Source organism: Pristiophorus japonicus, chromosome 12 (assembly GCF_044704955.1).
Source record: "Pristiophorus japonicus isolate sPriJap1 chromosome 12, sPriJap1.hap1, whole genome shotgun sequence".
NCBI lineage: Eukaryota > Metazoa > Chordata > Chondrichthyes > Pristiophoridae > Pristiophorus > Pristiophorus japonicus.
This window is the reverse complement of record NC_091988.1, coordinates 194849513-194909614: the sequence shown is the minus strand read 5'-3', so window position 1 is coordinate 194909614 and position 60102 is coordinate 194849513. Positions and strand designations below refer to the sequence as shown.

At 46.5% G+C, this 60102-nt stretch overlaps 1 protein-coding gene across 1 annotated transcript; it reads right to left on the bottom strand.

Annotated features, from left to right (window-relative positions):
- Positions 1 to 4141: 4141 nt before the first annotated feature.
- Positions 4142 to 54849, bottom strand: mybl2b (v-myb avian myeloblastosis viral oncogene homolog-like 2b). Its single transcript, XM_070894897.1, has 11 exons — positions 54585 to 54849; positions 49504 to 49600; positions 43814 to 43885; positions 39013 to 39105; positions 38291 to 38511; positions 29009 to 29165; positions 24750 to 24818; positions 13037 to 13276; positions 7044 to 7403; positions 4295 to 4437; positions 4142 to 4154 (listed from the first exon to the last, which is right to left on the bottom strand). The coding sequence occupies exons 1-11, from the start codon at positions 54602 to 54604 to the stop codon at positions 4142 to 4144; spliced, it is 1485 nt and encodes a 494-aa protein (XP_070750998.1). The 5' UTR covers positions 54605 to 54849.
- Positions 54850 to 60102: the final 5253 nt, after the last annotated feature.

Below are 60102 nucleotides of genomic sequence, written 5' to 3'. Positions count from 1 at the left end.
GAGAGGGGAGGGGGGGAAAGAGGAGAGGGAGGGGGGGGAAAGAGGAGAGGGAGGGGGGAAAGAGGAGAGGGAGGGGGGGGGAAAGAGGAGAGGGAGGGGGGGAAAGAGGAGAGGGAGGGGGGGAAAGAGGAGAGGGAGGGGGGGGAAAGAGGAGAGGGAGGGGGGGGAAAGAGGAGAGGGAGGGGGGGAAAGAGGAGAGGGAGGGGGGGAAAGAGGAGAGGGAGGGGGGGAAAGAGGAGAGGGAGGGGGGGGGAAAGAGGAGAGGGAGGGGGGGAAAGAGGAGGGAGGGGGGCAAAGAGGAGAGAGGAGGGGGGGCAAAGAGGAGAGGGAGGGGGGGCAAAGAGGAGAGGGAGGGGGGGCAAAGAGGAGATGGAGGGGGTGCAAAGAGGAGATGGAGGGGGGGCAAAGAGGAGATGGAGGGGGGGGGAAGAGGAGATGGGGGGGGAAAGAGGAGAGGGAGGGAGGGAGGGGGAGAAGAGAGGGGAGAGGGAGGTGTAGGGTGGGGGAGAGAGGAGAGGGAGGGATTGAGGGGGAGAGGAGGAGAGGAGAGGGAGGAGGAATGGGCCCGGCTGACGTGAAGAAGCCAGGCCCAAGACTTAGGGCAGGGCCCGCCCCCAGCAAGATGCCGGTGGGGGGTGGGGGGAAAGAGGAGAGGGAAGGGGGGGGGGGGGGAAAGAGGAGAGAGGAGGGGGGAAGGAGAGGAGGGAGGGGGGGGAAGAGGAGAGGGGGGTGGGAAGAGGAGAGGGGGGTGGGAAGAGGTGAGGGGGAGGGAAGAGAAGAGGGCGGGGAAGAGGAGAGAGGGTCGAAAGAGGAGATGGAGGGGAAAGAGGAGAGGGAGGGGAAAGAGGAGAGGGAGGGGAAAGAGGAGAGGGTGAAAGAGGAGAAGGGGGGGAAGATGAGTGGGGGGGGGGGGGAAGAGGAGGGGGGGGGAAAGAGGAGATGGGGGGTGGGAAGAGGAGAGGGTGGGAGGAAAGAGGGGGAGGGAATGTAGGTGGCCGGGGGAAGCCAGAGAGGAGGGGGTCGTCGGCGGGAGCTGGCGGGGGGGGAGCGGCGCCGGAGCTTGGGGGGGTGCTTCGGAGCGGGAGCTGGGGTCCAGCGGGGGAGCGGAGCGGGAGCTTGGGGGGGGGGGGGGGGGGTGGAGCGGGAGCTGGGTGGTCGTAATTGGAGCTGGGGGAGGGGGGGTCGGGGGGGGGGGGGTCGGGGAGCGGAGCGGGTGCTGGGGGGTGGGGGTTGAGAGAGTCAGCTGGAGCTAGAACAGGAGCTGGACGAGGGAAATGCAGCCTGATCCTCGCAGGCCCAGTGAGACCATTCGGCCAGGGCTAGGGGCTGGATGCTACGCGCCCCTCCCACACAGTTTCGGGCGCCTGGAGCTACTGCACATGCGCGCCCACTGTTGCGCGCCTGTGCAGAGGTCCCGGCACTGATTTCAGCGCAGGGACCTGGCTCCGCTCCCCACAGCATGTGCTGCGCTGCGCTGAGCTGCAAAGGACCTGCAGGGAGCCGGAGAATCTGCAGGTATCTTTTAGGCACACTTTCGGGCGCGAAAACAGGCGTCCAGATCGGGGCTGCGCCGTTGTAAGCGCAGCCCGAAACTTGGGCCCATTGAGCCCAATTTTGGCCATGACTTGTTCCAATTTTTTGGGGGAGTAGGTTGGTTTTTCTGGTGCAAGTTTTAAAAATGCAATTTTCCCCAATAAACTTGCTCCAGAGTAACTCAGTTAGGTACAATTTTTTTTCGTTCAGTTTTTTTCCCCAAAAGGGGCGTTCCCAGCCACTTACGCCAGTTTTGGCCATTTATGCCACTTTGGCCGGCTAAAACTTACTCGAAATCGACTTAGGTCAGTGTATGTGGCCAGCTCTGAAAAACATTGCGGGCAGTTAAGAATTCGGCGCAGGTTAGTATATTTAAAGCACGAAGACTTACAATGCACTAAACAAAGCACAAAAATAAGCATTCAATGACAAATAAAAAATAGAAGGAAGCTGAGAGGACCTGCACCAAGACTTACAAAGCACTAAACAAAGGCCAAAAAGTAATAAACAATCAATCAATAATAAAAAATAGAAGTCCTATCTTTATACCAGAAACAAGTTTTTTTTTTAAAAAGTCTCCCCTCCCTCTCCCACCCGCCCCCCCATCAAAACTCTCTTCCTCCTCCTCCTCCACCACCCCCGCCGCCCCATTAAAACTCTCCTCACTAAACAAAGCACAACCATCAATAAATAAAAAATATAACTCAAGTCCTACCTCGGCCCGGAAAGTCAGCGGGCCAGCCGGCCGGTGCGGGAGGCCACTCGGCCGGGGATAGGGGATAGGCTCACAGCCTTCAGGACACGCTGGGAGGGTGAGGAGCATGCGCGCAGACTTCACTGCGCATGCGCGCAGCTGCCGGCAGTGTTTTCTGCGCTGGGCGGTTGCTCCGCCCCCCCACTGCACTATGTACGTCACGTTAGGACACGGGAAACTCGGTAGAGCTGGCAGGATGGGGCCCTTTTTTTTCGGTACCGTTTCCAGTGCCCAAAGTCGGCACATTTAGGGTAAGTGCACCGAAAAAAGGGGTTGGGGAAAATTGGGCCCCATTAACTCGGTTTCTCTTTCCACAGATGCTGCCTGACCTGCTGAGTATTTCCAGCATTTTCTCTTTTTATTTCAGATTTCCAGCATCCGCGGTATTTTGCTTTTGCACATTTCTTGACCTGCATTACACCATTTCTTTGAGCTGCTCAACGCTCTTCTTAGACCTCCATTGGAACTCAGACCAAATTCACGCACAGTAGCTCTGTGACCCACCAGCAGGCACTGGAAGCTTTGTGTTCGGACATTAAAAGCTCTCTTGTAACAATATAGATTGTAAAGTTAGTACTTGATCCACAATTGAGATGGATAAAAATGTTGAGCCCGAATTCAAAAAGTCCTGCACCAAAATATTTTCATGAGCCCACAAACTGGGAAACAAACAAGATGAAGCTCTCTAACCAGTTGGAAAAAGCATTTCTATGGTACTCTACAGTATTGTACCCAAGTACTTGCATTTATATAAAAAAGTAGCAGCTGAGTTCAGCATTAAGATCACACACACAAGTACCACAACGCGCACTGAATGTTGCTGTAATAATATGCCATGTGCTTACATTTGAAAACAATGGATGCCCAGGACTGACAGGGTAGCAATTTCATTAAGTTCAGAATGCATCACAAACTGTGACAACAAAATTCAAGCAATTTACAGCCATCATCCGAAGCCCTCCCACCCCAACCAAATGATTACTTCAGTATTATTTTTCCCCCTTTTTCAGAAAAAAATATAGTTGGTGGGGAGTCTTTGAGGTGTTTACTTATTGCCAACAAGTAGCGCTGTTGCAGATAATGTAGCTGACATAATTACTGTTGAAGTTATAATCTAGAGTTAATTACAAAGACATTAGTCATAATTTGTTGATATCAGCCATTTGCTTTGCGCATTAAATACTTGACACGGAGTTAATTACATTGGGAGGTCAGTCTAAATTATACATTTCATGTAAGTGATTAAAACGGTACTTTCACAAAGTTGCACAGTAAATGAAAGAGTCTGGAATCTCATGCCAGGTCTTTGGAGATCTACATAGCTTTGACAACTATATATTTTTTTTTACTTGATTAAAAACGTAGCTCATGCAACTTTCTGTAGGCAGTTTCTGCAATGGTCCCACTACATTGGCTTATCATGTATTGGCCACACAATCAATAAATGTTCTGCTTTAAACATTAAAATAAAATTAAATAATTGATTTTGCAGCATCTGCTACAATTCAGCATTTTATTTTGGTATAAAAAGGAATTTTATTGTAAAGCTACAAAACTTCTCATCTCCAATTACGCAAGCTTTAAATATACTTGCACCACCAGGAACAGATATGAAATAGTTCAAGAACAAGTCTTAAGTTTCTAAGAACCTATAAGAAAAATAAGCAACGTCCTCAGCTGGATTTATTAAGCTCTGGTGATTTGGCATTCATGACATATGACTACCAACGGAATTTACACCGCCTATATGTAGTACAAATCAGAGGCATCTCTCCATATAACGGGAACTGTTAGCAGTTCCAGGCGTCCCCGATTAATCAATTGAATAAGCAAAACAGGTCCAGTTAACAACTGTTAATCTTTGCTGCTAGAGAAATGAAATCAGGAAATTAAAAGTTTTGCATGAACATCTGTTGGATACTTTGCAATAAATAAGATGAACAGGTCCACCTACTGCATTATTTTAATAGTGGAAGAAAGGAACTGCCTACTAGCTTAGCTACTTACACTGAATTCTCCTTTTGAACTTTGGGTGTGTAGTCTCGTTGAAGTGGAGCTGTAACTATGATTTTCTGGCTACAAACCGGTGTTGAGGTAAGAGACGGATTCTCTATATCAAGATTGTCTTGTTTGGTCCAGAAGTTCAAAAACTTTAAGGGGAGGAAAGGGAAAAAGAAATCGTTATTTTTCACATAAGAACATAAGAATTAGGAACAGGAGTAGGCCATCTAACCCCTCGAGCCTGCTCCGCCATTCAAAAAGATCATGGTTGATCTGGCCGTGGACTCAGCTCCACCTACCCGCCCGCTCCCCATAACCCTTAATTCCCTTATTGGTTAAAAATCTATCTATCTGTGACTTGAATACATTCAATGAGCTAGCCTCAATTGCTTCCTTGGGCAGAGAATTCCACAAATTCACAACCCTCTGGGAGAAGAAATTCCTTCTCAACTCGGTTTTAAATTGGCTCCCACGTATTTTGAGGCTGTGCCCCCTAGTTCTAGTCTCCCCTACCAGTGGAAACAACCTCTCTGCCTCTATCTTGTCTATCCCTTTCATTATTTTAAATGTTTCTATAAGATCACCCCTCATCCTTCTGAACTCCAACGAGTAAAGACCCAGCCTACTCAATCTATCATCATAAGGTAACCCCCTCATCTCCAGAATCAGCCTAGTGAATCGTCTCTGTACCCCCTCCAAAGCTAGTATATCCTTCCTTAAGTAAGGTGACCAAAACTGCACGCAGTACTCCAGGTGCGGTCTCATCAATACCCTGTACAGTTGCAGCAGGACCTCCGTGCTTTTGTACTCCATCCCTCTCGCAATGAAGGCCAACATTCCATTCGCCTTCCTGATTACCTGCTGCACTGCAAACTAACTTTTTGGGATTCATGCACAAGGACCCCCAGGTCCCTCTGCACCACAGCATGTTGTAATTTCTCCCCATTCAAATAATATTCCCTTTTACTGTTTTTTTTTCCAAGTGGATGACCTCACATTTTCCGACATTGTATTCCATCTGCCAAACCTTAGTCCATTCGCTTAACCTATCTAAATCTCTTTGCAGCCCCTCCATGTCCTCAACACAACCCGCTTTCCCACTAATCTTTGTGTCATCTGCAAATTTTGTTACACTACACTCTGTCCCCTCTTCCAGGTCATCTATGTATATTGTAAACAGTTGTGGTCCCAGCACCGATCCCTGTGGCACACCACTAACTACCGATTTCCAACCCGAAAAGGACCCATTTATCCCGACTCTCTGCTTTCTGTTCGCCAGCCAATTCTCGATCCATGCTAATACATTTCCTCTGACTCCGCGTACCTTTATCTTCTGCAGTAACCTTTTGTGTGGCACTTTATCGAATGCCTTTTGGAAATCTAAATACACCAATACACAATTTCAGCCTGCGAATACTCGTGTCTGAAGCTTGATAATATACACAATACATTTGTTAATTATAAAGTTAAATCTAATTGCAGAAGAAAAACACTGAACTAAGAATCACCTATTCAAGATTGCAAAACCAGCTGTAAAATTTCCTCCTCGTTTAACTACACTGGTGAGTACCGTGGACGGAGTTGATCGGCACTCCAAGTCACACACCATCCTGACTTGGAAATGCATCGCCGTTTCTTCATCGTAGCTAGATCAAAATCCTGGAACTCTCTCCCGAACAGCACTGTGGGAGTACTTTCACCACATGGACTGCAGCTGCTCAAGGTGGCGGCTCACCACCTTGAGGGCAATTAGGGATGGGCAATAAATGCTGGCCTTGCCAACGATGCCCACATCCCAGGAATGAATAAACTTTTTAAAATCCTGACTACTCAGCAGCCAGACACTTCCATTGAAGTACAGTCACCACAGAAAAACAAAGTTAGAAAGCGAGGAACCACGAGTGAAATAGGAGGAGGCTAGAATAGGGAACTATACACACAAAAATGTGGTCTACATTCTCGTAACCCATTTTAAATTTCAGGTAATTCAACACTTTGGAAAGAAGGTTCAGAGGAAAGTGGCATGGTTTCAAGTTGTCTCATGTTTGAAAGGAACCTAGTAATTGTTGACTAGATGTTTGGACAAAATCTGACGAGGCACTTATTAAAATTATGGAAAGGATGTGGACAACAGAGGCTAAGGAAGCAGACACAACACAGGTAGAGTCAGCAGCGCAAAGGAAAATGGGCTGCCAGGCTGTGGGCAGCAAAAGATGGAGAAAATTGACCAGGAAGCAAAGAGTCATCGATGAATTGTCTAAAGCAGACGGGGTGGAAATTGGAAACACAGCCAATTAAATTCTCTCGTGGCAATCTTGCCCTCTCACTCTTTTCATTGAGAATTCCTGCCATGACAGAAGCCGTCGGTTATCCCAGACACTGAGTTTCTGATCTCAATCTCAACCTCGGTGCCAAGAGGAGACACTAAGTGCAGGAAAAGTGCTTCCCTGCAGAAAGGGGTAAATTAGAACACTGAATTGTTGGGAGGCAACCAGTTTCAACTTGCAGCAGGTGCCTGTGTTCTCAGCTACTGATATGGTGTGATACAGAGGTGTAAAAAGGCCAAAAGACAGTAAACAAATCATATTATTAGTAAATAAAGCAATTTAAATCAGTACAGTCTTCTTCAGCAGTGGTTTATAGTTGGACTGGCCAGGGACTATACTTCTCTTCTCTGGCATACATTCATATTTTGCTATACAGGTACGTCAGCCTGGAGGGTCAGAAAGACGATTGCTCCATACTGTAATATTACCTGTGATGGCGAGAAAGGCAAGGTCTTCACTGGAGTACTTTTCGGAGTCATGCTGCTGCTGGTACTACTTTCAATGATTGTAAAACTATTGCTATAACTGCTATCATTAACCGGCGAAAGTGTAATTTTTGTTTTCCTCTTGCGCCTCAAGATTGTGGGTGGTGTACTGAAGCTTCCTGCAATTGGGGAGGTGATCATGGGGATGAGTTCCCCCTTCTTTGCACTTTTGCTCAGGTCCGAGATGGTATTTGCATCAATGCGGTATTCTGTCAAAGTTTGCTGTGTGGTCTTATCAGGAGTCTGCTTGACGAGATCCTCCGGTAAATCGAAGCATGACAGATCAGACCATGCATCTGGATCCTTAAATATGGAGAACAGACACAATTAATAAAACTGTATCAGTAGCAACTAGAGATTGCCTCTGGTACACTTAGGTTATCACCTTGCCATCATAATCATTCCTTCACCTTTCCATTATTATAGAACTGGAAGGATAATTGTACATAACCCCAAAATCCTACTGAAAGTGGCTGCAAGTGAGAAAGTAACTAGTAGACCCAGTGGTGTCTGAGCGTATGGGAAAGACGATCAGTAACACCATCTTCATTCAGGTAGGTTTTTACCCAGTATCAGATGGGGGAAAAAGAACATTTCATATTCCCCTTCCATACTAGCCTGATCCTTTACTAAAGCAAACGTCACTGATGTTTAAACATTTCTGAGTGAGAATAAGTTAATGCAGAATCTAAACATTTGGTAGTTTGCAGCTTATATATTTCAAGTTCAACTTCATCAGTCATTATGGAAACTTTGCACGTGGAATATATTGGAAAGATGCTCATTCAGCAGGGTGTACCTGTATTATTTAAGAAACAATTATTTTAAGAACATAAGAAATATGAGCAGGAGTAGGCCATTTGGCCCCTCGAGCCTGCTCCACCATTCAGTAAGATCATGGCTGATCTGCCATTTGAGCTAATTCCCCAGTCAATTTTAATTAAAATACTCTTGTTTATTTTTTCTCTGGTCAGATGATGCAAGTTCTTCTTCACCAACTTTACTCACCTTAACCACCAGACCTAGGTAAGTAAAATGCTATCATTGAACTACTTTGAAATTATTTCCCCAAGCTAAAAAAGCTGTAGCATGTTTGGATAACCTCTCAAGATACTAAATATAATTGAGCTTGGAAAGAGCAGTTACAGTTTACTTTAGACCATTTTTAACAAGAGGTTTAACCTTCATGCTACTTATTTCACAGACCAAAAGAAACCAAGGATGTTGTAAAATAGAGGTCATTATGAATATTTTTTTTAAAAAGCATAAAATTGGAGCTGAAACAAGCAGCAAACTAGTATGTATACCAGGAACTCAGAAATGTGTAAAAATAAGACTAATTTAATATGGTTAGACGTAATGCAATGTATTTAAAGGGCAGGATCGGAACCAATGTCCTAGGGGGAGTGTTTGCAAGTGCTGTTGGGGAGGAGTTAAACCAACATGGCAGGGGGATGGTAACCTATGCAGGGAGACAGGGGGAAATAAAATGGAGGCAGAAGCAAAAGATAGAAAGGAGAATAGTAAAAGTGGAGGGCAGAGAAACCAAAGGCAAAAAACAAAAAGGGCCACATTACAGCAAAATTCTAAAAAGACAAGCTGTAAAATTTGAGGAGTATTCGGAATAGGTGGACGAATTAACTGCGCAGACAGCAGTTAACGGGTATGATGTAAACGGAGACATGGCTCCAGGGTGACCAAGGCTGGGAACTCAACATCCAGGGGTATTCAACATTTAAGAAGGATAGGCAGAGAGGAAAAGGAGGCGGGGTGGCATTGTTGGTTAAAGAGGAAATTAATGCAATAGTAAGGAGGGACATTAGCCTGGACGATGTAGAATCGGCATGGGTGGAGCTGCGGAATGCCAAAGGGCAGAAAACGCGAGTGGGAGTTGTGTAAAGACCACCAAACAGCAGTAATGAGCTTGCGGACAGCATCAAACAAGAAATTAGGGATGTGTGCAATAAAGGTACAGCAGTTATCATGGGCGACTTTAATCTACATATTGATTGGGCTAACCAAACTGGTAGCAATGCGGTGGAGGAGGATTTCCTAGAGTGTATTAGGGATGGTTTTCTAGACCAATATGTCGAGGAACCAACTAGAGGGCTGGCCATCCTAGACTGGGTGATGTGTAATGAGAAGGGACTAATTAGCAATCTTGTTGTGCGAGGCCCCTTGGGGAAGAGTGACCATAATATGGTAGAATTCTTTATTAAGATGGAGAGTAACGCAGTTAATTCGGAAACTAGGCTCCTGAACTTAAGGAAAGGTAACTTCGATGGTATGAGGCATGAATTGGCTATAATAGACTGGCAAAGGATACTTAAAGGGTTGACGGTGGATAGGCAATGGCAAACATTTAAAGATCACATGGATGAACTTCAGCAATTGTACATCCCTGTCTGGAGTAAAAATAAAACGGGGAAGGTGGCTCAACCGTGGCTAACAAGGGAAATTAAGGATACTGTTAAAACCAAGGAAGAGGCATATAAATTGGCTAGAAAAAGCAACAAACCTGAGGACTGGGAGAAATTTAGAATTCAACAGAGGAGGACAAAGGGTTTAATTAAGAGGGGGAAAATAGAGTACGAGAGGAAGCTTGCAGGGAACATAAAAACTGACTGCAAAAGCTTCTATAAATATGGGAAGAGAAAAAGATTAGTGAAGACAAACGTAGGTCCCTTGCAGTCAGATTCAAGTGAATTTATAATGGGAAACAAAGAAATGGCAGACCAATTGAACAAATACTTCGGTTCTGTCTTCACGAAGGAAGACACAAATAACCTTCCGAATGTACTAGGGGACAGTGGGTCTAGTGAGAAGGAGGAATTGAAGGATATCCTAATTAGGTGGGAAATTGTGATGGGGAAATTGATGGGATTGAAAGCCGATAAATCCCCGGGGCCTGATAGTCTGCATCCCAGAGTACTTAAGGAAGTGGCCCTAGAAATAGTGGATGCATTGGTGATCATTTTCCAACAGTCTATCGATTCTGGATCAGTTCCTATGGACTGGAGGGTAGCTAATGTAACGCTACTTTTTAAAAAAGGAGAGAGAGAGAGAAAGCGGGTAATTATAGACGGTTAGCCTGACATTAGTAGTGGGGAAAATGTTGGAATCAATCATTAAGGATGAAATAGCAGCACATTTGGAAAGCAGTGACAGTATCGGTCCAAGTCAGCATGGATTTGAGAGGGAAATCATGCCTGACGAATCTTCTGGAATTTTTTGAGGATATAACTAGCAGAGTGGACAAAGGAGAACCAGTGGATGTGGTGTATTTGGACTTTCAAAAGGCTTTTGACAAGGTCCCACACAGGAGATTGGTGTGCAAAATCAAAGCACATGGTATTGGGGGTAATGCACTGACGTGGATAGAGAACTGGTTGGCAGACAGGAAGCAGAGAGTCGGGATAAACGGGTCCTTTTCAGAATGGCAGGCAGTGACTAGTGGAGTGCCGCAGGGCTCAGTGCTGGGACCCCAGCTCTTTACAATATACATTAATGATTTAGATGAAGGAATTGAGAGTAATATCTCCAAGTTTGCAGATGACACTAAACTGGGTGGCGGTGTGAGCTGTGAGGAGGACGCTAAGAGGCTGCAGGGTGACTTGGACAGGTTAGGCAAGTGGGCAAATACATGGCAGATGCAGTATAATGTGGATAAATGTGAGGTTATCCATTTTGGGGGCAAAAACACGAAGGCAGATTATGATCTGAATGGCGGCAGATTAGGAAAAGGGGAGGTGCAACGAGACCTAGGTGTCATGGTTCAACAGTCATTGAAAGTTGGCATGCAGATACAACAGGTGGTGAAGAAGGCAAATGGTATGTTGGCCTTCATAGCTCGGGGATTTGAGTATAGGAGCAGGGAGGTCTTACTGCAGTCGTACAGGGCCGTAGTGAGGCCTCACCTGGAATATTGTGTTCAGTTTTGGTCTCCTAATCTGAGGAAGGAAGTTCTTGCTATTGAGGGAGTGCAGCGAAGGTTTACCAGACTGATTCCAGGGATGGCGGGACTATCATATGAGGAGAGACTGGATCAACTGGGCCTTTATTCACTGGAGTTTAGAAGGATGAGAGGGGATCTCATAGAAACGTATAAGATTCTGACGGGACTGGACAGGTTAGATACGGAAAGAATGTTCCCAATGTTGGGGAAGTCCAGAACCAGGGGACATAATCTTAGGATAAGAGGTTGGCCATTTAGGACTGAGATGAGGAGAAAACTTCGTCACTCAGAAAGTTGTTAACCTGTGGAATTCCCTGCCGCAGAGAGTTGTTGATGTCAGTTCATTGGATATATTCAAGAGGGAGTTAGATATGGCCCTTACGGCTAAGGGGATCAAGGGGTATGGAGAGAAAGCAGGAAAGGGGTACTGAGGGAATGATCAGCCATGATCTTGTTGAATGGCAGTGCAGGCTCAAAGGGCCGAATGGCCTACTCCTGCACCTATTTTCTATGTTTCTATGTTTAATTCATGCAGAGCAAACCACAATGTGAAGTGCATATCCTCGCCACAGCTGTCAGACCTAGATACCCCAATATCCCTACTCTCAGATGTTAACCAACCAGGCTAATTTATGCTCCACACGAGCCCCCTCCCACCTCTCTTCATCTAACCCCATTCTTCTATTGCTTTCTCCCTCATGTCTTATCTAGCTTCCCCTTTAATGCATCTATGCTATTTGCTTCAACCACTCCCTGTGGGAGCGAGTTCCACATTCTCACTACTCTCTGGGCAAAGAAGTTTCTCCTGAATTCCCTATTGGATTTATTAGTGACTATCTTATATTTATGGCCCCTGGTTCTGGTCTCACCCGCAAGCGGAAACATCTTCGCTACATCCACGTTTATCAAACTCTTTCATTATTTTGATGGTCACCCCCTCAGTCTTCTCATTTTCTAGAGAAAAGAGCCCCAGCCTGTTCAATCTTTTCTGATAGGTACAAGGTGCAATACAGCTAAAACCCTGGAAATCATTAGCTGAACCCAACTCCTGCTGAAAGACTTTTCTGGCCTCTGGAATGCCGCATTTCTTCTTCCTCAATGTAGGCTGATGAGATGTTGAAGGAAAAGTTTGACAACCTCCCATGTCCGCCTCCCAGCTTGATGGAGAAAAGGATGGTGGCGTTTAAACCAAAAATGTTTCGGGGAAGTGCTGGAGGGAAGCTGAAATCAAACCTCTATTTCTGCTCAGATGATTGCTCAGTCCTACTGAAAGCAAGGTAAGGTCTGACAGGACCACCCCTTCCTCAATCGTTAACTGAGCCGGCAAGATGCAAGTTGGAAGTACCCTCCAATGCAGAAACAAAAATGAGTAACTATGAGGGTATTACGCTCAAATAATTCGCTCTCACTAAGAGGGAAGGTGAAGTTTCCTGCCCCCTGCCCCCTCCCCCAAAATAAAATAATTTCCTGGGTTCCCCTTACACCTGAGGTGAAAATCTCGAAGACAATGACTCATGCTAGGGTGATCGACTGCCTCAGTACCTCAAGACAGTCTACCATTCTTTGTGTTCAAGTCTCAAATCGGAATATCACCTTAGTATTCAACCACAGGGACCATCACAAATGAGCCTGATCCTTTGAATACACAGAGTTCCAGTAAGGGGCAAATTACCTCCATTGGATGTGGCTGAGGTAGATGTGGCATAATAAGCTTACTTAATTGTATTTAAGCCATTAATAATTCAAAGAGATCACTACACAACTTTAAACAATTCACAGCAGCTATCAGAATCCACTTTAATAGCCAGAAGGGCTCTTATCTTGTGGGCAAGTGCTATGAAAATTAACAGAGCCTGGCACTGGTTCGAAAAGTTCTTGTGCTAAAAAGTGCAAGAAGTGTAAAAGGGCGCAAATTATGTTTTCATATTTTCCAACAGACAACTTTAGAGTGACTGCTTTCACAGCATAGCGCAGCACTTACACATTTGATCAGCTCCAGGGGCTCAGAGAATTCAGAAGCCGACTGTGGAGAAAATATTCCCCCAGAATCCACAATCAGGAACATGCTGCTTGAAGCCTCTTCCGTAGACTGGTTAGGTTCCTGGGATTGATCAGAAGTAGACTGTTCTTGCTGAGCTTCAGAAGTGCCCGATAGTCCATGATCACCAAGTATAGAGTTATCCGTGAGAAGACTACCCGACCAACTGGCAAAACTGTCCTCCTGCCGTCAATTGAAAAACAAACATGTTTATACCTCAACTTAAAAGCAACTGCTGAGGATTTGCAAGTCAAAGACTAATTTTTGAGTGAAGTACACAATGAATTCCAAATGTCAAAGGAGTGCACAGCCAAATAATAAGCCATAAGGAATCACTGAAAAATGGTAACCTAAAGCATATTCAAACAGCAATATTAATTTTTTAAAGGAAAAAATAAATGCCATAACTATCATATACACTTCCATAAGATCACCTCTCAGATGGTTCCTTTCAATGTTGAAAAGCCCAAGTTTCTCCGGTCCTTCCTCATATGTTAAACCTCGGATACTTGGGATCACCCTCAAAGCTCCAAGCTGTTTCCACAGGTGCTTGAATGTCTCCCAAGTACTGGAGGCAGTGCAGAGAAGTGTCACGAGGGTGATCCGGAGTCATGAGAAAAGACTGAACAACTTGGGGTGTCTGCAAGGTGAGCTTATGTAAGATGGTTAAGGGAATGGAAAAGGCAACCCAGCTTTCTACTTTCATTTAAAATGCGAGAGTGGACAAGGGCACACAGGTTCAAACTAGTAAACGGCAAATTTAGGATTTATATCAGGGAGATCTTCACACACAAAGTGATGAACACATGAAACGGCCTTCCAGATATAGAAGTGGAGGTTTAAAAACCTTGGAATTGTTTAAGAAACAATTGGACGCAGCCAATTGGGACAATGTTGCAGGATCTTTCTGGATGAATGCATTAACATGGACTGAATGGCTTTCCTTATCTGCAATTATCTTGTGATTGCAGTAATTGATTGAAATTAAGGATAGTGTTAAATCCAAGGAAGAGGCATATAAAATTGGCCAGAAAAAGCAACAAACCTGAGGACTGGGAGAAATTTAGAATTCAGAGGAGGACAAAAGGTTTAATTCAAAGGGGGAAAATAGAGTATGAGAAGAAGCTTGTCGGGAACATAAAAACTGACTGCAAAAGCTTCTAATAAGAACATAAGAACACAACATAAGAATTAGGAACAGGAGTAGGCCATCGAGCCCCTCGAGCCTGCTCCGCTATTCAATAAGATCATGGCTGATCTGGCCATGGACTCAGCTCCACTTACCCGCCCTCACCCCGTAACCCTTAATTCCCTGATTGGTTAAAAATCTATCTGTGACTTGAATACATTCAATGAGCTAGCCTCAACTGCTTCCTTGGGCAGAGAATTCCACAGATTCACAACCCTCTGGGAGAAGAAATTCCTTCTCAACTCGGTTTTAAATTGGCTCCCCCGTATTTTGAGGCTGTGCCCCCTAGTTCTAGTCTCCCCTACCAGTGGAAACAACCTCTCTGCCTCTATCTTGTCCATCCCTTTCATTATTTTAAATGTTTCTATAAGATCACCCCTCATCCTTCTGAACTCCAACGAGTAACTCAATCTATCATCATAAGGTAACCCCCTCATCTCCGGAATCAGCCGAGTGAATCGTCTCTGTACCCCCTCCAAAGCCAGTATATATCCTTCCTTAAGTAAGGTGACCAAAACTGCACGCAGTACTCCAGGTGCGGCCTTATCAATACCCTATACAGTTGCAGCAGGACCTCCGTGCTTTTGTACTCCATCCCTCTCGCAATGAAGGCCAACATTCCATTCGCCTTCCTGATTACCTGCTGCACCTGCAAACTAACTTTTTGGGATTCATGCACAAGGACCCCCAGATCTCTCTGCACCGCAGCATGTTGTAATTTCTCCCCATTCAAATAATATTCCCTTTTACTGTTTTTTTCCCCCCAAGGTGGATGACCTCACACTTTCCGACATTGTATTCCATCTGCCAAACCTTAGCCCATTCGCTTAACCTATCCAAATGTCTTTGCAGCCTCTCTGTGTCCTCTACACAACCTGCTTTCTCACTAATCTTAGTATCATCTGCAAATTTTGTTACACTACACTCTGTCCCCTCTTCCAGGTCATCTATGAATATTGTAAACAGTTGTGGTCCCAGCACCGATCCCTGTGGCACACCACTAACCACCGATTGCCAAGCCGAAAAAGGACCCATTTATCCCGACTCTCTGCTTTCTGTTCGCCAGCCAATTCCCTATCCATGCTAATACATTTCCTCTGACTCCGGGTACCTCTATCTTCTGCAGTAACCTTTTGTGTGGCACCTTATCGAATGCCTTTTGGAAATCTAAATACACCACATCCATCGGCATACCTCTATCTACCATGCTCGTTATATCCTCAAAGAATTCCAGTAAATTAGTTAAACATGATTTCCCCTTCATGAATCCATGCTGCGTCTGCTTGATTGCACTATTCCTATCTAGATGTCCCGCTATTTCTTCCTAAATGATAGTTTCAAGCATTTTCCCCACTACAGATGTTAAACTAACCGGCCTATAGTTACCTGCCTTTTGTCTGACCCCTTTTTTTAAACAGAGGCGTTACATTAGCTGCTTTCCAATCCGCTGGTACCTCCCCAGAGTCCAGAGAATTTTGGTAGATTATAACGAATGCATCTGCTATAACTTCCGTCATCTCTTTTAATACCCTGGGATGCATTTCATCAGGACCAGGGGACTTGTCTACCTTGAGTCCCATTAGCCTGTCCAGCACTACCTCCCTAGTGATAGTGATTGTCTCGAGGTCCTCCCTTCTCACAGTCCCGTGACCAGCAATTTTTGGCATGATTTTTGTGTCTTCCACTGTGAAGACCGAAGCAAAATAATTGTTTAAGGTCTGCGCCATTTCCACATTTCCCATTATTAAATCCCCCTTCTCATCTTCTAAGGGACCAACATTTACTTTAGTCACTCTTTTCCGTTTTATATATCTGTAAAAGCTTTTACTATCTGTTTTTATGTTTTGCACAAGTTTACCTTCGTAATCTATCTTTCCTTTCTTTATTGCTTTTTTAGTTATTCTTTGCTGTTGTTTAAAATGTTCCCAATCCTCTAGTTTCCCACTAACCTTGGCCACCTTATACGCATTGGTCTTTGATTTGATACTCTCCTTTATTTCCTTGGTTATCCACGGCTGGTTATCCCTTCTCTTACCGCCCTTCTTTTTCACTGGAATATATTTTTGTTGCGCACTATGAAAGAGCTCCTTAAAAGTCCTCCACTGTTCCTCAATTGTGCCACCGTTTAGTCTGTGTTTCCAGTCTACTTTAGCCAACTCTGCCCTCATCCCACTGTAGTCCCCTTTGTTTAAGCATAGTACGCTCGTTTCTGACACAACTTCCTCATCCTCAATCTGTATTACAAATTCAACCATACTGTGATCACTCATTCCGAGAGGATCTTTTACTAGGAGATCATTTATTTTTCCTGTCTCATTACACACGACCAGATCTAAGATAGCTTGCTCCCTTGTAGGTTCTGTTACATATTGTTCTAAGAAACAATCCCGTATGCATTCTATGAATTCCTCCTCCAGGCTACCCCGTGCGATTTGAGTCGACCAATCGATATGTAGGTTAAAATCCCCCATGACTACTGCCGTTCCTTTTTCACATGCCTCCATTATTCCCTTGATTATTGCCCGTCCCACCATGAAGTTATTATTTGGGGGCCTATAAACTACACCCACCAGTGACTTTTTCCCCTTACTATCTCTAATCTCCACCCACAATGATTCAAACATTTTGTTCATTAGAGCCAATATCGTCTCTCACAACTGCCCTGATATCATCCTTTATTAACAGAGCTACCCCACCTCCTTTCCCTTCTTGTCTATCTTTCCGAATCGTCAGATACCCTTGTATGTTTAATTCCCAGTCTTGGCCACCCTGCAACCATGTTTCTGTAATGGCCACCAAATCATATCCATTTGTAATGATTTGTGCCATCAACTCATTTACTTTATTTCGAATGCTGCGTGCATTTAGGTAGAGTGTTTTAATCCTAGTTTTTAAACCATGATTTTTAGTTTTGACCCCTCCTGCAGCCCCTTTATATTCAGTGGCCCTTTTTGTTTTTTGCCTTGGGTTTCTCTGCCCTCCACTTTTACTCATCTCCTTTCTGTCTTTTGCTTTTGTCTCCTTTTTGTTTCCCTCTGTCTCCCTGCATCGGTTCCCATCCCCCTGCCATATTAGTTTAACTCCTCCCCAACAGCACGAGCAAACACTCCCCCTAGGACATTGGTTCCGGTCCTGCCCAGGTGCAGACCGTCCGGTTTGTACTGGTCCCACCTCCCCCAGAACCTGTACCAATGCCCCAGGAATTTGAATCCCTCCCTGCCGCACCACTGCTCAAGCCACGTATTCATCTGCGCTATCCTGCGATTCCTACTCTGACTAGCACATGGCACTGGTAGCAATCCCGAGATTACTACTTTTGAGGTCCTACTTTTTAATTTAGCTCCTAGCTCCTTAAATTCGTCTCGTAGGACCTCATCCTTTTTTTTTTAAACCTATGTCGTTGGTACCAATGTGCAGAGAAAAAGATTAGTGAAGACAAACGTAGGTCCCTTGCAGTCGGATTCAGGTGAATTTATAATAGGGAACAAAGAAATGGCAGACCAATTGAACAAATACTTCGGTTCTGTCTTCACGAAGGAAGACACAAATAACCTTCCGAATGTACTAGGGGACAGTGGGTCTAGTGAGAAGGAGAAACTGAAGGATATCCTCATTAGGCGAGACATTGTGTTAGGGAAATTGATGGGATTGAAGGCCGATAAATCCCGGGGCCTGATAATCTGCATCCCAGAGTGCTTAATGAAGTGGCCCTAGAAATAGTGGATGCATTGGTGATCATTTTCCAGCAATCTATCAACTCTGGATCAGTTCCTATGGACTGGAGGGTAGCTAATGTAATACCACTTTTTAAAAAGGGAGGGAGAGAGAAAGCGGGTAATTATAAATCGGTTAGCCTGACATCAGTAGTGGGGAAAATGTTGGAATCAATTATTAAGGATGAAATAGCAGTGCATTTAGAAAGCAGTGACAGGATCGGTCCAAGTCAGCATGGATTTATGAAAGGGAAATCATGCTGGACAAATCGGCTAGAATTTTTTGAGGATGTAATTAGTGGAGTGGGCAAGGGAGAAACAGTGGGGCCAAGTTTCGGCCTGAGTTGCTCCTGTTTTTTTTGGATGGGGGGGGGGGGGGAAGAGGGGAGAAGTGGGTGGGGGGTAGGGGGGAGAAGGGGGCTGGGGGGGAAGGGGGCTGGAGGGGAGAGGGGAGAAGGGGGCTGGAGGGGAGAGCGGAGAAGGGGGCTGGGGGGGGAGAGGGGAGGCTGGGGGGAGAGGGGAGAAGGGGGCTGGGGGGGGGGAGAGGGGAGAAGGGGGCTGGGGGGGAAGAGGGGAGAAGGGGGCTGGGGGGGGGGAAGAGGGGAGAAGGGGGCTGGGGGGGGGGAAGAGGGGAGAAGGGGGCTGGGGGGGGGGAAGAGGGGAGAAGGGGGCTGGGGGGGGGGAAGAGGGGAGAAGGGGGCTGGGGGGGGAAAGAGGGGAGAAGGGGGCTGGGGGGGGAAAGAGGGGAGAAGGGGGCTGGGGGGGGAAAGAGGGGAGAAGGGGGCTGGGGGGGGAAAGAGGGGAGAAGGGGGCTGGGGGGGGAAAGAGGGGAGAAGGGGGCTGGGGGGGGGGAAGAGGGGAGAAGGGGGCTGGGGGGGGGGAAGAGGGGAGAAGGGGGCTGGGGGGGAAGAGGGGAGAAGGGGGCTGGGGGGGAAGGGGGAGAAGGGGGCTGGGGGGGGGGGGAAGAGGGGAGAAGGGGGCTGGGGGGGAAGAGGGGAGAAGGGGGCTGGGGGGGAAGAGGGGAGAAGGGGGCTGGGGGGGAAGAGGGGAGAAGGGGGCTGGGGGGGAAGAGGGGAGAAGGGGGCTGGGGGGGAAGAGGGGAGAAGGGGGCTGGGGGGGGAGGAGGGGAGAAGGGGGCTGGGGGGGGAAGAGGGGAGAAGGGGGCTGGGGGGGGGAAGAGGGGAGAAGGGGGCTGGGGGGCGGAAAGAGGGGAGAAGGGGGCTGGGGGTGAAGAGGGGAGAAGGGGGCTGGGGGTGAAGAGGGGAGAAGGGGGCTGGGGGTGAAGAGGGGAGAAGGGGGCTGGGGGGGGAAAGAGGGGAGAAGGGGGCTGGGGGGGGAGGGTAGAAGGGGGCTGGGGGAGAGAGGGGAGAAGGGGGCTGGGGGAGAGAGGGGAGAAGGGGGCTGGGGAGAGAGAGGGGAGAAGGGGGCTGGGGAGAGAGAGGGGAGAAGGGGGCTGGGGAGAGAGAGGGGAGAAGGGGGCTGGGGAGAGAGAGGGGAGAAGGGGGCTGGGGGAGAGAGGGGAGAAGGGGGCTGGGGGAGAGAGGGGAGAAGGGGGCTGGGGGAGAGAGGGGAGAAGGGGGCTGGGGGAGAGAGGGGAGAAGGGGGCTGGGGGAGAGAGGGGAGAAGGGGGCTGGGGGAGAGAGGGGAGAAGGGGGCTGGGGGAGAGAAGGGAGAAGGGGGCTGGGGGAGAGAAGGGAGAAGGGGGCTGGGGGAGAGAGGGGAGAAGGGGGCTGGGGGAGAGAGGGGAGAAGGGGGCTGGGGGAGAGAGGGGAGAAGGGGGCTGGGGGAGAGAGGGGAGAAGGGGGCTGGGGGAGAGAGGGGAGAAGGGGGCTGGGGGAGAGAGGGGAGAAGGGGGCTGGGGGAGAGAGGGGAGAAGGGGGCTGGGGAGAGAGGGGAGAAGGGGGCTGGGGGAGAGAGGGGAGAAGGGGGCTGGGGGAGAGAGGGGAGAAGGGGGCTGGGGGAGAGAGGGGAGAAGGGGGCTGGGGGAGAGAGGGGAGAAGGGGGCTGGGGGAGAGAGGGGAGAAGGGGGCTGGGGAGAGAGGGGAGAAGGGGGCTGGGGTGAGAGGGGAGAAGGGGGCTGGGGTGAGAGGGGAGAAGGGGGCTGGGGTGAGAGGGGAGAAGGGGGCTGGGGTGAGAGGGGAGAAGGGGGCTGGGGTGAGAGGGGAGAAGGGGGCTGAGGTGAGAGGGGAGATGGGGGGAGAGGGGAGGAGGGGGCTGGGGGAGAGGGGAGAAGGGGCTGGGGGGAGAGGGGAGAAGGGGGCTGGGGGGAGAGGGGAGAAGGGGGCTGGGGGGAGAGGGGAGAAGGGGCTGGGGGGGAGAGGGGAGAAGGGGAGTGGGGGGGAAAGAGGGGAGGGGGTGGGGGAAAGAGGGGAGGGGGTAGGGGGAGAAGGGGGGTGGGGAGAAAGGGGGTGGGGGGAGGTAAGGGGTGAGGTGGCGGTAGAGGGGAGTGGGGTGGGGGTAGAGGGGGGAGGAGGAGGTGGTGTTGGGACGGGAGGAGGAGGGGTTGGGACGGGAGGAGGAGGAGGGGTTGGGACGGGAGGAGGAGGAGGAGAGGAGGAGGAAGGGTGGGGACGGGAGGAGGAGGAGGGGTGGGGGGGTAGGAGGAGGAGGGGTGGGGGGGAGGGGTGGTGGGGTAGGAAGAGGAGGGGTGGGGGGCAGGAGGAGATGGGGTGGTGGGGCAGGAGGAGATGGGGTGGGGGGGCAGGAGGAGATGGGGTGGGGGGGCAGGAGGAGATGGGGTGGGGGGGCAGGAGGAGATGGGGTGGGGGGGCAGGAGGAGATGGGGTGGGGGGGCAGGAGGAGATGGGGTGGGGGGGCAGGAGGAGATGGGGTGGGGGGGCAGGAGGAGATGGGGTGGGGGGGCAGGAGGAGATGGGGTGGGGGGGCAGGAAGAGATGGGGTGGGGGGCAGGAGGAGATGGGGTGGGGGGGCAGGAGGAGATGGGGTGGGGGGGGAGGAGGAGATGGGGTGGGGGGGGGAGGAGGAGATGGGGTGGGGGGAGAGGAGGAGGAGGGGGTGGGGGGGGGAGAGAGGAGGAGGGGTGGGGGGGGAGAGAGGAGGAGGAGGGGTGGGGGGGGGGGAGAGGAGGAGGGGTGGGGGGGGGGAGAGGAGGAGGGGTGGGGGGGGAGAGGAGGAGGAGAGCTGGGAGGGGGGAGAGGAGGAGGAGGGGTGGGGGGGGGGAGAGGAGGGGTGGGGGGGGGGGGAAGAGGAGGAGGAGGGGTGGGGGGAGAGGGAGGAGGGGTGGGGGGAGAGGAGGAGGAGGGGTGGGGGGAGAGGAGGAGGAGGGGTGGGGGGGGAGGAGGAGGAGGGGTGGGGGGGGAGGAGGAGGAGGGGCGAGGAGAAGGGGGGGGGAGAGGGGGAGAAGGGGGGGAGAGGAGAGAGGAAGAAGGGAGGGAGGGAAGGTAGGGGGGGAAGGGAGAGAAGGAGGTTGAACGGCCGGGCCCAAGTCCTCGGGCTGGATTTACAGGTAGGTGGCGTCAGGTCCGGGGGGCGGAGGGGGCAAGGAGTCGCGGAGGCCCGGGGGGGGAGGGGAGTCGCGGATGTGCGGGGGGCGGAGAGCGGGGGGAGGGTCGGGTCTTGTCGGGTGGGAGGAGCCTTATTCACGCAGCCCCAGAAAGGCCATTCGGCCAGGGCAAGGGGCTGCGTGCTTCGGGCCCCTCCCACAGTTTTGGGCGCCTGAAGCGCGCATGTGCAGAGGTCCCGGCACTGTTTTCAGCGCAGGGACCTGGCTCCGCTCCCTGCAGCTTGTTCTGCGCCGCGCCCATAGAAACATAGAAAATAGGTGCAGGAGTAGGCCATTCGGCCCTTCTAGCCTGCACCGCCATTCAATGAGTTCATGGCTGAACATGCAACTTCAGTACCCCATTCCTGCTTTCTCACCATACCCCTTGATTCCCCTCGTAGTAAGGACTTCATCTAACTCCTTTTTGAATATATTTAGTGAATTGGCCTCAACAACTTTCTGAGGTAGAGAATTCCACAGGTTCACCACTCTCTGGGTGAAGAAATTCCTCCTCATCTCGGTCCTAAATGGCTTCCCCCTTATCCTTAGACTGTGTCCCCTGGTTCTGGACTTCCCCAACATTGGGAACATTCTTCCTGCATCTAACCTGTCTAACCCTGTCAGAATTTTATGAGGTCCCCTCTCATTCTTCTGAACTCCAGTGAATACAAGCCCAGTTGATCCAGTCTTTCTTGATAGGTCAGTCCCGCCATCCCGGGAATCAGTCTGGTGAACCTTCGCTGCACTCCCTCAATAGCAAGAATGTCCTTCCTCAGGTTAGGAGACCAAAACTGTACACAATACTCCAGGTGTGGCCTCACCAAGGCCCTGTACAATTGTAGCAACACCTCCCTGCCCCTGTACTCAAATCCCCTCGCTATGAAGGCCAACATGCCATTTGCTTTCTTAACCGCCTGCTGTACCTGCATGCCAACCTTCAATGACTGATGTACCATGACACCCAGGTCTCTTTGCACCTCCCCTTTTCCTAATCTGTCACCATTCAGATAATAGTCTGTCTCTCTGTTTTTACCACCAAAGTGGATAACCTCACATTTATCCACATTATACTTCATCTGCCATGCATTTGCCCACTCACCTAACCTATCCAAGTCGCTCTGCAGCCTCATAGCATCCTCCTCGCAGCTCACACTGCCACCCAACTTAGTGTCATCCGCAAATTTGGAGATACTACATTTAATCCCCTCGTCTAAATCCAGAGGACCTTCAGGGAGCTAGAGAATAGGTAAGTTTTTTTTAGGCGCACTTTCTGGCGCGAAAAACGGGCGTCCAGGTCCGGGCTGCGCCGTTTTAGGTGCGGCCCGAAACTTGGGCCCAGTGGATGTGGTGTATTTGGACTTTCAAAAGGCTTTTGACAAGGTCCCACACAAGAGATTGGTGTGCAAAATCAAAGCACATGGTATTGGGGGTAATGTACTGACATGGATAGAGAACTGGTTGGCAGACAGGAAGCAGATTCGGGATAAATGGGTCCTTTTCAGAATGGCAGGCAGTGACTAGTGGAGTGCCGCAGGGACCCCAGCTCTTTACAATATACATCAATGATTTGGATGAAGGAATTGTGTGCAATATCTCCAAGTTTGCAGATGACACTAAACTGGGTGGTGGTGTGAGCTGTGAGGGGGACACTAGGAGGCTGCAGAGTAACTTGGACAGGTTAGGTGAGTGGGCAAATGCATGGCAGATGCAGTACAATGTGGATAAAATGTGAGGTTATCCACTTTGGGGGCAAAAACGCCAAGATAGAATATTATCTGAATGGCGGCAGATTAGGAAAAGGGGAGGTGCAACGAGACCTGGGTGTCATGGTTCATCAGTCATTGAAAGTTGACATACAAGATGGTATGAAAGTTTCAAAAGTAATTTTGAAGTACTTAGAATCAGTATTTCAGCAGTTTCTACAAACCCTGACAAGTTGGGGTGGGGGGCTGACATACATTTCATGCTTTACAATAGTTTCAAGCAGTCTGTACATTAAATGTTTACATATGTAATAAGAGAACAAGTTTAAAACATGCTGTATTGATAAGCATGTCAGTACCAGGAGATAGCACTGACACGTAAAATTTAGGTGATCAATCGCAATACCTCTGTTAAATGTTATTTTTTTATATTAAGTACTGCAGCAAGTGTGCAACCAAAGACATGGGTAATGAGGACAGATATGACAAATGTGATACTGGTGGCTATTGGGACCACAGAATGATTTAACAAAAATGTACTTGAATCCCTCAGGCACGTAACAATTTCCCATAAGCCTAAAATATGCTCCAACAACCCACGATCAGCAATTGTGTTTGAGCTCTGTATAAAAGGGAGCTCAGATGACGACAATGTGTGACACAGAGTTCCATCAAAGCGGTGTGCAATACGTCATTGATGGTTCATTCTATAATTTATATGCCACACCCTTATAACTTAGAAAACTCAAAAAGACACCGACATGCACCAGATTTTAGAGTAATGAGCTTCCCCGATTACTTCCAAAAAATATAATTAAGAATGCAATTATACTGCCACTATGGTGTTGATGCAAAGCTGTTTCACGCATACAGCGACATGAAACAGAACTGTGTAACTCAGGTGACGGGTCTCCATCTCACACCAAAACGTTCTAAATTCCAAGTAGTGAGAGACCTTCTCCAAAAGGGCACCATCCCGAGGCCACACTGGCTGCAGCATAACTGCAGTCTAGTGTGACTCTGAAATTCAAAAAGGCCTAGGTGACCTGCTGGATCTCCCAAGAACTTTAAGAACCTTGAATGGAATTCTTTCAACTTTATGACAAAGCAGACAATCCCGCCCTGTTCCAGTAGGTACTGGAGAATAGTGATCCCAGTATGATTCAAAATAAACAGATGCAGAGCTGCTGTTGCTGTACCTGGATATCTGTCAAATGCAGATCATTGCACATTGTAACAGGGGTCTGCTGCCTGTGCATCGTAGCTTGCCGATACTGGTTTCAGATCATTACCTGCAGTATAACTGCAGTCTTACTTTCAGTGAATGTCCAACACTATTGTAAACTAGATAAACATATGGAACACAAGAACATACATGTACACTGTATTTACCAAATAAAATCAAAACATTGTAGTTGAAATGCTCCCTTAAGTATACAATTAAAAGCCACAATATTGCATTATATTTCTATGCCTAGTAAAAAATTAAAGCTTGCATTTTAATTGGAGTTCTGGTAACTTTTTTTTAATTCAAAGACTATTTTCTAACCTGCTTTATAGTAACAGATGTCGGTTGTGGAACTGTTTCTACAGTAACCGGTTCATGTTTTAAAGTAGGCTGAAAATAAGAAAAAAAACACAAGATCAGATTGCAATTTCTTCTTGAATGTGTGAAATTTCAGATAAACGTCAGTTAAATCCGTTTGCTACCCTACAAGAACAAAACTCTCAACCAGAAAGTTTGCACCTAGTTTAGTCACTAGACTGACTGGAAAGGGTTCAAAGAAGGTCAGTAAGAATGGTACTGTTGCTGTTCAGTCAATCAGCTAGGAATATCAGACGAAGGAAATTAAAGCCATTCTTACTGGAAAAATCATTTGACAGGACTCTGGAAAAGAAAAAAAAAATCACCCACTTTCATTTTGTCCAAGCCATGAAGAAAACTGATGACTGTTCTTTGCGCAGGACAAAAATAATTGAGGACCGGGTAATAAACTAAACATAATTTATGGAAGTACAGAACAGGAAAAGGCAATTCAACCCCTCAAACACTTTGCTTCCAACAGAACATTCACACTGACAGTGCTGTAGTTTTCCCAACTTATTTGAGGGAAGATCTGGGATATTGGTTCAGTTGTAGCATTCTCACATCTGAGTTCAATTCTCACTGTGGAGACTTAAGCACATGAAAAGGCTGAAACTTCAGTGCTGAGGGAGAACTGTGCTGTCGGAGGGGCCATCTTTCAGAAGAGACGTTAAACTGCGGGCCCTTTCAGGTGAATGTAAAAGATACATGGCACTATTCGAAGAAGAACATGGGAGTTCTCCCCATGTCCTGGCCAATATTTATCCCTTAACCAACATCACTAAAACAGTAAAGCTGTAAAGGGCTTTGGGACGTCCTACTGTCGTGATAGGTGCTACAAAAAATGGTCCTGAAACATTGGATTTCACCAAATTCCGAACGAGCGAATAAAAACTGCAAGTTCTGGCGAGGAGGGGGAAAATTAACAAAAAAAATCAAGGGAATAAAAGCAAGTTTGACACTTTTTCAATTCTGATTTCTAATTAATGCAAATATCTCAAACATTATATACATTTTTCTTTCCCAAAGAATGACTTTAATTAAAGTTTCCTTGTTAAGTAGAATTTCTGATAGCATCGACTTGTATTTTGCACACGTAGTATCACTAATAAAATCTCAAACCAGTGTCCTAAGCTTAAATAAAGGAGACTACAAAGGTATAAGGGCAGAGTTGGCTAAAATAGACTGGGAAAATAGATTAAAAGTATGGAACAGTTGATGAGCACTAGCAGACATTTAAGGAGATATTTCATAACTCGCAATAAAAATATATCCCAATGAAAAGGAGACTATAAGAGAAGGGATAACCATCTGTGGCTAACTAAGGAAATAAGGGATGGTATCAAATTGAAAACAAGGGCATACAATGTGGCCAAGACTAGTGAGAGGCCAGAGGATTGGGAAACTTTTAAAAACCAGCAAAGAACAACTAAAAAAATGATAAAGATAGATTATGAAAGTAAACTAGCACGAAATTTAAAAACAGAAAGTAAGAGTTTCTATAAGTACATAAAAAGGAGGAGTAGCGAAAGTAAATGTTGGTCCCCTAGAGGATGAGACTGGGGAATTAATAATGGAGAACAGGGAAATGGCAGAGACATTGAACAAATATTTTGTTTGGTCTTCATGGTAGAAGACACTAAAAACATCCCAATAGTGGATAATCAAGGGGCTATAGGTGGGGAGGAACTTAATACAATCACTATCACTAATGAAGTAGTATCGGTAAAATAATGGGATTCAAGACGACCAAGTCCCCTGGACCTGATGGCTTACATCCTAGGGTCTTAAGAGAAGTGGCTGCAGAGATAGTGAATGCATTGGTTATAATCTACCAAAATTCCCTGGACTCTGGGGCGGTCCAGTGGATTGGAAAACCACAAATGTAATGCCCCTATTTAAAAAAGGAGGCAGACAAAAAGCAGGAAACTATAGACCAGTTAGCCTAACATCTGTTGTCGGGAAAATGCTGGAGTCCATTATTGAGGAAGCAGTAGCGGGACATTTGGAAAAGCATAATTCAATCAAGCAGAGTCAGCATTGTTTTATGAAAGGGAAATCATGTTTGACAAATTTGCTGGAGCTCTTTGAGAATGTAACGAGCAGGATGGATAAGGGGGAACCAGTGGATGTGGTGTATTTGGATTTCCAGAAGGCATTTGATAAGGTGCCACATAAAAGGTTACTACACAAGATAAAAAGTTCACGGGATTGGGGGTAATACATTAGTATGGATAGAGGTTTGGCTAACCAACAGAAAACAGAGTTGGGATAAATGGGTCATTTTCCGGTTAGCAAACAGTAACTAGTGGGGTGCTGCAGGGATCGGTGCTGGGTCCTCAACTATTTACAATCTATATTCATGACTTGGATGAAGGGACCGAGTGTAATGTAGCCAAGTTTGCTGATGATACAAAGATGGATGGGAAAGCAAATTGTGAGGACAAAAAATCTGCAAAGGGATATAGACAGGCTAAGTGAGTGGTCAAAAATTTGGCAGATGGGAGTATAATGTGGGAAAATGTGAACTTCTCCACTTTGGCAGAAAAAAATAGAAAAGCAAATAATAATTTAAATGGAGAAAAATTGCGAAGTGCTGCAGTACAGAGGGACCTGGGGGTCCTTGTGCATGAAACACAAAAAGTTAGTATGCAGGTACAGCAAGTAATCAGGAAGGCAAATGGAATGTTGGCCTTTATTGCAAGAGGGAAAGAGTATAAAAGCAGAGAAGTCCTGCTACAACTATACAGGGTATTGGTGAGGCCACACCTAGAGTACTGCGTACAGTTTTGGTCTCCATATTTAAAGAAGGATATGCTTGCATTGGAGGCAGTTCAGAGAAGGTTCACTAGGTTGATTCCGAAGATGGGGGGGGGGTTGACTTATGAAGATAGGTTGAGCCTATACTCATTGGAATTCAGAAGAATGAGAGGTGATCTTATCGAAACATAAAAGATAATGAGGGAGCTCGACAAGGTGGATGCAGAGAGTATATTTCCACTCATAGGGAAACTAAAACTAGGGGACACAGTCAATTTAAAACTGAGATGAGGAGAAATTTCTTCTCTCTGAGGTTATAAATCTATGGAATTCTCTGCCCCAGAGAGCTGTGGAGGCCGAGTCATTTAATATATTTAAGGTGGAGATAGACAGATTTTTGAGCGATATGGGAATAAAGGATGACTTGGACAGGTTAGGTGAGTGGGCAAATGCATGGCAGATGCAGTATAATGTGGATAAATGGGAAGGATATCCACTTTGGTGGCAAAAACACGAAAGCAGAATATTACCTGAATGGTGGCAGATTAGGAAAAGGAGTGGTGCAACAAGACCTGGGTGTCATGGTACATCAGTCATTGAAAGTTGGCATGCAGGTACAGCAGGCAGTGAAGAAGGCAAATGGTATGTGGGCCTTCATAGCTAGGGGATTTGAGTATAGGAGCAGGGAGGTCTTACTGCAGTTATACAGGGCCTTGGTGAGGCCTCACTTGGAATATTCAGTTTTGGTCTCCTAATCTGAGGAAGGACGTTCTTGCTATTGAGGGAGTGCAGCGAAGGTTCACCAGACTGATTCCCGGGATGGCAGGACTGACATATGAGAGACTGGATCAACTGGGCCTGTATTCACTGGAGTTTAGAAGGATGAGAGGGGATCTCATAGAAACATATAAAATTCTGATGGGACTGGACAGGTTAGGTGTAGGAAGAATGTTCCCGATGTTGGGGAAGTCCAGAACCAGGGGACACAGTCTAAGGATAAGGGGTAAGCCATTTAGGACTGAGATGAGGAGAAACTTCTTCACTCAAGAGAGTTGTTAACCTGTGGAATTCTCTACCGCAGAGAGTTGTTGATGCCAGTTCAAGAATATATTCAAGAGGGAGTTAGATATGGCCCTTACAGCTAAGGGGATCAAGGGGTATGGAGAGAAAGCAGGAAAGGGGTGCTGAGGTGAATGATCAGCCATGATCTTATTGAATGGTGGTGCAGGCTCAAAGGGCCGAATGGCCTACTCCTGCACCTATTTTCTATGTTTCTATGATATGGGGAGTGAGCAGGTAAGTGGAAGTCCATGATGAGATCAGCCATGATCTTATTAAATGGCGGAGCAATCTCGAGGGGCCAGGTGGCCTACTCCTGCTCCTATTTCTTATGTTATGTTCTTAAAATCAATAAAAGTTGAATCTGGCAGGAATCCCTCACTAAACATTTAAAGAAAACAAACCTGAGTTATCGTGGTCCTGAAACACTGGATTTCACCATCTTCCGAATGAGCAAATAAAAACATAGGCATATTCTGGTTACTATCTTGCAAGTAGCATTCCATTTCCACCTTCCTTTTCATTGTAGAGTTCCAGTGGTTCTTTACAGCATTGTCCGTTCTATCATTAAAATTGTATTTTTAATGCCATTACTCAACAGTGATTGGTTATATTAAATAGAAGTCAGTTAGGAGCAATGTTCCTGCTAATATTTTTGGGTGCTGTCACCCCCGTTAAGGATTTGCGCGGCAGTTTCAAATTACTACACACGCGCTGTTTGTGCCATTGGAACGTCAGTTGAGCCAGCTGCACGGGGCCTGCAGATCACTGCGCAGCCTAAAGGGAACATTGGCTAGGAGTGCTTAAAATCTGATCAAAAGTTTCAAATAATGCCAAACTTCCAGAGTTGAAACTCAAGTTATTTCAAAGCATTACCAAAAACTCCCATATCTGTTGCTCTATTCATAAATTATATAAATGTTCGAAGGCTGCAATCCAGTTACTGCCCATTTTTTGCGTTGGCAGCAACCATTTGTGCAGACACCAATTGCCAACATGGATGGATATTTATGCTGAAGTATAAATGATTGTTCTGCATGTTCCCAGAAGCAATTTGTTGTTGATTACTGGCTAGACCATACTTTTTTTTTTTAAAAAAGCAAGTCACATGCACTTTGGACAGGAAAGTTTTTCATTCAACTACAAGTTACAGATGAATGCGCAAAACAGGAAGGAGCATAATCCAGATTTTATACGACTAAGGAAGAACTAGTTAGTGCATCACAAAGACTGGAAAAAAAATTGGGCATGAATGAAATTGTTTCAAATCAAAATATTTAAAACTTGCACTGACCTTGCGGTCAAGTTTCGGCCTGAGTTGCTCCTATTTTTTTTGGAGCAACTGGTTTAGAATGAAGTATCTTAGAAATTGCAATTCTCGGCATTTAGTTTGCTCCAGTTCTAGTCAGTGAGAACAGTTTCATTTTGGAACAGATTTTTTTTTCCAAAAGGGGGCGTGTGCGGCCACTTACGCCTGTTTTGAAAGTTTAGGCAGTGAAAACTTACTCCAAACTAACTTAAAATGAATGGAGTAAGTGTAGATTTTTGTACGCTCAGAAAAACCTTGCCTACACTTAGAAAATCAGGCGTAAGGAAGAGAGATGGGGGAAAGGGAAGTTTACAAACATTAAACACATCACTTTTACAAATAAAGAGCCATCATCAATAATAAATTATAAATAAAATCAACCAACCAATAAATCAATCAAAAAAAAAACCTTTAAAAAAAACATTTTTTTTTTTAAAATCAATAAATAAAAAATTACGTTTCTACTCACCGACTGCAGCACCGGGAGCCCTCCAACAGCATGCTGGGAGCCCCCCCCCAGTGTTTCTCGCTCTCTGACTGTCTGTGTCAGCGTCTCGCTCTCTGACTGTGTCAGCGTCTCGCTCTCTGACTGTCTGTGTCTATGTGTTTCTGACATCGAGGGGGGGGGCGGGGAAGGAGGAGGAGGGGGCTGGGGGAAGAGGAGAGGGAGGGGGGGGGAGAAAAGAAGAGGGGGGGAAAGAAGAGAGGGAGGGGGGGAAGAGGAGGGGGGTGGAAAAGAGGAGAGAGAGAGGGGGGAAACGAGGAGAGGGAGAGGGGGGAAACGAGGAGAGGGAGAGGGGGGAAACGAGGAGAGGGAGAGGGGGGAAACGAGGAGAGGGAGAGGGGGGAAACGAGAGGGAGAGGGGGGAAACGAGGAGAGGGAGAGGGGGGAAACGAGGAGAGGGAGAGGGGGGAAACGAGGAGAGGGAGAGGGGGGAAACGAGGAGAGGGAGAGGGGGGAAACGAGGAGAGGGAGAGGGGGGAAACGAGGAGAGGGAGAGGGGGGAAACGAGGAGAGGGAGAGGGGGGAAACGAGGAGAGGGAGAGGGGGGAAACGAGGAGAGGGAGAGGGGGGAAACGAGGAGAGGGAGAGGGGGGAAACGAGGAGAGGGAGAGGGGGGAAACGAGGAGAGGGAGAGGGGGGAAACGAGGAGAGGGAGAGGGGGGAAACGAGGAGAGGGAGAGGGGGGAAACGAGGAGAGGGAGAGGGGGGAAACGAGGAGAGGGAGAGGGGGGAAACGAGGAGAGGGAGAGGGGGGAAACGAGGAGAGGGAGAGGGGGGAAACGAGGAGAGGGAGAGGGGGGAAACGAGGAGAGGGAGAGGGGGGAAACGAGGAGAGGGAGAGGGGGGAAACGAGGAGAGGGAGAGGGGGGAAACGAGGAGAGGGAGAGGGGGGAAACGAGGAGAGGGAGAGGGGGGAAACGAGGAGAGGGAGAGGGGGGAAACGAGGAGAGGGAGAGGGGGGAAACGAGGAGAGGGAGAGGGGGGAAACGAGGAGAGGGAGAGGGGGGAAACGAGGAGAGGGAGAGGGGGGAAACGAGGAGAGGGAGAGGAGGGAAACGAGGAGAGGGAGAGGGGGGAAACGTGGAGAGGGAGAGGGGGGAAACGTGGAGAGGGAGAGGGGGGAAACGTGGAGAGGGAGAGGGGGGAAACGAGGAGGGGGGGGAAGAGGAGAGAAGGGGTGGAAGAGGAGAGGAAGGGGGGGAAGAGGGGAAGAGGAGAGGAAGGGGGGGAAGAGGAGAGGAAGGGGGGAAGAGGAGAGGAAGGGGGGGAAGAGGAGAGGAAGGGGGGGAAGAGGAGAGGAAGGGGGGGAAGAGGAGAGGAAGGGGGGGAAGAGGAGAGGAAGGGGGGGAAGAGGAGAGGAAGGGGGGGAAGAGGAGAGGAAGGGGGGGAAGAGGAGAGGAAGGGGGGGAAGAGGAGAGGAAGGGGGGGGAAGAGGAGAGGAAGGGGGGGGGGAAGAGGAGAGGAAGGGGGGGGAAGAGGAGAGGAAGGGGGGGGAAGAGGAGAGGAAGGGGGGGAAGAGGAGAGGAAGGGGGGAAGAGGAGAGGAAGGGGGGAAGAGGAGAGGAAGGGGGGGAAGGGGAGAGGAAGGGGGGGAAGGGAAGAGGAAGGGGGGGAAGGGGAGAGGAAGGGGGGGAAGGGGAGAGGAAGGGGGGGAAGAGGAGAGGAAGGGGGGGAAGAGGAGAGGAAGGGGGGGAAGAGGAGAGGAAGGGGGGAAGAGGAGAGGAAGGGGGGGAAGAGGAGAGAAGGGGGGGAAGAGGAGAGGAAGGGGGGGAAGAGGAGAGGAAGGGGGGGAAGAGGAGAGGAAGGGGGGGAAGAGGAGAGGAAGGGGGGGAAGAGGAGAGGAAGGGGGGGAAGAGGAGAGGAGAGGGGGGAAGAGGAGAGGAGGGGGGGAAGAGGAGAGGAGAGGGGGGAAGAGGAGAGGAAGGGGGGGAAGAGGAGAGGAAGGGGGGGGAAGAGGAGAGGAAGAGGGGGGAAGAGGAGAGGAAGGGGGGGAAGAGGAGAGGAGAGGGGGGAAGAGGAGAGGAAGGGGGGGAAGAGGAGAGGAAGGGGGGGAAGAGGAGAGGAAGGGGGGGGAAGAGGAGAGGAAGGGGGGGAAGAGGAGAGGAAGGGGGGGAAGAGGAGAGGAAGGGGGGGAAGAGGAGAGGAAGGGGGGAAGAGGAGAGATGGGGGGGGGAAGAGGAGAGGAAGGGGGGGGAAGAGGAGAGGAAGGGGGGGAAAGAGGAGAGGAAGGGGGGGAAAGAGGAGAGGAAGGGGGGAAGAGGAGAGGAAGGGGGGGGAAGAGGAGAGGAAGGGGGGGAAGAGGAGAGGACGGGGGGGAAGAGGAGAGGACGGGGGGGAAGAGGAGAGGACGGGGTGAAGAGGAGAGGAAGGGGGGGGAAGAGGAGAGGAAGGAGGGGGGAGAAGAGGAGAGGAGGGGGGGAGAAGAGGTGAGGAGGGGGGTTGAGGCGAGGGCGGGGCGAGGCGAGGGTGGGAGGGGGGCGAGGCGAGGGCGGGACGAGGCGAGGAAGGGAGGGGACGAGGCGAGGGCGGGAGGGGGGCGAGCGAGGCGAGGGCGGGCGAGGCGAGGGCGGGGAGGCGAGGGCGGGGAGGCGAGGGCGGGGAGGCGAGGGCGGGGAGGCGAGGGCGGGAGGGGGCGAGGCGAGGGCGGCGGGCAAGGCGAGGGCGGGAGGGGGGGCGAGGCGAGGGAGGGGGGGGCGAAGCGAGGGAGGGAGGTATGGGTGGGGGGAGGGAGAGAGAGGGAGGGAGGGATGGGAGGGGGAGAGGGAGAAGAGGGAGGGAGAGGAGAGGGAGGGGGAGGAGGGGGAAGAGAGGGAGGGGAGAGGAGAGGGAGGGAGAGGAGAGTGAGGGAGGAGAGGAGAGGAGAGGGAGGGAGGAGAGGAGAGGAGAGGAGACTGAACAGGCCCAGCCGACGAGAAGAAGCTGAGCCAAAGACTTCGGGCAGGGCCCACCCCAGCAAGATGCCGGGTGGGCGGGGCCCGCCGAAGGAAGAGGGAGTGGACCGGACCTGAGCGGGGTGGTCGCGGGTGAGGAGCGGCTGGCAGCGGAGTGGGAGTTTCGCGGGGGGGGGGGGGGGGGGGCGGCAGCAGATCGGGAGCTCGGTGGGGTGGAGGGGGGGGAGCCAGAGGGAGTGTGAGCTGAACAGGGCGGGGTGGGGGCGGGGTGGTGCGGAGGAAGCCGGAGCTACTGCCAGAGCAGGAGCTGGAGGAGGGATGTGCAGTCCAATCTTCGCCGCCCCAGTGAGCACATTCGGCCAGGGCTAGGGGCGGCGTGCTTCGGGCCCCTCCCACACAGTTTCAGGCGCCGTGAGCTACTGCACATGCGCGCACATTGTAGCGTGCATGTGTAGAGGTCCCAGCACTGTTTTCAGCGCAGGGACCTGGCTCCGCCCCCCACAGCATGTGCTGCGTCGCGCCGAGGGCTTGGATCGACCTGAGGGAGTGGAGAATACCGAGGTAAGTTTTCGCCACGGTTTTGAGCGCGGAAATCAGGCGTGGGTCGCGGGGCTGCGCCGTTCTCGGCTCGGCCCGAAACTTGACCCCTTAGTAACCAAATTTTTACATTTAGAAAGCACTTCACTTCCTGCAGATCCTAAGTTCCAGGCATTGAGAACATAACAGCCCCAAATTGCCATGGCCTAAAAGTGCAAAATGAGGATGCAAGTCAGGGGTTGCAAGGTCGGAATTTAGGGCAGGACTCAAGTTTCCCATGGTCTCCGTCTCTTTTTATGTCTGAAAATTCCAACTGGAGGGTTGTGGTGTTGCTTATGCCTGCCCCCCTGCTGTCCTAATGTCATCGAGAGAGGTGGGACGACAAACCTGCTCGAAATCCTGCGAGTTCCACCTTTACTGAGGCCAACTAAAAGTATTCCTTTCACGAAGTAGGTGTACTTAATACATGAACGTGGAAATGGGAGCCTAGTGCTGATTTTTTGTGGCAATCACAAGGTGATAAATTGCCATTCGGAAAGTGACAGCAGTGCAATTGATGGGTCCATTTAATAAAAAAGCTGGTCACAATGACCTGCCCCCCTGGCGCCCCCCCCTCATTTTTCTGGGTCCCCACAGGGTGAACACCCAGGAATTGCAGTAAAAGGTGTAGTCACCCACCCTTTTATGCTCGTGACCCATCCTCAGGTGCTTGTGCAGGGTTAACACTGCCGGACTGCTGGTCAGAAGTCCTGTCCTACTGTATTTCCAGTGGCAGAGAATTTCAAGGAATTTCAGTTCCAATGTCTCTGAACAAAACCAAGAGACAGGGGTTTTAAATATATTTATATATATATATATATATATTTAAAACCAGCTTCGATGTTAATATTTTGAGGCACATGCCCTTCCAAGAAATATCCATCAAGTTTCACAGGCTGAAATGCACATTTGTACCTATCAAAGCTGAATCAACATTATTGCCGATTTTGTTATTGTATCAATTAATCTGCATAGTTCAAACTTTTCCCCTTATGTGTGTAAAAGGACAAAGGGTGTTAAAAGAACAAGCCTGAAGGCTTTGTGTCTTAATGCAAGGAGTATCCGCAATAAAGTGGATGAATTAACTGTGCAAATAGATGTTAACAAATATGATGTGATTGGGATTACGGAGACGTGGCTCCAGGATGATCAGGGCTGGGAACTCAACATCCAGGAGTATTCAACATTCAGGAAAGATAGAATAAAAGGAAAAGGAGGTGGGGTAGCATTGCTGGTTAAGGAGCAAATTAAGGCAATAGTTCGGAAGGACATTAGCTTGGATGATGTGGAATCTATATGGGTAGAGCTGCAGAATACCAAAGGACAAAAAACGTTAGTGGGAGTTGTGTACAGACCTCCAAACAGTAGTAGTGATGTTGGGGAGGGCATCAAACATGAAATTGGGGGTGCGTGCAATAAAGGTGCAGCAGTTATAATGGGTGACTTTAATATGCACATAGATTGGGTTAACCAAACTGGAAGCAATACGGTAGAGGAGGATTTCCTGGAGTGCATAAGGGATGGTTTTTTAGACCAATATGTCGAGGAACCAACTAGGGGGGAGGCCATCTTAGACTGGGTGTTGTGTAATGAGAGAGGATTAATTAGCAATCTCGTTGTGCGAGGCCCCTTGGGCAAGAGTGACCATAATATGGTGGAATTCTGCATTAGGATGGAGAATGAAACAGTTAATTCAGAGACCATGGTCCAGAACTTAAAGAAGGGAACTTTGAAGGTATGAGGCGTGAATTGGCTAGGATAGATTGGCGAATGATACTGAAGGGGTTGACTGTGGATGGGCAATGGCAGACATTTAGAGACCGCATGGATGAACTACAACAATTGTACATTCCTGTCTGTCGTAAAAATAAAAAAGGGAAGGTGGCTCAACCGTGGCTATCAAGGGAAATCAGGGATAGCATTAAAGCCAAGGAAGTGGCATACAAATTGGCCAGAAATAGCAGCGAACCCGGGGACTGGGAGAAATTTAGAACTCAGCAGAGGAGGACAAAGGGTTTGATTAGGGCAGGGAAAATGGAGTACGAGAAGAAGCTTGCAGGGAACATTAAGACGGATTGCAAAAGTTTCTATAGATATGTAAAGAGAAAAAGGTTAGTAAAGACAAACGTAGGTCCCCTGCAGTCAGAATCAGGGGAAGTCATAACGGGGAACAAAGAAATGGCGGACCAATTGAACAAGTACTTTGGTTCGGTATTCACTGAGGAGGACACAAACAACCTTCCGGATATAAAAGGGGTCGGAGGGTCTAGTAAGGAGGAGGAACTGAGGGAAATCCTTATTAGTCGGGAAATTGTGTTGGGGAAATTGATGGGATTGAAGGCCGATAAATCCCCAGGGCCTGATGGACTGCATCCCAGAGTACTTAAGGAGGTGGCCTTGGAAATAGTGGATGCATTGACAGTCATTTTCCAACATTCCATTGACTCTGGATCAGTTCCTATGGAGTGGAGGGTAGCCAATGTAACCCCACTTTTTAAAAAAGGAGGGAGAGAGAAAACAGGGAATTACAGACCGGTCAGCCTGACATCGGTAGTGGGTAAAATGATGGAATCAATTATTAAGGATGTCATAGCAGTGCATTTGGAAAGAGGTAATATGATAGGTCCAAGTCAGCATGGATTTGTGAAAGGGAAATCATGCTTGACAAATCTTCTGGAATTTTTTGAGGATGTTTCCAGTAGAGTGGACAAGGGAGAACCAGTTGATGTGGTATATTTGGACTTTCAGAAGGCTTTCGACAAGGTCCCACACAAGAGATTAATGTGCAAAGTTAAAGCACATGGGATTGGGGGTAGTGTGCTGACATGGATTGAGAAATGGTTGTCAGACAGGAAGCAAAGAGTAGGAGTAAATGGGGACTTTTCAGAATGGCAGGCAGTGACTAGTGGGGTACCGCAAGGTTCTGTGCTGGGGCCCCAGCTGTTTACACTGTATATTAATGATTTAGACGAGGGGATTAAATGTAGTATCTCCAAATTTGCGGATTACACTAAGTTGGGTGGCAGTGTGAGCTGCAAGGAGGATTCTATGAGGCTGCAGAGCGACTTGGATAGGTTAGGTGAGTGGGCAAATGCATGGCAGATGAAGTATAATGTGGATAAATGTGAGGTTATCCACTTTGGTGGTAAAAACAGAGAGACAGACTATTATCTGAATGGTGACAGATTAGGAAAAGGGGAGGTGCAAAGAGACCTGGGTGTCATGGTACATCAGTCATTTAAGGTTGGCATGCAGGTACAGCAGGCGGTTAAGAAAGCAAATGGCATGTTGGCCTTCATAGCGAGGGGATTGGAGTACAAGGACAGGGAGGTGTTGCTACAATTGTACAGGGCCTTGGTGAGGCCACACCTGGAGTATTGTGTACAGTTTTGGTCTCCTAACCTGAGGAAGGACATTCTTGCTATTGAGGGAGTGCAGCGAAGGTTCACCAGACTGATTCCCGGGATGGCGGGACTGACCTATCAAGAAAGACTGGATCAACTGGGCTTGTATTCACTGGAGTTCAGAAGAATGAGAGGGGACCTCATAGAAACGTTTAAAATTCTGACGGGGTTAGACAGGTTAGATGCAGGAAGAATGTTCCCAATGTTGGGGAAGTCCAGAACCAGGGGTCACAGTCTAAGGATAAGGGGTAAGCCATTTAGGACTGAGATGAGGAGGAATTTCTTCACCCAGAGAGTGGTGAACCTGTGGAATTCTCTACCACAGAAAGTTGTTGAGGCCAATTCACTAAATATATTCAAAAAGGAGTTAGATGAAGTCCTTACTACTAGGGGAATCAAGGGGTATGGTGAGAAAGCAGGAATGGGGTACAGAAGTTGCATGTTCAGCCATGAACTCATTGAATGGCAGTGCAGGCTAGAAGGGCTGAATGGCCTACTCCTGCACCTATTTTCTATGTTTCTATGTAATATGAGAACCTCTGGATAATGTATTAAAAGTTTGCTAATTTAATTTGGACAAAAAATAGTATTGATGTATTGCTCCTTTCCTTCCCCAATTCATGTTTTTGGACATTTATTTTCCTATGCTCCATTTCTGTTCTTTCCTTACTCAATATGCCACCTGCTCCTCACCTTCCTTATCTGCTGAAAATAATGCTTTCAAAGCCTTTGAGAGGCTAATAAGTCAACCTTTCAACAGAACTCATCAAATGTATTCCTCTGTGCAACAGTTACAGCACGCGGGAGTAGTATTATACAAACAAATATCGGGCAACTGGAAGTGTGGATAAACAGCTTTGCAAGCAATCCAGGCATTCATCATCTGGATCTTTCAGCTCCTGCCAATTCCAAATCCAGTATAAAACAAACGCAAAGAAATGCTTATTCCGAGCCCACGGTTGACAATACTGAACCCTCATGGAGGAGAAATGGAACACTTGCCTCCCTGGTAGTAATTTTGCAATCTCTGCCCAGCGGTTGCCGAGGGCCTTGTGTGCTTCGTAAATAATCTTGTCCTCCTCTTCTGTCCAAGATGACTTCTTAACCTCAGGATTGAGATGATTGTGCCAGCGTTCACGGCACTGTTTGCCAAGTCTACCTTTTAGATGCCTAGCAATTAATGACCAACGTTTTGGCCCGTATTTCTGAACTAATTCAATTACCTAAACGAAACAATAGAAGGCAAAGATCAGTTCACTCACCCTGCTCTCGGTTTAATGAGCTACATTACTCAACAGGTCAGCACAGTTCTTTGGGATTTCCCTGTACAACATGTCAAAAAATACAAGTGAGCAATCTGATCCCAGCCCTCTGCCAATATTGCTATAGTTAGGCACAGAGATAAGGAAGGAAAGCCAGGTGGGCTTGCTCTCCAACCTTACTCTCCTCATCCCAATGGTTAAGTACCTAACCTTTACTCAGCACCTTCCACCATCTACTGAAAATAGAGATTGGCACCATGTAGGGAATCAGAGTTATAAACCCAAATCTTCAATGGTTTTAATGTGCCACCTTACTTAGAACCATTTTAAGCAAGTTACTATTTGACATTTTAATCATACTAGCTACAGACTTAAAGATAAACTTTCATTTACGGGACTTATCTATTATTATTACCAATCACATTATTAGCTTTATAATTTAATGTATTTGTACACAATTACCTTCTGGTCTTCTTCCTTTGTCCATGGCCCTTTCACAAGCTCTGGATTCAGAACCTTGAGCCACCGATGCTGGCACTGACTATCAGTTCGGTTCTGTAACAATGAAAAATTTATCAACGTACAATCAACACAAACAAAAAAGGCAGAAATTACACAAGGGGGAGGAAATTCAGCTATGTTTGGTTTCATTTTACAATCTCTTCCCACTCCTCCATGGTCACCTCTGATGTACCCAAAGATGCCATCCTTGGATGCTTCCTATTGCCCCTCAGCAGCATGGGGTCAGCTTCCAAATGTACACTGACAACACCCAACTCTGCTGGACACCCTTGACTCAATGAACACCGCTGTGTGGTTAAATTACTTGTGTAATATCAAGCTATAGATGAGCCACAACTTTCTCCAGCTTAATATGAAGACCAAATCCATTCTGTTCAGCTCTTACCAGAAACTCCATACACTTGCTGCACACACATCCCCCAGCCCCCAACCCCCCACCCTGCTGAATCCTTCCTTCTCCCTGCTTGCTTGCTCAGCCTGAACTTGACTGTGCATTATCAGATCCTATTCAACCTTGAGTTGAACTTCAAGCCCCATATTCAGCCCTTGCCAAAATGTCTTACTTCCATCAGAAAACCAGCTGTCTCTGCCCTTACCCTCTCTACTGATGCTGAAAACCATGGCCATTCTTTTGTTATTTCCAGGCTTTACTTTTTCAATTCTTTTCTCACTGGCCTCCCAAGCTCCACTCTACATAAATTTCAACTTGTCCAAACCTCTGATGCCATTATCCTGTCCTGCCTTAAGTCCCACTCATCCATCATGGCCTCAAATCTACCAACGTATTGAATTCAAATCTTCATCCTGGTTTACAAATCCTCCTCTGCCTCGTCCCATCATATCCCTGCTTTCTCCTCCAGCCCTACATCTCAACAAGTTACTATTTGACATTTTAATCATACTAGCTACAGAAATAAAAATAAACTTTTACTTACTGGACTTACCTATTATTACCAATCACATTATTAGCTTTTCCTTTGGTTTTCCAATGATTAACTCCCAAGCATCACCTTTCTTCTACTATAAAGCTTTCAATATCTCAGCGGCACACTTTGAAATTCTCCCTCCAAATCCATCCAAAGCACTGCCACTCTCCTTACCAACAAAAGCTTTCTCAAAACTGATCTCTTCAACTCAGCCTTCTGCTACATAAGAAATAGGAGGAGTAGTAAGCCACAAGGCCCCTCGAGCCTGCTCTGCCATTCAATAAGATCATGGCTGATCTGATCTGGACCTCAACTCCACTTTCCTGCCTGATCCCCATAACTGTTGACTTTTGCTGCCCAGTGAGAGTTTCAGATCTGTGAAGCATCATGGAATGTTTAAAATTAATCGTTGAAAAAAAACTGAAAACAATGTACGCCCTGAAAATAAGACGCACTTTATATATTTATTAAACTAAAAGCAAAAAAAAAGTAGTCTACCACCAATTTTCTATGTTTCTATAGGAAGGGGGTACTGAAGTTTCATGTTTAGCCATGAACTCATTGAATGGCGGTGCAGGCTAGAAGGGCTGAATGGCCTGCTCCTGCACCTATTTTCTATGTCTATGTTTCTAAATCATTTTGCACTTAAATTTGAATTAAGCAATGTAAATAAGACAAAGTGAGAATTAAAAACCAAAATTAAATCATTAAATAATTCAACTGAAGAGTAAACCAAAAAATACTTTAATATAATTTGCTCACTTTGGACAAATAATCCATTTAATTGGCAAAAACTGGATACAGTTTGAACTTATCCAAAACAATTATCCCCCATGATTGATGAACCAAACAAACAATCAATCAATCAGGGAGGTTCAAGCATTCCAAATACTGGGAATACAAAGCAGCATCTTTAAAAGACAAAAGATGGCTTAACATTTTGGGTGTAGATCCTTAAACAGGACTGAAATCTGGAAGATAAGCAAACCCCTTTATAGAACTAAATGAGACAACAACTTGTATTTATATAGCGCCTTTAACATAGTAAAACGTCCCAACGTGCTTCACAGCAGTGTTATAAGATAAAACAAATACATTTGACACCGAGCCACAGAAGAAAAAATTACGGCAGATGAAGGTTTTAAGGAGTGTCTTGAAGGAAGAGAGAGGTGTAGAGAGGCGGAGAGGTTTAGGACGGGAGTTCCAGAGCTTAGGGCCCAGGCAGCTGAAGGCACAGCCACCAATGTTGAGCAGTTATAATCAAGGCTGCTCAAGAGGGCACAATTTAAGGAGCGCAAACATCTCAGAGGTATGGGGGGCTGGTGGAGATTACAGAGATAGGGAGGGGCAACCCATGGAGGGATTTGAAAACAAGGATGAGAATTTTTAAATCGAGGCTTGCTTAACCGGGAGCCAATGTAGGTCAGCGAGCACAGGGGTGATGGGTGAGTGGGACTTGGCGCGAATTAGGACACGGACAGCCGAGTTTTGGATGACCTCAAGTTTACGTAGGATAGAATGTGTGAGGCCAACCAGGAGTGCGTTGGAGTAGTCAAGTCTAGAGGTAACAAAGGCATGGATGAGGGTTTCAGCAGCAGATGAGCTGAGGCAGGGGCGGATACGGGCAATGTTAGAGGTGGAAATAGGCAGTTTTAGTTATGCCACGGATGTGAAGCTCATTTCAGGGTCAAATAGGACACATAGGTTGCGAATAGTCTGGTTCAGCCTCAGACAGATACTAGGGAGAGGGATGGAGTTGATGGCTAGGAACGCAGTTTGTGGCGGGGACCAAAGACAATGGTTTCTGTCTTCCCAATATTTAATTGGAGAAAATTTCTGCTCATCCAGTACTGGATGTCGGACAAGTGGTTTGACAATTTGGAGACCACAGAGGCGTCGAGAGAAGTGGTGGAGAGGTAGAGCTGGGTGTCGTCAGCGTATGTGGAAACTGGCACCGTGTTTTTGGATGATGTCGCCAAGGATCAGCATATAGATGAGAAATAGGAGGGGGACAAGGATAGATCTGGTGGACACCAGAGGGGACAAAGAGAGGGAACAGGTAAAAATCAAGACAGATATACTAACAAATACTATCCTCTTTTCCTCCTCTCAGATCATCATGTCACTCTTGTCCTCACATTCCATCCCACTAGCCTTTAAATCTGCCCGATGATCCCACCACATTTCCCCCTCCCTTCCAACTCCTATTTTTGCAAAGCCCTGTTCCCTTTGCAATACCCTTGTTCACCCTCCTATTGACTCCAATTCTGGTTGCCCATGCCTCAGATCTTTACCGTGCAACTGTTGCAAAGATATGACCAGGGTTCCAAAGCACACCTATACTATAATTTACATGTACTTCCTCCATTCTGGTGCATTGTATTCAGTGCTTATCACCTGCTCCTCTACTATGGGAGACCAAAAGCAGATTGGGTGACCACTTTGCTAACATCTCTGTTCTATCTACAGGCGTGATCCTGGCTTTGCCTTGGCCCTACATTTCAAGTTCCCCTCAGATTCCTGCTCTGACCTTTCTACCTTTACCACTTGTGCAATTCCAACAAACTCAACACATATTTCAGGGAACATAATTTCAGGAATGATCTCATCTTTGTCCTCAAAACTCTGCTGAAAATCTGACTTTAGCAACTTCACGATTTCTTTGCTCCTGCCCATTTCTTGCATCCACCTTCCACCCATTTCAATCCTATAAAGGGTACGCTCATCTTCCAGTTGACAGTCAATGCCCAAAAGGTTAGCCTATCATTTTCAAATATTGATTGACTGGCAGTAGATTCAAGAATTATTTGGCAGAAAATATTACTGATAAAATTAACAGGTTAGTCGGGAGAAGGAGGTGGTTGGGTTTGAGAGCTCAAAACAAGCTTTTCAAAATCATTCAGAATTAATAAGTGTTAAAACTGCATTAAGGTTATCTGTGGTAGCTTGAGCAAGGGTCAAAGAGGAAGGATGCTATTGAATAATTGGTACAGAAGATTGCTACAAAAGAGCACTTTTTCAGACCACATGCGAAAAAGTAACTGGCACAAGCAGACCTTTTTCTTTAAAAAAAAAAGACAAGTTAGTGTTGAGAACGCAATGTTAACATCTAGCACTTAAAGCGTACCATCCTAATATGATACCTTAAACCTAAGCTGAGAAGCGTACGCTTACATCACCAGAGTAGCATTCGCAGTTTCCACACCAGCCATTCTTGGGGCCAAAGAACAAGAATGCAAAAGCTCTGCAGATGTCTTTCAGGCTGTGAACTTAGGCCTATTGGAAATTAGGTTATGACTAATCAAGCTCATTCCGCACTAGCAAAGAAAGAAGATTTGCATCCCATCAGTTTGGGAAGAATTGAAGACCAGGTTCCAGAGTAAAACAGCAGTCTACTAATGAACTACACCACTTGACCTATAGGCAATAGTTCTACAACAATCAGCAGGGACCTTGTACTTTCTTGTTAGGAAGTGCAAAGCAAAGAATTGTCTTATTGTGCATCAATCTGTAACAAGAAAGCTTAGTCCCTGCTAATTGGAGGGCAGGCCAGACATTTTATAGAGATGAGCAGAGGCTAGGTTCTTTCATTTTTGAGCCTCCACTGGTTTTGCAATCTTACCACTGCTTGTTCATAGTACTCAGAAAAATGGGTCCAGATAAAAGTGTGTGTGAGTGTAATTAATAAATACAGCAGGAGATTTTCTGAGATCTACGCATCCACTAATGGGAAGATAGTTTGTAAGATCAGCTTTGCTTATGAAGCACTGGGATGAGTGACTACTTTCAAAAGTCACAACTACAAAGATACTTACTGAGAAATTACTTGCTATAAGTTTCCAGTCATTTTTGCCATATTGCTTTATCAGCTTCTTCAACCTTTCATCCTATATAAAAGTAAAAAGTTTAACTTAAACCCCTTTAACACGGTAATGTCATTAATATTCTGTTGTAGACAGTGCAGTGCCTCTTGCAACCTCTCTCGCTATATGGCACAGGACCCTATAATAGAGAGCTCTGCACAAAGGAACATTAAGAGGTTCAAACCCAATAAACTGGGATCCGAGTAGAGTGTAACTGCCATGCTTTCAGCACTTTCTAAATTAGATTCCCTTGTACAAGGGGAGAAAAGTTGCATCAAACTAGAACTTTTTGTTTCTAATGTGACTGATAAGTGACTTTAAAATAGCAATGTCCTCATAAAAGAATGTCTGGTAAACCGATTTACCTCTGGGAATTAAGGACAGCTAGAAGAATTTTGTATAATTCTTTTTGCTACTATATTAAATGCTTTTGTTAGTATATTATATGATTCAGACCATTGGTGTCGTTAGTAAAGTTTCCCTAAACAAAAGGGTGACCCTTTAAAATGTGGTCATTAATATCTGGCCATGTCAGATAGGCAGTTAAGCATGCCACTACCTAGCATACCCACCGTCAGTCTATTGGAAATAGAGCGCCGACTTATATTGGAACAGCTAGTGTTGTGGAGCAGAATAGCAGAACAGTAGATGATGTCACAAACTACCAAAAAACTAAACACAGTGAAAGTGGGACCAGTGGCGGGGATAAAAGGAGCAGGGGCCCGAGATCACAGCGGGAGTGGGACCAGCGGCGGGGATAAAAGGAGCGCTGACCCGAGGCCCAAGATCACAGCGAGAGCGGGAGATTGAGGCCACAAGTAAAACAAAGAAGTAAAAAGAAATCGAAGTGTGACGTCACAGTCAGCGGGTAAGTGATTGGCTGGTGGATTGGTGAGTATTTTATCTTTTTCTTTTTCTTATCTGTTCGGAAACCATTGGCATTGTTGTCAAATTAAGTTAATTTAAGGGTTAATTCATGGCAGGAGAGTCCAGACCCGTGTCATGCTCCTCCTGTGCTATGAGAGAAGTCAGGGACGCTTCCAGTGTCCCTGACAACTACATGTGCAGGCAGTGTATCCAGCTGCAGCTCTTGACAGACCGCATTGCATGGACTCACTCTGGAGCATCCCTGATGCTGAGGATATCGTGAATAGCACGTTTAGTGAGTTGGTCACACCACAGGTAAAGGTTACACAGCCAGATAGGAAATGGGTGACCATCAGGCAGAGCAGTGGAAGGAAAGTAGTGCAGGGGTCCCCTGCAGTCATCTCCCTCCAAAACAGATACACCACCTTGGGTACTGTTGGGGGAGATGGCTCATCAGGGGAAGGCAGCAGCAGCCAAGTCCATGGCACCAGGGATGGCTCTGCTGCACAGGAGGGCAGGAAAAAGAGTGGGAGAGCAATAGTGATAGGGGATTCTATTGTAAGGGGAATAGATAGGCGTTTCTGCGGCTGCAAACGAGACTCCAGGATGGTATGTTGCCTCCCTGGTGCAAGGGTAAAGGATGTCTCGGAGCGGCTGCAGCGCATTCTGGAGGGGGAGGGTGAACAGCCAGCTGTCATGGAACATATAGTTAACAACGATATAGGTAAAAAAACAGGATGAGGTCCTACAAGCTGAATTTATGGAGCTAGGAGTTAAATTAAAAAGTAGGACCTCAAAAGGTAGCAATCTCAGGATTGCTACTAGTGCCATGCGCTAGTCAGAGTAGGAATTGCAGGATAGCTCAGATGAAGACATGGCTTGAGGAATGGTGCAAGGGGGAGGGATTCAAATTACTAGGACATTGGAACCGGTTATGGGGGTGGTGGGACCAATATAAACCAGACGGTCTGCACCTGGGCAGGACCGGAACCAATGTCCTAGGCGGAGTGTTTGCTAGTGCTGTTGGGGAGGGTTTAAACTAAAATGGCAGGGGGATGGGAATCTATGCAGAGAAGCAAAAAGGGGGCAGAAGCAAAAGGTAGGAAGGAGAAAAGCAAGAGTGGAGGGCAGAGAAATCAAGGGCAAAAATCAAAAAGGGCCACATTACAACATAATTCTAAAAGGACAAAGAGTGTTAAAAAAGACAAGCCTGAACCCTCTGAGTCTCAATGAGAGGAGCATTCGTAATAAGTGGATGAATTGACCGCGCAGATAGCTGTTGATGGATATAATGTAATTGGGATTACGGAGACATGGCTCCAAGGTAACCAAGGCTGGGAACTCAACATCCAGGGGTATTCAATATTCAGGAAGGATAGAAGAAAGGAAAAGGAGGTGGGATAGCATTGCTGGTTAAAGAGATTAATGCAATAGTAAGGAAGGACATTAGCGTGGATGATGTGGAATCTATATGGGTAGAGCTGCAAAACACCAAAGGGCAGAAAACGTTAGTGGGAGTTTTGTACAGACCACCAAACAATAGTAGGGAGGTTGGGGATGGCATCAAACAGGAAATTAGGGACACGTGCAATAAGGGTACAGCAGTTAGCATAGGTGACTTTAATCTACATATCGATTGGGCTAACCAAACTGATAGCAATACTGTGGAGGAGGATTTATTGGCGTGTATAAGGGACGGTTTTCTAGACCAATATGTCGAGTAACCAACTGGAGAGCAGGCCATCCTAGACTGGGTCTTGTGTAACGAGAGGGAATTAATTAGCAATCTGGTCGTGCGGGGCCCCTTGGGGAAGAGTGACCATAATATGGCAGAATTTTTCATTAAGATGGAGAGTGACACAGTTAATTCAGAGACTAGGGTCCTGAAGTTAAAGAAAGAAAACTTCGATGGTATGAGATGTGAATTGGCTAGGATAGACTGGAGAATGATACTTAAAGGGTTGACAGTGGATAGGCAATGGCAGGCATTTAAATATCACATGGATGAACTACAACAATTGTACATGTGTGGTGTAAGAATGAAAAAGGGGAGGCTCAACCTTGGCTAACAAGGGAAATTAGGGAGTGTTAAGTCCAAGGAAGAGACATATAAATTGGCCAGAAAAAGCTGCAAACCTGAGGACTGGGAGAAATTTAGAATTCAGCAGAGGAGGACTAAGGGTTTAATTAGATGGGGGAAAATAGAGTATGAGAGTAAGCTTGCAGTGAACATAAAAACTGACTGCAAAAGCTTCTATAAATATGTGAAGAGACAAAGATTAGTGAAGACTAATGTAGGTCTCTTGCAGTCAGAATCAGGTGAATTCATAATGGGGAACAATGAAATGGTAGACCACAATGCATTGGTGGTCATTTTCCAACATTCCATGGACTCTGGTTCAGTTCCTATGGATTGGAGGGTAGCTAATGTAACCCCACTTTTTAAAAAAGGAGAGAAAACAGGGAATTATAGACCGGTTAGCCTGACATCGGTGGTGGGGAAAATGCTGGAATCAATTATTAAAGATGTAATAGCAGTGCATTTGGAAAGCAGTGACAGGATCAGTCCAAGTCAGCATGGATTTATGAAAGGGAAATCATGCTCGACAAATCTTCTAGAATTTTTTGAGGATGTAACTAATAGAGTGGATAAGGGAGAACCAGTGGATGTGGTGTATTTGAACTTTCAAAAGGCTTTTGACAAGGTCCCACACAAGAGATTAGTGTGCAAAATTAAGGCACATGGTATTGGGGGTAATGTATTGACGTGGATAGAGAACAGGTTGGCAGACAGGAAGCAAAGAGTGGGAATAAACGGGTCCTTTTCAGAATGGCAGGCAGTGACTAGTGGGGTGCCGCAGGGTTCAGTGCTGGGACCCCAACTATTTACAATATACATTAATGATTTAGACGAAGGAAGTTTGTAGATGACACTAAGCTGGGTGGTAGTGCAAGCTGTGAGGAAGATGCTAGGAGGCTACAGGGGGACTTGGACAGGTTAAGTGAATGGGCAAATGCATGGCAGACGCAGTATAATATGGATAAGTGTGAGGTTATCCACTTTTGTGGCAAAAACAGGAAGGCAGATTATCTGAATAGTGACAGATTAGTAAAAGGGGAGGTGCAACGAGATCTGGGTGTCATGGCACATCAGTCATTGAAGTTAAGCATGCAGGTACAGCAAGCAGTAAAGAAAGCAAATGGCATGCTGGCCTTCATAGCGAGGGGATTTGAGTATAGGAGCAGCGAGGTCTTACTGCAGTTGTACAGGGCCTTGGTGAGACCACACCTTGAGTATTGTGTGCAGTTTTGGTCTCCTAATCTGAGGAAGGACATTCTTGCTATTGAGGGAGTGCAGCAAAGGTTCACCAGACAGATTCCTGGGATGGCAGGACTGACATATGAAGAAAGACTGGATCGACTAGGCTTATATTCATTGGAATTTAGAAGAATGAGAGGGAATGTCATAGAAACATACAAAATTCTGATGGGATTGGACAGGTTAGATGCAGGAAGAATGTTCCCAATGTTGAGGAAGTCCAGAACCAGGGGGTCACAGTCTAAGGATAAAGGGGTAAGCCATGTAGGACCGAGATGAGGAGAAACTTCTTAACTCAGAATTGTGAACCTGTGGAATTCTCTACCACAGAAAGTTGTTGAGGCCAGTTCGTTAGATATATTCAAAAGGGAGTTAGATGTGGCCCTTATGGCTAAAGGGATCAAGGGGTATTGAGAGAAAGCAGGAATGGGGTACTGAAGTTGCATGATCAACCATGATCATATTGAATGGTGGTGCAGGCTCAAAGGGCCGTATGGCTTACCCTTGCACCTATTTTCTATGTTTCTATGTTATTTTTTTTAATCCGTTGCTGCTCTGCCGCACGCTTCAGTGAAATTGAAAATCATCAGGCAAACAGCTGCTGTGGTTATTTAGATTGAATGAATTTGATTAATGTGTCAACCTTTCTTCAACAGTCTCTTGAGATTACGAAAGGATACAACCACATGCTTGATTGGTTACACATAGCAGTGACCAAATAAGTGCAATACCCTCATATGAAAAATAGTTCACGTTCAGCAGACACCCAGGTCACCCTTGCCACTTTTACTGGTGATGGATTCCACAACACATGTCTGTAACGTACAGATTGATGTCCATATTTTGAAATAGCAGTTCCTTAGAGATTCTTGATTTCCCTTTGCATCAGAATCCTTAGTGCAAACCCACCATAAGAAGTGGGTGCTGCTCCTGCTTTCACTCATTAAAAAGGTGCAACCTGCACATTGTTCGCACTGAAAGAACGCATTTCCACTTTCTCATTAAAAACTAGTGCAGGGATATTTCAGTGAATAACCAACATGACATGAATCAGCAAGTCCTGAAAGGAAAGATAAAAGGTTCGACTTCCTAAAATATTAGAACAGTATCTCTTCCTGCCCAGGGTGGCTATGAAGATGTTTTAATTGCAAATTAGGAGAGAACTTTTTTTAGAATGGTTTTAATAATATTGATCCAATACTATACAAGAGTTGAATTTTTTTTTCATAAACACACAGGGTATCAATGGTGAAAGATGCTCTGGAGTTCTGTGCATCCATTGCATTTCATATTTAAATGCCAACTCAAAAAGGTGCTTCATTCTATCATGACAATGCCACTGCCATTCGATGTGATATCAGACATTGAAATCGTATCCATTTCACAATCCTAAGTATATTTTTTTTTTAAAAAGGAAGAACATTAAAAATAAGTAATTTGGTTTCAGAGCAGATACCTCTTCCGAAGTCCATTTGACTTTGTACAGTTTATTGGCATCTTTGTGGTCTGGAACATCAAAATCCAAATCCTGCGAGAATTCATCCAATTCGTCACTATATATATATATATACATAGAAAAAGAAAGCATAGTCCATCATGGTGTAGATAAAATAGGTCACCGTTCAAGTAAGCACACCGAGCATTTGACTTACAGCGGAAACAGCAGTCGGGTCAATATAATCAGTGCAATAAACAGGTTTAAGAAAGTTTTGAGTCTCTTCTGATATCCTATGATCAACTTGAAAGATAGTTATCTCTTTTTTTATTATTAACATGGCCCAAAGTAGTTAACTCTCTCCTCAGACCAGCAATCATGGATTGCATGAGGACCCCTCTTATGTGATGATTTAAAAAAAAATAATTCCTAGTTTTTCATGCAAGTTTTGTCAAAGTTCACAAAGTACTAAGTATAGTTTAACAGCCAAGTGGTATTCTCAGTTTATCACATGTCAAAGTACCAGCAGAAACTGGATGAAAATAGTTCACGGCACTAATTCAAAACTTTCAATGCATTTCCATTCCAGCTGTGATTCAGTTGGTAGCACCCTCGCCTCCAAGTCAGAAGGTTGTGGGTTCAGGTCCCACTCCAGAGCCTTGAGCACAAAAATCCAGGTTGACACTTCAGTGCAATGCTGAGGGAATGCTATACTGTCGGAGGTTCCGTCTTTCGGGTAGGACATTAAATTGAGGCTCTATCTGCCCCGTCAGGTGGATGTAAAAGATCTTATGACACTATTTTGAAGAACAGCAGAGGAGTTATTCCCCGGTGTCTGGCCAATATTTATCTCTCAATCAACAACATTAAAACGGATTATCTGATATTATCACATTGCTGTTTGTGGGAGCTTGCTGTGCGCAAATTGGCTGCTGCATTTCCTACATTACAACAATGACTACACTTCAAAAAGTTCTTCATTGGCTGTAAAGCACTTTGGGACATCCAGTGGTCGTGAAAGGTGCTATAGAAATGCAAGTCTTTCTTTTTTATATCTGTTCCTGACTGTACTCATGAATTTTCCTGCAGAGTCATACTCAGACTCAGCAGCCAAACTAGCATCAGCTCTGCAACACACAAACACTCAGCCCATATGCAATTCTTGGACAGTCTTGAGATTAAGTCTGGAAAGCTGGTTAAAAAAAAACTGGAATAAAAACAGAAAATACTGGAAACAATCAACAGGTCAGGCAGAGGGAGAAACATAGGGTTAATGTTTCAGGTCACTTTGCCGTCCACCATCAATTCTTTCTGCCTCACAATCTGTCTTTCTGTTTGTAGTGCTCTCTTTCTGACTCCTTTTTTCATCTGTGTTCTTCTCACATACACTTTCCTTTATCATCTGTGTGACTTTTTCTTACTGTCTCCTCCCTTTGTGCAAATCAATCCTTGTCCCTGCCTCCTCATTTCAGTACATCTCTCACTTTCTTTCCTATTATATGGTGCTTTTTTCTATGTATTCACATCTCACTTTCTGTACATCTTTCACTTTCTTCTTTTCCTTTTATTTGCCATGCAGACTGGGAGGCAGGCTCAGGGCTCCAAACTTCTGATAGCGCAAACTGCCGAGATAATTGCTGTGACTGTCGACTTGTCACCTTCGTGCAAGGGGGCCAACCAAGATCAAGGTTGGGAGGCAATGAGGGTCAGCGGTATGTTGAAGTGGGGAACTGGAGTTTAGTACTAGAAGAAAGTAGGAAGCCAGGGGCTGGGACTCGGGCTTAGAGAGAGCAGGAAGGCAGGGGTTTAGCTCCTCTGGCAGTTGGGCTAGAAATTCAAGCATTGGGCTTTGGTAGCAAGTGAGAATGCATCGATTTTCACATGCTTAGCAAAGATGAATCAGATCTGTGGGAGATGATGGCCAATAAATGGACAAAATCTTTTTATTTAGATACATAGAATATAAATTATGTAAACACCCCGATCAACAATAATTGTAAATTATAAATGTGTTATCTAAATACCCAATAAATTAGATTTCAATAGGATAAATACAAATAATCTGGGAGAAAACATGTAGGGCACTGAAGTCCTAGGACCGGGGAATAGAGCCAAAAGCAACCAAACGCACATTCAAAGCAGCGGAGACAAAGATGAGGAGAGGCCAATATCGTGTGTGTACTCGGGTGACCTTGGGAGTGGAATCATGTGGTGCTCACCCACTTGCTTCAAACCTTCCGTGGGCACCATAGGACATGCAGTGCTTTATTGACAGTCAGGACAAAATTATATTCCAACTCATACATGCAGTTTAAGTTTGTGTGAAGCAGTTGGAGTTTGTTTGAACCAGTTGTATTAATGGTGTCTCCCCCACCCTCCATCCTCTCATCTCTTATGGAAGGGGGTACTCATCAGGAACTGGTGATTGCATTGTGCGATTCGGGAAACCATTTTATTATTTGAACAAAGGCCAATGGCATACTTTATGCGTCAATTATTTGATGCATCTGTATTTTGCACACATGAACTGAGCCTGAAAGAGCAGACACAAGGAAGACAAGTACTGGTCTCTGCACTACAAACAAAACTCATCTGCCAGAGTTGGATCAGGACCTAGGTCCACAGTATTGCCAGCAATGAGTTCCACCACCAATTGTCTCCTTAGTCAAGAGCTGTTGTAGAACAGGTAGCATAATTCAGGATTAAACCATCAGTCTTTTCCAATGTTACATTATTGATTGGATCCCTGGAGATCCACACTCGACCAATGTCTCCATATTCCTGATTTCTATGATTTGCTCAATTCTAGCACCGTTCTTCCTCTAGGCTCATTGAAGGTCAATATGCAAGGTGAAGATTTGTTTTTGAACATGCATGAACAAATCATGTCTCAATAGAATTTTTAAAAATTCCCCTCAACAGCAAGAGACCAAGCAGTCTCTAAAATCATGTTTTAAAAGTTTAGAAAGGGGAGCGAAGATGCTAGGCAGATTTCGGCCCAGGAACTGATGTAGAAATAGCTGCCATGAAGCAAGCCACAGAATTGGCTCTATAACTATTACACTTTGCGACAAGAACAGGTGCTGTCTAATTTGTCAGCAGATTGTAAGCCCCACAAAAATGCCTGTGATGCTATCTGAACTCTGGAGGTCAACGCTTGTATATTTGGGAGCTGACAGCACAAAAACCATGCTCTTGTTGTCAGCACTAGCTTAAGGCAAAATTAACTTTTGAGAATGTGTTTGGGGGAAAAAAAAATGTATAATATAGTACAGCATTTTCTTCATCAGTCACAAGCAAATCAATTTACATCTTGTGCTTCCAAACAAACAATTATTTGTTAAAACATTTCTTCACAAAGTTACCTTTTCTGCAAGCAATTAAATCAAATACACAAAACATTGCAAGCCACTAATACTGTCTAACACTCTTAGAAATGTTAAATTATTTGGAGACAAAAGGGAAAATTATAAATGTCGAAACCTTGCTGATGAAGGCTCGCAACCAAAAAGGTATCTTGAAATTCTCTATATATTTCCACCATAGTCAACCTTTTTAAACAAATACATAAATTTGAAATATATACAATCGTAGAATCAATAATACAGAAGGAGGCCTTTCAGCCTTTGGTACCTGTGCTGGAGGTAACTTTTCAGCTCAAGATAAATTGGGGTGGATTTTCCCCGATTCTACACCTTGCATTTATATAGCACCTTTCACGGCCTCAGGACGTCCCAAAATGCTTCACAGCCAATTAAGTACTTTTGAAGTGTCATTGCTGTAATGTAGGAAAAGCAGCAGTCAATTTGCGCACACCAAGGCCCTATGTGCTTGGGTGTCCCTGGAGAGGGAGCATGCGGTGTCCACGATACACTTGAGGCTTTCCACAACCGGTGGGCACCAGAGGGACTGGAGTACATAGCGGATACAAGGAACAAAATTATAATTTGCAAAGATTTTTATGTTAGTTTTATTGCACTTTGGAACTCATTGCTTGTGCCCCTTATGCTTTAAGGGTTCCCGATTGATGATTTAATCATCCAAATTAATCAAAAAGAGAGAACGGTCCAACAAACAGCAATGTATTAATGACCAAATAATCGTTTTTTAAGTATTGGCTGATGGATAAATATTGGCCTTAACAGTGCCATGGGATCTTTTATGTCCATCTGAGAGGGAAGATGTCTCATCCGAAAGACACCACCTCCGACAGTGTACTGTACTGGAGCGTCAGCCTAGATTATGTGCTCAAGTCTCGGGAGGACTTGAACCCACAACCTTCTGACTCAGAGACGAGCCGTACCGGACACCTATAAAAGGAACCCACTCAATTTTCCATCCATTAATTTAAATGGACAAAAACATTCAGCGGGTTCCCTTCCAAGCGTGCACTCCTCCCCATCCAATTTTTCTGTATTTATAGTATCAGGCCATCCAAATATGCCCGGGACCCAGGAAAACCTCATCAACTTTAATACAATTTCCCTGCCCTTTCCCATATCTTTTAAAATACATCCAATTCCCATTAAACAATGTTCTAGTCTGTGTCCCAAAGCTAGTTGGAAAGCATTCCAGGATCTAATAATCCTGTGAATTTTTTTTTTAAATCAATCTGCCCCTTTCTTCCTTCTGGCAACAAAAAAAAATCCAACTTGCCCCTTCCTCCTTCTGAAACAATCCCGAGTCTATGCACCTTCGTTACGGATTCCCCAACAGGAGGAAACAACCTTTCCCTGCTTATCCTCTCAGAACCTTTTATAATCACGTTGAAAACCTGCCAGATCTACTGTTAACTGTTTTAGTGTTTGGGGAGGGGGAAGAGAGGGGGGAAATAAAGCACCACCTTCCAGTGCCCCCATTATTGGGAGATGGGGCGAAGGTGAAAGGGGGGGAGGGGGAGTGGGGGAGAAGGGAGAGCAGGATTTCAATACAGAGAGATGGGGGAATCAAAGCAAACATTTGAAGTAAAACACTGAATGCTGGAAATACTCAGCGGGTCTGGCAGCATTTGTGAAGAGAGAAAAAGGAGAGAAAGCTTTTTTTTTTGCACACCCAGCCAAAGGAGGGATGATTTTAAGGGGGGGGGGAGGTCGCTCACTTACCAGAGGGTCTGCTGAGCCATGGTCAATCGCACAGGGAGGACGCTCGGGGTTACTGCGGCCTGGGAGTAGGCTGCAGCCCTGAAGTGGGCCAATTTACAACTAAATATATATATATATATATATAAATATATAAAGCAGCCCCGGGGACCGCTGTGGTGTGGTCTGGTGCGGGACTGCTGCCCTTGTCGGTGTATCTCGGAGCCGGCCTGACGCCTGTCTTGCTCTCGCTCCCGCTCGGGCTCTGGCACTTTCCTAAAACCCGCCAAATCCGCCGCTCGCAGCCGACTGGTGGGGGCGCTGCTGCGCCTGCGCACTGGCCGCTCTCCCCTGCCCGGGCCAACGTTCCATCCCGCTCTCCCCTGCCCGGGACAACGTTCCATCCCGCTCTCCCCTGCCCGGGACAACGTTCCATCCCGCTCTCCCCTGCCCGGGCCACTGTTCCATCCCGCTCTCCCCTGCCCGGGCCAACGTTCCATCCCGCTCTCCCCTGCCCGGGACAACGTTCCATCCCGCTCTCCCCTGCCCGGGCTGACGTTCCATTCCGCTTCTTTTTCCCTCAAAAGCAAAACACTACTGGCTTCATGTGTCATTTTTTTTGTGACGGCACTGCAAATAAAAAGGTTTAAAAAAAAATAGCCTCTGGCGTTTCTTTTTTGTTTCTCGGTCAAGCCAGCATCAAAGCACTGACCACACTCGACCAGCTCCGTTGGGCGAGCCATAGTCGCCTGTATGCCCGACGCGAGCCATAATCGTCTGTATGCCCGACACGAGACTCCCAAAGCATGCTCTGCTCGGAACTCCTACACGGCAAGCGAGTTCCAGGGGGTGCAGAGGAAACGTTTCAAGGACACCTTCAAAGCCTCCCTGATAAAGTGCAGCATCCCCACTGACACGTGGGAGTCCCTGACCAAAGACCACCCTAAGTGGAGGAAGTGCATCTGGGAGGGCGCTGAGCACCTCGAGTCTCGTCGCCGAGAGCATGCAGGAACCAAGTGCAGACAGCGGAAGGAGCGTGCAGCAAACCAGACTCTCCACCCACCCTTTCCTTGAACGACTGTCCCACCTGTGACAGAGACTGTAATTCCCATATTGGACTATACAGTCACCTGAGAACTCAATTTTAGAGTGGAAGCAAGGCTTCCTTGATTTCGAGGGATTGCCGATGATGATGATGATGTTGCAAATTCGACCTCTTGCTGTTTTCAGGTGTCATGCCCCAGTGGCTCAGCGGAGAGCACCCTCGCCTCGGAGGCAGAAGGTTGAGAGTTCAAATCCCAGTCCGGCGCAAAAAAAAAATCTAGGCTGACACTCCAACGCAGTACTTCCATCTCCTCCGGATTCAGTTACTCCAATGCTTTCTTCACTGGCTCATGCAGCCCTGGCTCAGTGGGTAGCACTGTTGCCTCGGAGTAAAAAGGCTGTGGGTTTATAGTCCCACTCCAGAGACGTGAGCACAAAAACCTAGACTGACACTCCAGCGCAGTCATGAGGGAGCACTGAAACTGCCAGAGCTGCCATATTTTGGATGAGACATTAAACCGAGGCCGCGTCTGCTTTCTCAGCTAGACTAAAAAGATCCCGCAACACTATTTTGAAGAACAGGGGAGTTATCCCTGGTGTCCTAGCCAATATCATATGCATGCCAATTAGCTGCCGTGTTTCCTACATTGCAACAGTTCAAAAAGTATTTGACGCTTTGGGACGTCTGCTGGTCGTGAAAGACCCTATATAAATGCAAGTCTCTCTCAGTCTGGCTTCTGGCTTCTCTCTCTCTCTGCAGATCTTTCTTGCATGACTTTGCTGAGAAGGACATTGCTTTTTTTTTTAATTATGCAAATGTAAAAATACTGCGGATGCTGGAAATTTGAAATAAAAACACAGTTATTGTTGGAAGTACTCAGTAGGTCAGGCAGCATCTGCGGAGAGCGAGAGAAAAACGAGAGTTAACTTTTCAGGTCAACGAACTGCTCACAGTCACTGGCTATTCGTGAACCAGTGCCAGTGTGCCATGTCTCCCAAGCACCAACTAAGGATCTAAACAAGGACAAGCAATAAACGTAACAGTGATTTTGCCTTTTTTGGTGGATTTCGAGACACCAAGGGATTCTTTGGCAAAATGCCAGCTCGGGCTCCACCTCATGTAAATATCCGTGGTTCCATTCCCGGGTTCATGGTCCATCTGGCGGGTTGTTGGACAACCGTGTTTCTACACTCTCAACAAAATGAATCAACTGTTTCACTACTGCTTTCAATGACATTTGCACCAGTGCGCATAATGCAGGCTTCTCATAAACTTAGATGTGGCCTACACTTCAACTATTTGATAGAGCACAATAATAAATAACCCCACTAGGAGCAAATGTTGAGCCATAATCTGAATTTCTCCATGTGAATCCAACCTTAAATTCATTCTAAACTGACTGCTTGTCCCTGTTTAGCTCTTTCATAGGTGCCTGGGAGACAAGGTACACTGTCACTGGTTTGCCACAAGACTGAGACTGTCAGTGTCGTGAGATATTGAATGTTTTATTGGCCCAAGTTTAAAAATCTATAACATTGAAAGTATTGCTTATAGCATGCATTTTGTATTCCTGTAAAAGAAAGACTTGCATTTATATAGCGCCTTTCACGACCACCAGACATCTCAAAGTGCTTTACAGCCAATGAAGTACTTTGGTGTAGTCACTGTTGTAATGTGGGAAAAAATACAATTACTTCCTCCTGACACATTCCTATCATACCTGCCTGTCAGTCTTAAACTATTCCTGTTATGTTTGTCACATTCTTATCTCCCATCAAATCTTCCCAGTTGTGTCTCCAAGGAAGGTAGTGCTGTGCATCACAGTGCCAACCACCACTACTCAAATCCATCCTCTTGCTGTTCCTACTACCTCTATCATCTTTCTCCGCAAACCTCTGATGATCCCCAAGCGCAAGCCCCTGTGTCACTGCTGCCGCGACCGTGGGTCTTGACCCTACTGTTACACAAGAATTAGGAGCAGGAGTAGGCCAATACGGCCCCTCGAGCTTGCTCCAGTATTCAATAAGATCATATTGCTCCTTCCAATCCCAGTGCCAGCCTTTTGTACAAAAGCCATGGCTAACTTAAAGACTTCTCAGCAACAGCTGTGAATGTGGCTTTTCAGCAGATAGCAAGATTCTCAAATCAGCTTCCCCAGCATTCAGGATGCCTATGCTATTTAAATAAATATACTGTGCAGAATGCAATTTAACACAGGATTACCTAGCTCCGTGCTGGACAACTCTTTTCTAAACATACAAGGATCCACCGCCCCATTGCTCCTTGACCACGTATGACTATGCTCTTGGAACCCATCCAATAAATGTTCTCATTAATCTTTATCTCAAGTTGAGGCTAACGAAAGAAATAAAGGGCGGTATCCAATTAAAAACAAGGGCATACAATGTGGCCAAAATTTGTGGAAGGACAGAAGACTGGGAAGCTTTTAAAAGCCAGCAAAGAATGACTTAAAAAATGAAGAAAGGGAAGATAGACTATGAAAGTAAACTAGCACAAAATATAAAAACAGATAGCAAGAGTTTCTATGGGTATATATAAAAAGGAAAAAAGTGGCTAAAGTAAATGTTGGTCCTTTAGAGGACGAGACCGGGGAATTAGCAATGGGAAACATGGAGATGGCAGAAATTTTGAACAAATATTTTGTATCAGTCTTTATGGTAGAGGACACTAACAATATACCGACAGTGGATAGTCTAGGGGCTGGGGGGGGGGGGGGGGGGGGGGGGGGCAGGGAGAAACTTAACACAATCTCTAAGGAGGTGGTACTCAGTAAGATAATGGGACTAAAGGCAGATAAATCCTAGGGTCAAGAGAAGTAGCGGCAGGGATTATGGATGCATTGGTTGTAATTTGCCAAAATTCCCTGGATTCTGGGGAGGTCCCAGCAGATTGGAAAACTGCAAATGTAACACGCCTATTTAAAAAAAAAAAAAGAGGCAGACAAAAAGCAGGAAACTATAGATCAGTTAGCCTAACATCTGTGGTTGGGAAGATGTTGGAGTCCATTATTAAAGAAGCAGCAGCAAGACATTTGGAAAAGCAAAATTTGGTCAGGCAGAGTCAGCATGGATTTATGAAGGGGAAGTCATGTTTGACAAATTTGCTGGAGTTCTTTGAGGATGTAATGAACAGGGTGGATAAAAGAGAACCAGTGGATGTGGTGTATTTGGACTTCCAGAAGGCATTTGTCAAGGTGTCACATAAAAGGTTACTGCACAAGATAAAAGTTCACAGGGTTGGGGATAATAGCATGGATAGAGGATTGGCTAACTAACAGAGAACAGAGAGTCGGGATAAATGGTTCATTTTCTGGTTGGAAACCAGTAACTAGGGGGGTGCCGCAGGGATCAGTACTGGAACCCCAACTATTTACAATCTATATTAACGACTTGGAAGAAGGGACTTAGTGTAACGAAGCCAAGTTTGCTGATGATACAAAGATGGGAGGAAAAGCAATGTGAGGAAGACAAAAAATCTGCAAAAGGATATAGACAGGCTAAGTGAGTGGGCAAAAATTTAGCAGATGGAGTATAATGGAAAGTGTGAGGTCATGCAATTTAGCAGAAAAAAAATCAAAGAGCAAGTTATTATTTAAATGAAGAAAGATTGCAAAGTGCTGCAGTACAGCAGGACCTGGGGGTACTTGTGCATGAAACTCTTTTGAGTTAACCTGCAAAACATAAAACATGTATCCGTGCCACCCGACCTGGATGACACACACAAGACATTTACAAGGCCCTTTTTTGGTTTTTTTGGGGTTTTTTTGTGGTTTTTTTTTTTGGGCACTAAAAACAAATTTTTCCTTTTTCCAGTGCCCCCTATAAAAGGAGAGGGGGACACTAAAAGCACCGGCAATTAAAACAAATTAAACTTTAAAACGTAAAATCAAATTAAAATTTGGTTGCCGGGCGTGATGATGCACTCCAGTCCCTCCGGTGCCCACCTCTCGCGGAAGGCCGCGAGCGTACCGGTGGACACCGCGTGCTCCATCTCCAAGGACACCCTGGACCGGATGTACTTGTGCATGAAATACAAAAGGATAGTATGCAGGTGCAGCAAGTGATCAGGAAGGCCAATGGTATCTTGGCCTTTATTGCAAAGGGGATGGAGTATAAAAGCAGGGAAGTTTTACTACAGCTATACAAGGTTCTGGTGAGGCCACATTTGGAATACTGTGCAGTTTTGGTTTCCATATTTACAAAAGGATATACTTGCTTTGGAGCAGTTCAGAGAAGGTTCACTAGGTTGGTTCTGGGGATGAGGGAGTTGGCTTATGAGGAAAGGTTGAGTAGGTTGGGCCTCTACTCATTGTTCAGAAGAATGAGGGGCGATCTTATCGAAACGTGTAAGATTATGAGGGGGCTTGACAAGGTGGATGCAGAGAGGATGTTTCCACTGATAGGGGAGACTAGAACTAGAGGGCATGATCTTAGAATAAGGGGCCGCCAATTAAAACAGATGAGGAGAAATTTCTTC

Excerpts from the sequence above, each read along its gene's own strand:
- mybl2b (XM_070894897.1), bottom strand. The coding sequence starts at position 54,604 with ATGGCTCAGCAGACCCTCTG. Across the intron at positions 39,106-43,813 it reads TTATAGCAAGTAATTTCTCA|AACCGAACTGATAGTCAGTG; the intron begins GTAAGTATCTTT and ends TCATTGTTACAG. Across the intron at positions 7,404-13,036 it reads CCCTGGAGCTGATCAAATGT|GATCCAGATGCATGGTCTGA; the intron begins GTAAGTGCTGCG and ends TCCATATTTAAG.